General features: G+C 46.1%; 1 protein-coding gene across 1 annotated transcript; it reads left to right on the forward strand.

The window, feature by feature from the left end:
• Positions 1-6,931: 6,931 nt before the first annotated feature.
• Positions 6,932-58,674, forward strand: MLH1 (mutL homolog 1). The gene is made up of 19 exons (XM_027876139.1): positions 6,932-7,084; positions 8,855-8,945; positions 9,382-9,480; positions 12,478-12,551; positions 16,517-16,589; positions 19,526-19,617; positions 20,683-20,725; positions 29,587-29,675; positions 35,025-35,137; positions 44,586-44,679; positions 45,510-45,663; positions 46,330-46,673; positions 48,995-49,131; positions 51,794-51,902; positions 54,572-54,635; positions 55,618-55,782; positions 56,408-56,500; positions 56,976-57,089; positions 58,341-58,674. The coding sequence occupies exons 1-19, from the start codon at positions 6,969-6,971 to the stop codon at positions 58,506-58,508; spliced, it is 2,232 nt and encodes a 743-aa protein (XP_027731940.1). The 5' UTR covers positions 6,932-6,968; the 3' UTR covers positions 58,509-58,674.
• Positions 58,675-71,257: the final 12,583 nt, after the last annotated feature.

Consider the following 71,257-nt stretch of genomic DNA (forward strand, 5'->3'; position numbering starts at 1 on the left):
GAGATGAGGTGGCAGTGCCATCTGGTTGTCCTCAAAGATACAGGGGACCAAACAAGAGTTTAGATACTAGGTGGGCAATAATGGAAGTCATCCCCCTGTAAATCAAATAAAGACATGGATCTCCCTTGGGTGACCAGGTGGGCTTTTGGAGTCAAACCATAAGGTCCACAATGATGATGTGGATGCAGGGGTATACTGGAGACTTCAGATAGTTCCCATCAAATCACTCCTTGGAACAAACCCTTACTTCACTGTGGTCCTAAGCCTTGCTGATTCCTTTAGAAACACATCTTATCTTTCCCCAACAACAGAGATGAACTTACCTTTCAATCACTATATTAGTTGGTCTGCTGAAGAGGGGCCTATGACAGATGTGTGAGATGATGAAGGATAAAAAAATGTGCTTGACTTGCTCAGCCAGTGTCATGGGGTGGTCCCTGGGGCTCCCTTCCCCTTGCTGCCTGGCATTGGGGGGCAGCTCTGTTTCACCAAAAGGACAGTTGCCAGGGGCATATGGAGCCAAGCCTCCTTCTAGAAACTGTTCATCACTGAGCTGTCCCAGAGAAAGTCTGGAGCCATCTTCACAGGCACCACCAGGAAACAGCCTTTGCCCAGTGGCTGAAATGGCCAAACAGCCTGGTGATCTAGGCCTCCTTTTGTGAAGCTTTGATGAGAACCAAGACCCTCACCCAAAGGTGTGGCCATGTGGAGCCCTCTTCTTGAGCCTCTTTGGGATATCATCTGTGCCAAGAATCACAGCAGAGGAAGGTGGATTTTCAGTCACCCATAGCCCTCATATAAAAGTTGAAAACCATCCTGAAGGACTCAGGCTTCAAGGGGATAGCAAGTTCTGTGGGGGTTGGGGAGGCTGGAGGCCTACAACCCTGACTTCTCAGATTGTCTGTGTCCAGGACTAAGTCTAGCTTGGGCTGTAGCCTCCCTGGAGGTCTTCCTGAGGAATTGTGACCTGTGTGGCCCTACCTAACAATGGGCCTTACTCACTAAAATTCCATGACAGCATTGGCCCATGATGTCAGGTCCAAGGACAAGACTTTTAGAAAATATTCACCTTTGATTTCTTGTGGGATGAGAAAGTTGATTCTTTGTTTTTACAGTTATTTTTTTTAACCTCAAACAAGAAGTCTTAAAGACATTTTATTTGCTTATATTATATGCTATCATTCAAAAACACCAGCAGAAAGGAATTTTAGGCAAACAACTGAGGCAAAAAGGGAAAGAATTATAATTCATGTTTTCATAAACTTTACCAGACTTTGCTTCTAATAACCAAGATCTTGATATCTTTGTCATCTACAAGCACCTGAATTCCACTGCACCCTTTCAGGATTTCTGAAGTCCTTGTTGGGGTGGAGTGAGATTAACTTTCCCTTTTCACCCAAACCTGCCTTTCTTCTGCTCTTCAGAGAGTGCAATGTGTTCTGAGGTTTAAAGGGCAGAGTTGAGCTCAGCTAGGTCATGAGCCAGAATTTAGCCACCTCCAAACCCTACCCCCCAGCACTTCCCAGGGAGGGTGTCTATTTCTAGGCAGGCCCCCTGCTGCTCTGGAAGTTCCCTTCCTGCCCAGGCTGGTCCCAGTTTTGCTTTTGTTCTTGGGTTGGTTACAAGCAGGCCCAAGGAATCTGTAATTAATTAATTAATTAATTAATCAATTAATTTTATTTATAGCTTCTGGTAGTTGCTTATGTAGAAGGTCAGGTATTTGAGGATTTTCAAAGTCTTGAACTTCAATTTTCTGTGCCTAAGAAGGGGTGGGTGGGGAGACATCATTAGAGACACAACAGTGGCTAGGAGTGGGCAGGGACCTACGGTGGTGAGGGTGGAAGGTGAGACCTTGAGCTTCCATCTGGTATTTTCTGCTCTAACTTGATCTCTGTCCCAGGTCTACCTATCTTTTTATATCCACATCCCTAGGTTTAAAGAGGAGGGAAGTGGCAGGCAGGTGACCCTTGGGCATTGATGTGTTTCTGGATTTTTTATTCTCTTCTTTAATTCATTCTGTTAGGAATTTTGGGAAGGCTTTGTTGTCTTCTGGGTTGGGAAGATGTGGGGTTGGGCCCCTCATGGGCAGAGATCCCCAGCTCCCTGGCAAGAGTGTGAATGGATGCCATGACCAGCTGCACTGGTGCCTGGGGTAGGAGACCTGGGAGTGGAGAGCAGGAGTGAGATGGTGGTGAGAGTGCACTTAGCCTGAGGGCTCTGGAAGAAGCCCATGGAATTGGTGATTTAGAGTGCAGGTGCTCAGGGTAAGGAGGGCAGAAGAGGCGGTTTGGCATGGAGGCAGTGAGGAAGAGGAAAGACTAAAAGACACCTTGTTCACTTTTTCTGCCTCCGCATTCTGCCAGAAATCCTGGTGCAGCTTATCCATCACTTTGAGGTGCCATATCCTATAAGCATTTACTGCAGTACCACCGTATACCCATCCCTATGCTGGGCACTAGGCAGCCCAGTTATCCAGAAAGGTTTGTGCCCTGCCCTCAGGGAGCTCACTGTCTAAAAGAGGAGGAAAAGGCAACCTGTTAAAAAAAAAATTAAGTGCCTATGTGATCTATGAGAGAAATTATTATTTTCTCTTATATTAATAACCTATTATTGATTGGATCCCAGGCTTTTTCTATTTCCTCAGTTGGGGACCAGCCCTTGTAATTCAGTTATCCAGTCAGTCTCTGAAGGACATTGCTGATAGATGAGATTGTCTAAATCTTTAGGGAAAATCAGGGATGCTCCTCCATCTTGAGTGGGACTCCTTGCAAGTAGGAGACCTTACTTTGGTTTAGATGGTAAAGAGAATCTAATCCAGGTGAATTCCAGCCCTAAAGCATTAAGTCAATGCCCTTGCAACACCCCCACCTCCTCTGCATTGTGATTTAAGGTAACCTAACTCATGAAAGAAAAAACCAACCAGAGGCATCTGAGTAGAGATGGATTCCTGTGTCCAGATTTCTGGAGGTGGCTGAGTCTCATGAAAAACCTGAGTTCTCAGCAGGAGGAGCTGAAGGCTTTCAGCTCACCTCCTCATATGAAAGTCTACCCCCTCATTAATTGGTCACCAATCAAGGTTGATTTTCACCTTTCAGGGGCACCCATCCCTTTTTCAAAGGTATTTAAGCATTCAGTGACCTCCATGGTTTTGTCTTTGGTTACTAATTATCAATTCATTAATTATCAGCTAGCAGAATTAATAAGTTGATTATTAATTACCCTGAAACTTTTTCTTGGACTTTTCATTCATCTCACCTATGAAGGTGAGTATCTTAGGGAAGTATCTTAGAAGGGAAGAAGGCCCTAACTTCTAGGGGACACCTGGACAATCCTCCAGCTTCTAGAAGGTGGTACTGAAATGGAAACATGAAGGAAGGCAGACAATGACTCTAGTGCTTTTTCCATCATAACATCCTGTCGCCCATCTCCCACATTGTCACCCCTCCTCACACACCCCCAACCCTGCCAGGCCTGTACACTTGCCCTTTGGGGACTGGGGGGAGGGAACTGGAAACATTTTTTCCATCTGGAAAGGGAACGTGGTTGTCAAAGGAGTCAGAAGGGAAAGAGCCAAACTACACCCTGGACTCAGCATCCCTAGAGTGGGCTGGCTCTGGACTCCCAGGGTATGGGGGAGATGGGGATGGCTTTTGGTGTGGGAGAATTGGGAAGGTCAGGGGGAGAGAAGAAATGGGCCCCTGTAATGGCTGAGCTCAGCACATCCTTAGAGCATCCATTACATATGAACTCTGTGAAAAACCACAAGAAAGGCCTGGCAAGGAGAGCAGACCCTCCTGCACAGAGACCTTGCCCAGCAAATCCTCACCCCTAAAGGGGGAGGGTGAGAAATGGGGGTGGAAAGTGGGGATAACAGTGATCTCCATATCACATGCTAGCATCAGTCGACTATTTTGACATTTAAAACACATGCATTTTTCACTTTGTCAGTTTCCTAAAAATCCTCTTTGTACTGGCTAATATTTATTCATGGGGGGGTAAAAATATAAATATACATAAATCAAAAATTTTAAAGCCTCTCCTTCAGGCTGACATCAGTCTCCAGTGACATCATGGATTATTGGCAAGTCAGGCCTATTGTTGGGTAGGGGCAGGTCACAATTACTGAGGGAGGTCTAGAGAGGAGGCCTGAGGCCAGGCTTACATACAGCCAGGACACAGATATGACCAGAAGTCAAGGCTTCACCTGTTCACTGGCCCCAACTAATCTCAGCTGGACCTAATGTCCCTGGGAAGCCTGAGTTCCCATGGATAGCATACTCTCTTCAAGAGTGAGGTCTGCTGGTTGACCTACATTGGATACCTTGGATGGAAAGCCTTCTTCTTCTGCAATCCTTCTTAGTAGCTGAATTGGACCCAGGTTCCTGCTCCACCTGCTCCATCATGAAGGGTCCTTTTCGAAATCAGAGTAATTCAAGCCTATACTCCTATAGGCCACAGACCCAGAAAAAATATCCTAAAATCATTCTCCCAGGGATGTGTGCCCAGAGGACCCCACAAAAGGGGCCTTCAGTACCAAGATGCTGTGGGTGGTCCAACCAGCGGGCCAAGAGGATTTCCAGGAGGAGCCAGTAAAGAGGACTCCAGCAGCCACCCCTTTGGGGCGGCTCAGTGCTCACCACCCCTTCAGAAAACAGGCCGCCATCCACAGGCTGCTAGCAGCTATCGTTTTGATGAAAGAGAAGTGCCCCCAACTGCCAGTTTTCATAATTATTCTTGGGACACTTGCTGATACCAAGTCAAATACATTTCTGTATTACTCATCGTCCCACAGCTGGATCATAAGATCCTTTTTTATTCTAATGATCAAATAAAGTGATTGAAAGGGCTCTGACAGTTGGAGTGTCTTTATTGAATGAATGAATAAAACATATATTAATAACTCTGTGTGCAAAGCTAGGTTACAATCACTGGGGATACAGAGGGAAAAGTCAGTCTGCTTTGCTCTCAAAAATGTAATTCTCATTGGAGAGATGACACCAAGGGATGGTTTTAACTTCATTGCAGATGAAGAGGTCCAGTGGTCTTTAGGGCACAGCAGAAAAGAAGATGATGCTTCTTCTTTAAAGTCATTTCTACTGATTTCTTTTTTCTGAGTTGCTAACCATTTGATATTGACTAAGATTGTGGGAATCTGAACTTCCTTTACTAGGTCATCAGTGGCAGTGCCTGAACCCCCCTGCAGGAGCCGTGGCCAGGCTGCATTTTCACAGGGGTTGCTTGCCATGATGATGTCTAAGGACCCTGAGTTTCTCCTGGCCCCAGGTCCAGGTCATTCTCGATCTGGGTCTGAGGAAAGATGGTGTCAATGTGGTGGTTTTGGCCTGAACTGCTGGGCACATGCTGACTGCTCTGTCCCTCCAGGGGGGTCTCCCTGTTTCATCAGGACAGGCTTCTTCTCTGTACTGTGGGTGGCAGTTGGTGGGGATGGCAGGATTCCTCTCCATGGGAGTTGTTTCTCTAGAAGATGACTGTCATGTCTGGTCTGGAAGCTTGACAGGTGGTCTGGGGAACAGCTGCCATTCTACAGGACACTTCAGTTTATGTTTGTGTTGGTAGCGGCTTGTTAGGAGTTGTTACTGGTGATAGTTAGGAGGATCAGTTCTGCCTTTAATGTTGCCTGGTGGGAGAGGGAATGGTCTAGAATCAATCAAACGCTGTCTGTCTGACTCTGTCTGTCTGTCTCTGTCTGTCTCTCTTTCTCTCTCTGTCTCTCTCTTTGTCTCTCATCACTGAGATGGGGGGATTATCAGGGACACAAGGGTGGCTAGAAGCCAGACAGGGACAGGTGTGTTTCTGGATTTGGGTCTCCTCTTGAATTTATTCTGTTGGGAATTCTGGGAAGGCTTTGGAGGTTTTGGAAAGTGGCAGGAAGGGAGGGGGCTGGTACAGACTCTCCTGAGTGCTCATGAGCAGGTACAGAGCAGACCTGGTGCCTGACTCTAGTGTAAACAGCTTCTACTGGAGGTTGGGGAGTGCCCAAGAAGGAGACGTGGGGATGAGCGGGGGTAAAGTGTTGGAGGTGGTGGTCATTCTAAAGGTGTCCCACAAAGTGGGGGTAGGGAAAAGGTGACACACGGTGTAGGCAGGGCAGAATGGCCACCGCGAGGCGGGGGTGAATTCACTGAGGAGAAGCCTGAATACACCTTGTCTTTCATATACACTATGTAGCCCAACCTAACCATCCACCCAAACTTTGCCTGTAGTGTCTAGCCAGTGCTAGCGATCTGGGGGCTTGGGGAGTAGGAGTGGAAGTGGGGGGCTGTGATTGCTTTCTGAGGCTGAGAAATGAGCACTGAACATTCAGAAAGTGCTGGTTATGAGGGCTAATCCTCTCTCCCAATGGTTCCATTGACCATGGGGGTTCTTAAAGGGTGGGCTTGGAGGGGAGAGGAACGGGATAACCTTTGACATGTGTTTTCCAAGATTTTTTTCTGAAGAGAAGAATCCTCAATTCTCAGGCGTCTGAGAGGTCCAATCTTCCACCTGTTTCCACAGCAGAGGAGGAAAGTCCCTTCAGACCTAGAGCAGAGGATGAGGAAAATCCAGGAAGGTGGAACGTGACCAAAGCGGAGGAGGTGATTGGCTGTGAGAGCCGTTTGTTCTTACGGATCTGCCTGCCGCCCCAAACTAAGCAGAGGGGATTGGCTGAAAGGGGCAATCCTTTGAATGGGGGGCGCGGAAGAGCAGAGAAGCTGAAGTGATTGGCTGAGAGATATCCGCTTGCATAAAGCTGCCCTTTTTCTTGAAAGAGGCTTGAAGGATTGGTTACGAGGGGCCTTTTCTTCGCTTGGATGAGCCTAGCCCCCGACGCTGGAACGGCGGTGATTGGCTGAGAGGGGAGTTTATTTGCATGAGCCTGCCTAACTCCCAAACCCTGACTGCGGTGATTGGACGAGAGGGGCGTTGTTGAGCTGCTTGGTTTTACGTAAGTTTTGGCCGCTGTCGTCATGTCTCTGGTGGCGGGAGTGATTAGGCGTCTAGATGAGAAGGTGGTGAACCGCATAGCTGCGGGGGAGGTCATCCAGCGCCCTGCGAACGCCATTAAGGAGATGATTGAGAATTGGTAAATGAGGGATTGACCGGGTTCGAGCCTCGCCACAGGGGAGGGGGGGGGGGAGAAAAAATCTTGGCACTTTGCGACTCCAGTGCGCAGGCGCATTCGTGCTCCCGCGGAAACTTTGGCGCTCGGAGTTTACTTGTATGTGGTCCCTGCGGGCGCCGAGTGGTGACCTGGGCCGAGGCCTAGGGGAGGAGTAACCCCGCTCTCCATACGATCCATACACCCCACACACACCCCCTCCCCGAAAAAGCAGGGAATTTGCAAATCAGTGGATCTCTAAGCGTTTATAAAGTATTGGCCTTCCGTGTGCCGAGGAGACTTGCGCGGAAGCTGGGGGCAGTGCCTCGGTTTCCCCCTTAGAAGTTGGCTCCATCTGTGACCAGTAGAGAGGGGCAGCTGTCTGGCACCAACTGCCCATTACGTGGGGCCGCAGCGAGGCCTCGCCCAGGACTCCCCCCTGGAGTGCCCGGCAGGTGTCCGGAGCAGCTTTGGACACAACACCCCCCCCCCCGCCCCGCCTCGGTCCCCCAGCACCTGCCTGGGCTGCTGGCGAGAAGGGGTGTGTTAGAGCAAACTAGGCTTCAGCGCCCCCGTCCCCCGGCGGCGCTTCCAAAGGGGAAAGGGCACCGCAAATCCTGCCCCACTGTAGAAAGCCCAGGTGCCTCCCGCCAAGTAGCAGACTTCTGGGTCTCTTGGTGAGGGATTTCTTCAGGTTATCTTGCTTCTTTTTCATTTTAAGCTTTTATTTAGTATTTTATTTTTCCCCAGTTACATGTAGAAACCATTTATAACATTTGTTTTTTAAACAGAGTTCCAGATTCTCTCCCTTCCTACCTCCCCACTCCATCCCCCCATTCAGAAGGCAAACAGTTGGATATAGGTTATACATGTGTAGTTAGGCAAAACATATCCATAATAGTCATGTTGTGAAAGAAAACATAGACAAGGAAAAAAAACCCTCAAGAAATAGGTTATCTTTCTTTCCATTGTCTCTATCTGCCCCCTGCTCCCCTCTTACTATTGCCTGGCCAGATTTTTTTTTTTTTTCCAATTCAATAAACATTTTTTTTTTTTAGGCTTTTGAGTTTTAAATTTTTCTCCCTCTCCCTCCCCACCTCCCTCCCCAAGGTGGCTCGCAATCTGATATAGGCTATACATATACATTCCTATTGAACATATTTTCACATTAGTGATGTTGTAAGTAAGGATTAGAACCAGTAGGAGGCACCACCAGAAAGAGGAAACAACACAACAGAAGAAAAAAAATAGTGAATGGTATGCTTCAGTCTGCATTCAAACTCTGTAGTTCTTTCTGTGTATATGGATAGCATTTTCCATCATGACGGGCCAGATTTTTTAAGAAGAATGCTTATTGAAAAAATGTGTGCATGCACATATGTACATATAGATATCTTTATTAGAGCACTTTGGTTTCTGACAACATGGAGGTTGGGGAGTCAGTACAGTTTCTTATGAGGAATAGGCAAAAAACCATAAGAAAAGGAAAAAGGCTGTGAGGAGATGCCTAATAGCTAGTTTAGGACCTAATTTAGGCCTTTTCTTGAAGCGCGTGTATGTTGCTATTAGTTTCAGAAGAAAGTACTCATTTTTTTGTGACATGAAAGTCTGATTACTAAACTTGGAGAAAAATCTACTGTTCATGTTTTATGAACTATAACTGGATGTATCAGCATAGATAATGAACTTTGTTTTTTTTATTACCTGACTCAAATGTCTTTATACCAATTAGAGTTCACCTTCTCTCCTTGCCAGCTTGGATGCCAAAGCCACAAGTATCCAGGTGACCATTAAAGAGGGAGGCCTCAAACTGATTCAGATCCAAGACAATGGTACCGGAATTCGGGTAAGTAAAATTTCCCAAGATAACAATGTTTGACTTAGATCCAAAGCAAAGAGATTGAAGAAAAGATTCAGATCTTTTTGTTCTGGAAAGTGGGCTGCTGTCAGTGAAACACTTACACCAGAAAATGGGTCCATTTTAAAACTGTACAAACCAAGAATTTACTTTGGGATGAAGGCTTTTAAAAGTGTAACCCACCATCTTTAGAACTGATGATTAACAGGGCAGCTAGGTGGCGCAGTAGATAGAATACGGGCCCTGAAGTCAGGAGGACCTGAGTTCAAATGTGGCCTTGGACCAAACACTTGACACTTACTAGCTGTGTGACCCTGGGCAAGTCACTTAACCCCAATTGCCTTAAAAAAAAAGAAAAAGAAATGATGATTACCATGGTTTGTTCACCATCCTGTCCTCCCCTCCCTTTTTTTTAATCATTTAGAAAGAAGATCTGGACATTGTGTGTGAGCGATTCACTACAAGTAAGCTGCAGTCATTTGAAGATCTGGCTTGCATTTCTACCTATGGCTTTCGGGGGGAGGTAAGTTGGAAAGTAGGAGAACTTGGGGATTCTGTTGCTGCCATGATTATTCCATGTGGAGATCATTCTCTCTTTAATATTTTTCCAAAGACCCTTGAAAGAAAAAGAAAACTGTTCTGTATTATTAGGTGAATATATATAGAACACCTTTGAAATCTTGAGTCATTCAGGATGGAGGATTTGTGTAGATTCATGGAATTTCACCATGTTTGACTGTGTGCCCAAAGTACCCTGGACATCCAATTGAATGGGAGAGTAAATGGGTCTACTCCTGTTCTCTCTGTGCTGTGTTGGGGAGGAAGTTAAATTTTGATCTGAGCAGCTGCTCCCAGGTCCTTGGAGCTGGGACACAAAGGGAAGGAGAAGGGGGAGGACAAAGAGGACTCAAGGCCAGGAGTCTGAGGAGTCCTTTTGTTAAGCCTCATTTTCCTCCTCTTCAGGATGATGGGGTTGAATGAAATGTTCAGAGGCCCCTTCTCATTCTTGTGTTGGCTACTCAGCCATCTCTCTTTACAGCCATCACCTTGGCTTTAGACATGCTACTGGTCAGAATCTGTTTATGACTTTGAGCTTCATGGTAGCCCCCTCTGGAACAGGCCAAACACTTTTACTCCATTTGTGGGTTTAAAAACAAATTCTTTTTTATTATAAACTTAATAAGCATCAATATTTCCATCGAGAAAGAACACAAGTATGTATATGAAACCATGAGTCACCATTTTGTACAGCTTGTCCTTTTAAATATATATTTAATTGAACCTTACGGTACTAACCCTGCCCTGATAGGATGTGTCCCCTGCTAAATTTCCTTTGGTTGTCTTCTGTGCATTTTTGTGTTGCCTTCATGATCTTTTCTGTCACTCTTTCACTGTTCCTTCTAACAGCTTGGCCTCCCTCCTTTGCAGCATATAAATATAACCAAGCAAAATAAATTCACACAGTGTCTGTGTCTGCACCTGTACCTGCCATTCTGTAGCTGGAGTCCATCACCTGCTTGGCATGGGCAGGGATGCACCCATTGTCCTTCTGAAGTCCTGACTGGCCATTGCCTTGATCAGTGTGTTTCAGTCTTTCAGAGTTGTTCCCCATGATGTTGTTGTGGTCATTGTATACCTCATTTTCTTGGTTTTGCCCTTTTCAGTCTACGTCACTTTATACGAGCCTTCCCAGATGTCTCTGAAACTGTCCTTTTTGTCATTTCTAAGTGTGTGATAATGTTCCTTAATTTTTGTTGTTTGTTCAGCCATTCCCTGATAGATGGGCACCCCATTTGTTTTCAGTTGTTTGCTGTAACAGAGAGTAGCTCCAGTATTTTTGTACCTGTTGCTTCATTCCCTTTTGTTATTTTAAAAAAATCTCTTTGGGATATAGGCTGTGGAGTAATATTAGTGAGTCAAGAGGTCTTCATATGTGAGGGACTTTGATTCCAACCATTTCTGCCAGTGTGAACATGGAGTACTGTAAATGGGGGGAGTCACAGCAATTATGCCTCGCCTTTTAAAATCTCAGCTCCCGAAATGTGATGTGGACAGACACATCTGGAAAGGCATGTTTTATGATAAAAGCAGAACCAGAAGACTGGAGAATGGGCTGATTGCACACATAGATGAGGAAAAGTGAATGAGGATGAATGGGCAGAAATGTCAAGATTTGCTAAACAGGTTTCACTGGCTTCATTGACGTTTGGGGTAAAGCTTTTGTTAAAGTATTTTTTAAACCTCGGAATATGTTAAAAGACATAATCTGATAAAAATTAGCCTAATTATATGACATGATCATGGGAATCTATCAAAGACCCCTTTACCTCTGGAGCCTCTGTACTGTCCCATCTGAATTACATGGGTCAGAGCCACAGAATCGTGGGGTTGGGTGGAGTCCCTGGGCTTCCTTAGCCCCAGAGTCTCTGAAAATGAATCCTTCTGCAGGATACCAAACAGCACATAGGGCCCCCTTAGCTTGAAGGCCTTGGGCACACTTACCACGCTGGGTGGAGCCTCAGATTGCATCTCTGTGTGTTAGGAGGTCCTCTCTCCTTGGTGAAAAGTTAACCCCGAAGGACCTGGGTGCTAGTCCTGGCCTGGGAGCCAGACAGGCCTTCTTGGTTGGTAGTTTTTAGGCGGGGCCTCATTGGGCAATTCTGCACTCAGATGAACAGGGTCTGTTTAAAATGGAAGGTTTATTTTGAATTTTAATATTTCTGAGTGTAGGTTCTCCTCTTTAAAACTCGTCCCCGGGGCAGCTAGGTGGCACAGTGGATAGAGCACTGGCCCTGAAGTCAGAAGGACCTGAGTTCAAATCCAGCCTCAGACATATAACACTTACTAGCTGTGTGACCCTGGGCAAGTCACTTAACCCCAATTGCCTAAAAATAAAAAAAAAAATAAAAATAAAAAATAAAACTTGTCCTCCTTTGTTACAGGTAAGGGGAGGGGAGGCAGACCCATTTCTCATATAGGGGGCTCAAACACCTAGGTGCAACTTCCTCACCCTGGGTAATCGCCTAGGAACCCAGGCCGTCCTCCTGTTCTGCCCTTAGGCCTTGGCACATGAAGATGTTCAGTGTGGCTGGCCTAGCACAGCCTAAAGGGCCCTTGTGGTCCTTTGGTCACCAGAAAATCTTGGTGAAGTGCTTTGCAACCTTTCAGAATACAGAGGTGCTGACGCTGAGCATTTTGTTGTGATTGTGGAGCAGGGACGGTCCTGACTGCAGACACCAGCGTCTTTGGCTTTCTCATGTTAGAGACACTTCACAGAAATGATCTCAGCACCACCCTGATTTAAGTGACCCTTGCCAGGCCCTCGATTAGTGAAGGGCAAAGCCTGGACCCCCATGCAGGCTGGAGGAGGAGTGGGCAGAGAGAGAGCAGAGAAGGGAGTAGTGCAGAGCTGCTGAGCCCCCAGCCAAGAGGAGGCCCAGAGGGTGCAGCGGTGTGCCCGAGGTGGTCAGTGGCAGGGCAGTGGAGCTTGCTGTCAGACATTTTTCTTTTTCTCCTGCAGGCCTTGGCTAGCATAAGCCACGTGGCTCACGTGACTGTGACGACAAAGACAGCGGATGCCAAGTGTGCGTACAGGTACGTATTCCCAGGCAGGGGCTGGAGTTCGTACCTCTTTCTTACCATATCTGCTCTCCGGGCTGTTTAGAAGCCCTTATAAGGTGTATCAAGAGCCCTGTGTCTCTTTGCCTGGACCCGCTGGGGATGGCCACATCTGATTGGGTGTGTCCTTTCTTGGGATTACCCTCACTGCCCTGTCCATCCCAAGGCCATGGCCTCCACACTGTTTTCAGGCATCGGTGAGGATTTTCACTGACTCGTTGGCCTTCTCTTGCCCAACTCCTTGGGTCCTGCTCACAGGTGCTTGGAAGCCAGCTGGCATGTAGCAGGTGCTGCCTAAGTGCTCGTTAACTGACCTTACCCTTATTGGCTTTGGCTCTGACTGCCTGAGCTAACTGAGCACCAACCCTGTGATGTGGGATTTGAGCAGGAATACCTCCATTTGGGAATCCAAACAGTAGATTGTGTTCATATCATATCTGTGCATTATCTTTATGTCTTGGAGTGGCTCAACAAAGCCAATTCTATCCTGCCTTGTTGTTTTTCACTTGTTTTGTATTCCGTAATACTTGAGAGTCTAAGTCTCCTGAGGGCAGGGACAGTTGTCATTTGTCTCTGTATCCTTAGCATCTAGCACAGCTGCTTGTGGGGGGAGAACCCAGTATTAATGGAGCACTTACCACATGCCAGACATTCTGCTAAGCACTGTACAGATAAGCTCTCATTTGCACGTATTAGGTACTTAAGAAATGTTTGTTGAATTGACTTACACTTTGGGTTGTAATTATTTTCCAGCAGGCAGGTATCTGAAGTCTTTTTTTTTTCTTTTTTATTACTAAAACTTAAATATACAAGAAGAAAAGAAGAAAATATTATTAACTTAAACATTGAAACAAATACAAAATAAGAAAAGAAAAAAGCATGTCATGTGCGCAGCAGAACGTAAGAGAGGATTCAAAATGTATAGCAATAAATTTGTGTTCTGAGAAAGCCTATATAATAAATACTGCGAGTTGTGTTGAGAGCTGTCCATCTTATTTTTGCTTCCTTGTAAGTTTTCTTTTGTTCTCTGCTGCATGCTTTATACTTTGTTCTTTTTTCCCTCCTTCCTCTCTCCCTGAACGCTCCAATTAAGCACAGATATATTTATACGTAGATATATACATATAAAATACATATATACGTACATATGTAGATATATCCTTTACCTAACAAATTCTATTTCTGATCTTTGTTTTTATATTTCTGCATAGCTCTTATTTCCTGTCCCTCCTAACTCCTCTACTTCTACCCACTCCCTTGCCCTACCCACTCCCTTGTCCTCCTATCACTTAATCTCCCCTCCCTCCCTTATCCTCCCACTCCCATGAATCTAAATGCCCTTCTATACCCGCCTTTGACCTATTCCCTCACTCTCCCCTCTGGAGATTCCTCCCTTATCCCCTTCCCTCTCCCTACCCCCTTGGCATTTTATTTCTTTCTGGATTTGGAAGACTTTTATACTCTTCTAGATGTGTATGAATTATTCCCTCTAGAACTCATTCACAATGAAAGTAGGTTCCCAGAACTAACAGCCCTCCTCCTCCATCTAATTCCTCTGCCTCAGTTCTTCTCTCGCACCGCTTTTGTATAAGATAATTACTCTTTTTAACTGCTCCTAGATGGTTTTACTTTTTAAAGTCATATCATACTCAAGTCTATCCCAGTCTTTACGAAATACCTGATTACTAATAACATAATCTTAGATATATGTTTTACATTTTACATACATAAATGGTAAAAAGTCTGTCTCTTTTGTAATTAGTCTTTGGTATGTACCGTATATTTTTCTTGGCTCTTATATGTCAAATCTTCTAGTAAGTTCAGGTTTTTTTTTTGTTTTCTTTTTTTAACAAAGTCCTAAAAGTCTGACAATTCATTAAATGTTTATTTTTTTTTTCCATTCAGGATTATGCTTAGCTTTGCTGGGTTTGATATTTTTGGCCAGAAGCCCAGTTTTTTGTTTTTTGGTTTTTTTTTTTGGCTAGGCAGTGGGTTAAGTGACTTGCCCAGGGTCACACAGCTAGTGAGTGTCAAGTGTCTGAGGTCAGATTTGAACTCAGGTCATCCTGACTCCAGGGCCAGTGCTCTATCTACTGCGCTACCCAGCTGCCCCTAGAAGCCCAGTTCTTGTGCTCTTCAATTATATAGTGTTCTAAGACTGCAGACTTTTAATGTCACCACTGCTAGGTTTTGTGTGATTCTGATTGTGCCATATTTAAATTGTTTTTTTCTTGTTGCTTGTAATACTTTATTCTTGAGTTAGGGTTTTAGAATTTAACTGTAATATTCCTGTGGGTTTTCCTTGTAGGATCTCTTTCAAGTGGTGGTGATTTTTTCTATTTCTACCTTTCCCTCTTGTTCTAATGCTTCAGTACAATTTTCTTTAATTATTTCTTGTATTATTGTATCAAGATTCTTTTTTGATCATAGCGTTCACGTAGTCCGATTATTCTTAGATTTTCTCTTCTTGATCTGTTCTCCAGATCAGTTGTTTTTCTTATGAGATGTTTCAATTCTCTTCAATTGTTTCATTCTTTATATTTTGTTTTATTATTTCTTGGTCTCTTTTAACTTCTCTGGCCCTTCCCCAATTCTGATTTTTATTTTCTTCCTTAAGATTCTGGATCTCCTTTTCTAATTGCTTGGCTATCTTTTCATAGTCTTGTTTTTCTTGGATTGGTCTTTTTTTTTTCCTTAGTTTTTCCTCAGTCTCTCTCATTTGATTTTAAAAGTCTTTTTTAAGTTGTTCTATGAATTCTTTTTGGGCAGGTGACCATTTGATGTCACTCTTTGGGGTAGAAGAGGGTTTCTTTGCTTCAATATCCTCCCCTGAAGATGAGCGTTGGTCTTCTCTATTGCCATAGTAAATTCTGTGGTTGGATTCTTCTTTGCCTCTGCATTTTTTTTTTTTTGTTTATTTGTAGTAGCGTGGTTTTTGTAATCACCTCTAGTCCCGGGGTATGAGCCTCAGATCCTCCTTCAGTTTTCCTCTCTGGCCTAGAACCTAGACCAAGACCTCCAGCCCCCGGTAAGTGCCCGCAGCCAGCGGTGTCCCGCCCCGCAGCCAGCGGTGTCCCGCCCCACAGCCTCTGCCCTCACTAGGCGTGTGTTAGTTTCTCCTCGCTCCTGGCTGTGCCTCTGCAGCCCAGCTGGGCCTGGCATTCCTTGTCAGCAGAAGTTCCCTGGATATCCCTTCCCAGATGCCCAACACCCCTCATTGTCCCGGGGGAAAAAGTTCCTGTGGCTGGGTCGGAGGCAGCCTTCCAACCCAGCGCACCCCAGGGCTGGCCGCTTGTCGTTTAAGGGGACCCTCGCCTGGAGGTGTTTGCTGTTCACACGGACCTGTCCTGGGATTTTTCTTCATGTCTTCTCTGGTTGTCCCAGGAAGACCCCTGTTCTGCCCCTGTTCTTATTTATTTTTACTGCTCAGTATTCACCCTGAGGCGCTACTTCATCTCTTTTGTGGGGGAAAATCTTGAGAGCTTGGAATTTCCTGAGCTACTCCACCATCTTCCTAGAATCCTCTGTATCTGAAGTCTTTAAGATGAAGTTTTAGTTGTTTGGGTTTGGTTTTGTTGAGGATGGAACATCTTAAAAATGTAGAGGCTGGAGGAGTTGCTTGGATATAAATGAGACATCCCTGGCACGAAGTCTCTGTTCAGTCAGCATTTGGTATTTGCCATGTGCTCAGTGCTGGGGGGACGAAGGGGATGTTCCTTCATCCAGTCAGACTTGGGACAGATTTCCATGGCTGCACCTCAGTCCTTGGCCCTTGGGCACAAGGAACCCTGGGGGGATGTGATGGCAGAGAGATGCTGGTGTAGGTCAGAATGGGGAATAGAAAGCACTTTTTCTGGGGGAGGGAAGGACACTGAGTGACATCCTGTGGGCAGCACGATGCCCATCCTGCCAGGCGCTCAGGAAGATTGTTCTCTTTTCAGAACGAGCTACTCAGACGGAAAACTCAAAGCGCCTCCTAAGCCGTGTGCAGGAAACCAGGGGACGCAGATCACGGTAAGGCCGGAGCTTGGGAGTGGGTGGTGGCTGTGTCCTAGGCAGGGTGCCGGGTGGTCTAGAGGCTGCTGTCGCCCTGAACTCACCTACCAAGGTGTGGCAGGCCCAAGGTTCAAGGAGCGACCACTTGGGGGAATGGGGGTTGGGCGGTTCCTGGGATGTCTGAAGTTGGAGTGGGGAGGGGGAGGGGCGTCTAGGAGTGCTTCATTGTGCCCTTATTTCTGTGGTGCCCCGGCTAGTAGAGACCCAATTCTAGAAGCTATATCCCTGGCCTCTGTCGCGGACAGAGCAGTAGGTTTGAGGACAGAGATCCAGCCCTGCCACTTGTGTGACTTTGAGATAGTTGCTTGACCTCTCTGGGCTTCAGTGTCCTCCTCCATACTATTTACGTTTGGACTAGGTGATCTCCCTTTGGTCTGTAAGAGCAGTAGAACTAAGTCAGATTTATGAGAATACAAGTCATTCCCCAATTGATAAGTGGTCAGGATATGAACAGACAGTTCTCAGATGAAGAAATTAAAGTCATCTATAGCCATATGAAAAAATGCTCTAAATTACTATTGATTAGAGACATGCAAATCAAAACAACTCTGAGGTACCTCATCACACCTATCAAGTTGGCCAACATGACAAAACAGGAAAATGATAAATGTTGGAGAAGATGTGGGAAAATGGAACACTAATGCATTGTTGGTGGAGTTGTGAACTGATCCACCCATTGTGGAGAGCAATTTGGAACTATGCCCAAAGGGCTGTAAAACTGCATACCCTTTGACCCAGCAATAGCACTTCTAGGTCTGTATCCCAAAGAGATCATAAAAATTGGAAAAGGACCCACATGTACAAAAATATTTATAGCAGCTCTTTCTGTATTGGCCAAGAATTGGTGCCCATTAATTGGGGAATGGCCGGACAAGTCGTGGTATATGGTAATGGAATATCACTGTGCTGTAAGAAATGATGAGCAGGATGCTCTCAGAAAATCCTGGACTTAGCCTAGCTGATGCTGAGTGAAGTGAGCAGAACCTGGAGAACACTACACAGGTAACAGCATTGTTGTAGCGGTGATAGTCTCGGCAACACAGTGATCCAAGAGAGGTCCAAAGGACTTAGGATGAAGAGTTCTGTCTGCCTGCAAAGAAAGAACTAACATGTCTGAGTGCAGAGCGAAGCAGACTTGATTTTTACTTTATTTTTCTTGGTCTTCTCAAGGAGGGGAGGGAGAGAATTTGGAACTCATAATTTTAAAAATTTTTAAAAAGAATGTTAAAAATGACCAAGACAGTGTGGTGCAAGAGGAAGCACATGGGGATCAGAATCAGAGGACATGACTTCCAGTCTCAGCCCGACACTTATTCCATGTGTGACCTTGGGCACCGTCCTCCCTCTCTGTGCCTTCCTTAGCCACAAAAGGGGGAGGGGACTAGGTGTCCCCTAACAAAGGTGCCTACTGGCTCAATCCCAGTGCTTCTTACCTGAGGTCCATGAACTTAGTTTTTAAAAATATTTTGATACCTGTATTTCAGTGTAATTGATTTCTTTTGTAATCTTATGTGTTTTACTTAAGCATTTAAAAGCATGATTCGGAGAAGGGGTCCTTAGGCTCACTGGACTGCCAAGGGGTCCCTCACACACAATGTTTAGGAACCTGGTCTGCACCAGAGCTAAGTAAACAGGTCCTTCTGGTTTTTCCTCCAGAGTCTCCCAACCTTTCTCAAGTAGGTTTGGGATGAGAGGACATCTTTTCCACTGGAGAGAACTTGGCAGCTTTTTGTGAGGTTGGCTTTGGGGTTAGCCCTGCAGCCTACTGCTTCCCCTATTGTCATCAGCTGTGTTTGTTAAACTGGGATCAAAACAAGTTTGAGCCTTGGAACTGCCCCTTTTAGTGTGGCATGTTTAACGATTCATTTATGATCATAGAAACAAGACAAACACTTCTGATTGTATAAAATTAGAAAGGTTTTGCACAAACAAATCTGATGCAGTTAGGAGGGAAACAGGTAACTGGAGGAAAAATTCTTTGGTAGTAAGTTTCTCAGATGAAGGTCTTGCATGCAGACATACTTAGATCTTCTATCTCAACACGCTAAATGTGGACTTTAGGGGTGGTAGTATTGGATGTATGAAAGGGGACAAAGGAATGCAAGGAGGCTGCCCTCCTTGAGGGTTTGATGAGTCAAGGTATTGCTGAAATAAGGGGAATTGGAAGACATTCAAGGCCAGAGTGGACTTGAGGGCAAATGTAAGAACTGGCTCAAATTTATAAGACTTTAAGAGCTGTTGCCCAGTTGATAAGTGGTCAAAGGATGTGAACAGGCAGTTCACAAAGGAAGACTGTTCAAGCTTAACTTTCTAGAGAAAAACAACTTTGATAGACTTTAGAACTCTGATGAATGTAATCAAACCAAAAGTCCCAAGGGCTGACAATGAATCATGTTACCCACCTCCTGCCAGCAAGGTGATGGACTTAAAATCCAAACTGAGGCGTGCATCTTTGATGTGGCCAGTGCGGGCATTTTTTTTGCTGGGTTTCGTGTGTTTCTTAGGAGAGTTTATGGGGTGTTTTTTTTTTTTTCATTCTTTTGGTGTGGTTAGGGGGGATGATTGGAGGGAGAGATAAATACTTGTAAAATTAAACCAAAAAAGTACAATTCCTATGTTTACTTTTCAGTTTGGGGGGCTAGCTCCTATGGCCAAGGCAGATTTACTGGTCTCCGACATATAAGAGGATGGTGAGAATGTGTTGGAGTGAGAGTAGTTTAATGATGAGGAACAGATTTGCCTTCCCATCCTCTTTCATCCACCCAGTGCTCCTACCCCTAAAATCCACATGTAGCGTGTTTGGCTCCAGATGGGAAGAATCAGTCTGCAGTCCTGTCATCTTTGATTGCTTTTGATTGTTTGATTGATAACCCGTTGATCTCTCTCTGTTTCAGGTTGAAGACCTTTTTTACAACATAGCCACAAGGAGGAAAGCTTTAAAAAATCCCAGTGAAGAGTATGGGAAAATCTTAGAAGTTGTTGGCAGGTAAGGCCCCACCCCATCTGGGCGATGGCAGCCAAAGGCAACAGGGCGCTCTGAATTGTCCTGGGGGGTAATTAGCCTTCGTTCCTGCCCCGAGCTTTCCCTAGGTTAGAACAGAGCCAGTGAGTGTATGGGCTCCTCCTGAGCACACGGATCATGGGGTCATGTGGGCAAGGTCTTGGATGTCATTTTTCACAGACAGGGAAACTGAGGCACACAGGATCATATGGGAAGTAAAAGACAGGGCCAGGCTTACGTCTGGGCTTGATCTGCCACCCCCTCAGCTGTGTCCCCCATGACTAATTTGGGGCAGTGGGTGGGTGAGGAATATAAAAAAAGCACCTCACACACCAGGCTGCATTTATGAGCATCTGCTGCGGGCAGTGTGCTTGGCCCATCTGAGGGGGCGCCTCAGTATTTAGGCTGCTCATTTCCATGCCTTTGTTCAATTAAAATGAGCTTTCTTTAGAACTGATTCTAAGGACATGGTTAGGTGCTCTTGGTCATGTTAGAAAAATCTGAAACAAAAATCTACTACAGTGAGCGAGTGAAGGAAAGCCTTTATTACACTTCTCACAAGAGAAGTGGGCACAATGCACTTTAGTAGCACGTGGGCACTGCTTCAGTGGTAGAATCAACTTTTAAACCATTAATAAGGTCCAAACGCCACCCCTCAGGGCTACTATTGGTGTGGTTTATCTGAGTTATACCCTTCTTGGATAGCCCATTGCATGTTTGTCCATGTTCTTCCTTGTCATGTTAGGTCGTGCGTCCCATGATCAAAAATGGCAGCTATCTCTGCCCTTGGGGTGTGTCAGTTAATATTCAATAAGCTTTTCAAGCAAGCTCAGTGGAGAAAAGCTTTTGCTCTGTCCAGGTCTCGTCCTTGACCCCAACAAGTTGCAACCGCTTTGGCCTCCAGGGCTCGCTCTTAAGGAACTAGTTGTTTGCTATACTTTGTGATTGGTTGAGGGACTATCCACAAGATCTTGGAATTTCTTATCCTGCTGTGGAAGTCCAACCCTCTAAAATCTTTCTTACAGTCACGACTGTTGTTTCTCTCTCCAGGTATTCAATACACAATTCTGGCATCAGTTTCTCAGTTAAAAAGGTGCGTAGCCAATTTGGGGGGAGGTGATAGCTTATGAAAATAAAGGTTTTAAGTGGTTCGATAAAGATGAGAATGTTCTGGTTGTGTTTCTACTTCTTGAGATTTAAATTTAACTCCCAGGGAGAAGAATTCCTTTTCTCTCCTGAACTAGAAATTGCAAATCAAATGATGCAGAGGGTCCCCCAGCAAGGCAAGGCACCAGGAGAGCTTGGCCCTTTCTCAGTTCGACTTTCCGTTTGAATTTGAACTTTCCAAAAGGGTAAGGGTTAACAATGGCAGTCTTTTCTGTTTTCTTCTCCTTAAACTGCTGGCTTCTTGTTCCCTGGCCTCCATGTCCTGAGATCTGGTTCTCAGCCTCTGCTGAGGCCTCAGTGAAGGAGGCCCAGCTGGCACCACGGGGCCCTGAAGCCTTCCCTTACTGGAGCTTATTCGTGGCTGTCTGCAGCTTCCCCTTGTCGACCTTATTCTGGTCTTCTAGAGCCAAAGTCTCGGCCTTCTTCCACAATGGAGACCAGCTCTCCTGCCTCCGCTAGGCTGTGTCTCCCCCAGTCCCTGCCAGGCATTATTCCAAGCTTAACCCACATCAAAGAAAACCAGCGTTTCCATTTTTTTTTTAAAGAGTTTAATCACTTAATGAGGATAGAAGAGAAAAGATTGACTGATATTCATTTCCAGTCAACCACATAGTTACCCCCTGGGACTGAGGATTCTTGACCCTGGGGTGTGCAGGAATCTTGTTCAAGTAGGAAATCCAACTCCTTCCTGGTCAAAGTTCACTGTTGAGAAAGCCTGTGAACCTTTTGTCCTCCATGTACGTTATAGTCTCCCTAGAGAAAGAAGTGACCATGAGTACAATTGCTAGTTTGATATTACTGGTTGCAATGGTGATTGACTGGTCTCCATGGGGCTTGCAGTCTTGAGTTATACACCCTTATTCTAACTCAGTAGTAGGCATGTGCATGTTGCATAGAACAATCTCTCACAGGAGTTCTTAATCTGAACTTAGTCTTTTAATATTTTGAAAACTACTTGAATGTAATTGGTTTATGTTATAATCCTATGTATTTCATTTTATGCACTTAAAAACGTTATTTGGAGGAGTCTATAGGCTTAGTCATACTGCTAAAAGTGTTAAGGCTTAGGGGTGCTGGGACCCCGAAATAACGATATACAGGTCATGCCCGAATGAATTCAACCCAAGTCTTCTTTCCCCCAAAGACAGGGTTTATTAGAACACTAATTGGGCTGAGCAAGATTCCTAGTGAGTCTGCACTACTGGCCATATTTTAAGAATCTGAGCCCCTTAATGGAGGGGAGATGGATGTTATATACAGAAAGACTATGGGAGGGATCTAGGAGTGGCCAAGTAGTCTCAGGTGACTCTCTGGTAACAGAGGAGGACCAGGTACCATGTGGCCTAGGGAGACTGGGATCTAGATAGGATCTGGGAGGGTTGGTCTAGGGTGGGGCCAGGTGCAGACTAGGAAAGGGCAGTTAAGTAGCCGGGAAGGGTGATGCTAGGCCAGTTAAGAGGATTACTGGGATGGTGCCTCAGGTGAAGGCCAGAGACTTGACCACTTGGGAAAAGGAGAAAACTCAAGGAAAGCTCAGGATGGGGTTTCCAGGGCCTATACCCCATCATTCCCCCCTCAAGTAAATGGGACCTAGGTTCTTTTGGGGTAAGAGGCGAAGGTCTCAGCTTCTGAAACTGCTTCCTGCTGGCTAGGGCGTAGAGCTGTCCCTGCCTTGAGGGGGTCCCAAAGAGGAGGTTGACTGGAACCAAGCACAGGCTGCATCCAGGGAACAATGTGGGGGGGGACATTGGCTGGTACCCACTGTTTGCTACCAACTGTAGGTGAGTGGCCTGTAGTCTGGAAGACACAAATCTGACAAGCAAAATTGCAGGGTCCAAATATGGGAGAAGTAAGAGTGCAAGAGCCCCATTAAAATCATTTACATTTGACCTGCAGGATTATTGAGATCTTGTTACTTTCTCTAAAGTTTAAGTAACACTTTTGCAGGTAGAAGTTTTCCACCCCTGGGTTCAGTAGTTACACAAATGAATTTGCCAGAAACTGAATTTTATTTCAAGTATAACAAAAGACTTGAGAGGATACTTAAGTAATGATTAGGCCAAATAGGTTACCTCCCTCTGAGAATTGACTGCACTGAAATTCTCCTCCCCAAACCAAACTGAAGATGTTTCTGATTTAATTTCAGTTGTTTGGGATATGGAATGCCTACACATTCAGGTTAAAACAGCAAGATCTTACACACTTGCATTGTGCTTACATCTTTTACTGGCCACTTGCTCTGATTTTAGAAATTGCTACAGCAGGGACAAGTTTTAGGGCCCAAATATAACAGGATAAAACATCCTTAGCTCTGTTTGAATTCAGTAATTCACAGTTTCCAACCATGCAGTATCAAACCCACTTCATAGCCAGACTCAGGAATAGCCAGGTGGGTAATATTCCTTTTCAAAGGAACATAATGGGGTAACTGAGCCAGAAGGATCCCATCTTAGACTCAGGTTAAAATTGTCCTCTCAGCTTTTCCCAGAGGCAGACCTCCCACCTGTATAACATTCTCTCTGAGTAGCTTGTGGCATTTCTCTCAGATGGTGGATTATTGATTATCGACAGATTATTATGATCCATCAGACAACTCAAAATCAGTTATAATCCCAAGGGTTTTTACCTCAAACAACAAGTTTCACTGATCACAGTTTAGAGAAAAATCTTTCCAGGATTTATATTTCAAATTTAAATTTGTCCTGATGTAAAAACCAATCGTTAGAGATTTTTTCTATATACTTGCTAGTTCTCAGCAAGCCAAGTTCATTGTTTCGGAACTCCATAACCCAAACAAGCTTTTTGGCAAGTTTACACATTAAAAAAATAGCAATCTTACAATTTTCCTAAATGATAGCCAAATTGTTTTAGCTGTAACCAAATTATGAAAAGTCATTTGACATAACTGATAGAAAAGTTTACCAATTTGAAACTTGAAACAAACCCATTACCAATCAGATGACTTCATTTTTGTTGAACACATTTCCAAATTACTTTACACAGAGAATCGGCATCTCATCATTAACGTGTTAAAACTACAATTTTAAAAGAGTGGGCTTACCCAAGTTCTGAGGCTGGCTGGCTTCTTTACCTTGATCCATCTCCCTCCCCTCTCTCGCAGGGCTGCTGGGGGTTGAGGTGGGGGGAGGGGATGAGAAGGATGTGCTGAACCTGGGCGATGCTTCCAGGCAAAGGTTGCCCCAGGGCCCAAGGCCATTGCCAGGGGGGCCCATGCTGTAGCTGCTGCCTCTCCCCACTTCCTTTCACCAGGTGGGGGAGGGGTGAAACTCTCTTCTCCTAGTCAGATCTGGGGTGAGAGGAGTTAACAGAAAAAACCTGGGGCTGTTTGCAGACAGCACTGAGATACCCTCTTGACTCAAGGGAAGGAAGTTGGGGAAGGGAATGACCAGGGTTTTAAAGAGGTATTTCAAAACTCCTTAATGATCAATCACAAAACCTCCACAATCTGCTAGGATGTTTTTAGCTATTCTAACTTTTCCTTGTAGTGTCCATGAAGGAGGATCCAGGGGTGTAGAGGGAAGGGAGTAAGTAAGCCTCAGGGAAGCAAAAAGCACCTGCGGTTTTCCCAATTCCCTAGCACTGAGAGAATTGACAGAATTGGGTATATACTTCTGGATAGGGAGTCTGTCGATGGCCTCACAACTGAACCGGGAGCCTGAGAGGGTCAGGCCTGAGTATGAGACAGCCTCTGTCTGCCTGAAAAACATGTCCAAGCCTTCCTAGGTGCTTGGAGAGCGACCCCAACTGCGGGGAGAGAGGGGAGGCTTACATATCTCCCAGTTGTGGCTGGAGAAGAGCTTGGGGTTAGGCAGTTTCCCTGTATGGACCACCAAAATGTTGAGGTTAAGGGGTGCTGGGACCCTGAAATAGTGGTACACGGGTCCTGCCCAAATGAATTTGACACGAGCCCTCTTTCACTCAAAGACAAGGTGTATTAGAACACCAATTAGGATGAGTGAGATTCCTAGCAAGTCTGCACTATTGGCCAGATTTAAGAATCTGGAGCGTTTCCATTTCTAAAGTAAAATGGAAAAAAGATTGAATGTGGAACTGCAAGTCTCGGTTAGAAACAGCTTTCTTTTCCTTTTATGGTAAATCAGTTAAGTTTCTTTTTTCTTACCTTGCTTTCTTCTTGTTAAGCCTGTTACTTTCTCCCAGCTCCTCCAACCCTCCATTAGTTGAAAGAAAGCAGAAGTCTTGTAGCAGACGTGCGTGGTCAGCCAAAAAAACGCAGCTGTGTGGGCCAAGCTATGGCCCTTTGGTCTCCTGCTGCACCTTGAGATCGTCACCGCTCTGCCCGAGCTGGGGAGGGGTGTTTGTCACCACCTCCGGTCTTCTGCTCTTGGGCTTGGCCGTGGCGGGAGACGATGTCCTGACCCTCTCAGAGTTGTTGGTCTTTTCTGTGTGGTTGTCTCTGTTCTCTGGCCCAGCTCAGTTCCCTCTGTATCACGTCACCTGCATCTCCCCGCATCTCCCCGTTTGTCTGAAACCATCCCCGATCACTTCCTGCAGCGCAGTAGTGCTCATTGTACTAATACGCCTGCCTCCCCCTTAGTTTCCAGTTTCTTCTCACCACAAACCAAGCTGGACACTGGGGTCCTTCCTTTGTTCTCTCTGAGATGGGAGCCCGCCAGTGCCAGTGCCGGCTCAGAGGGTCAAGGCCAGGCCTAGGGATGTTCCAGATGGGCTGGACAACAATTTTTCTCGTTTCTCACTTTGGTCAGTCTCTGATGGAGATGAGGTGAAACTTCTGTGGTTTTTATTTACGTTTCTCTAATTATTAGTGATTTGGGGCATTTTCACATATCTGTGGATAGCTTGGATTTTTCCTTTGATAACTGCCTGTTCACCCCCTTTGGCCTTTTGTCCATTGGGGAATCCTTGGGTGGCTTCATCCCGGCTGCCCTCCTGTGGACCTGTTCTAGCTTGTTATCCTTCCTAAGAGGCGAAAGACAGAATGGAGTATTGATAATAGTCACAATGACTGATTCTCTCAAAGTTGTCCTTAAAACAGCGTTGCTGTAACTGTATCCAGTGGTCTCTTGGTTCTGCTCATTTCACTCTTCATTATTTCGGGCAAGTCTTTCCATGCTTTTCTAAGGTCATTATTAATTGAAATTGAACTTGCTATGGTTTGATCAGAATGCAGTATGGTGGGGGCTTCACCTACCTTGTTCTGGACACTGTGTCCTTCTTTGTGCAGAATTATAAAGAAGTATTTTGCCAAATCTGAATATATTACATATGTAGCAATTCCTTGGTCTGCCAGCCTAGTAACCCTGTCTGAAAGGATATGGATGTAGTCTGGCATGACCTGTTTTTGAAGAAATCATGCTGCTTTTAGTGATGAATGTTCTTTCTCTAAATGCTTATGAACCATTCTTTAAACTGTGGCCTCAAATTCAAATAGAATTGGATCCCTACTGGCCGCACACTGACTTAGTGACCACAAATTAATATTGTTTATGTGTTACTATATTTTTGTTTATTGAACATTCCCCAATGACATTTTCATCTGGTTCCCTGGGATTTTTGGAGGCAGCAAGTTTGACACCTGCCTTTAAAAAATATGTTCTAGAGCTTCAAAATGAGCCATATTCTTTACTCATTACACTAATTCATAAACAAATACAAGGGATAGAAAATGTACGAGTATATTGTGGTAGGCTGGGGAAAGGGGGTAGCATCATCTTTTAAAATCAAAACCTCTTGTTATTGTCCCTTTCAGACAAGAAGCTAAAAGAAACAAATAACTTGTATTTAACATTAAGAGAAAAGCTGTGTTGTAGAATTTTCCCAGGCAAGCTCACCAGCCTGTGTAGCTTGGAAGCTTTCTGCTTCCCTTTTTAGAAGATAGAAACAATATTTACCTGTTTCCCATCTCCTGTTTTGTAAGATTTTTCACAGGGACTTAGCAACGATATCTCTCAGTTCTTTTAGCACCTGGGATAGGGGTCACCTGGGCCAGATGACTTTGTAAGTAGGATTTCTCTTACCATCTCTCTCATCTTAGATTTCAACATGCTGTTAATTTCTATTATATTCTTCCCAGTGTAAAGATCATTGGCATTTCCTTGGTACAAGAAATAATCAAAATCTCTCCATCAGCTGTGATCACTGCCCTGTAACAAGCCACAACCAACAGTACTATTCCTTCTTTAAATTACCTCTTATTCCAACAGAACTAGAAATCCTTTGTATATAAAGACCAGAAAGCCCTTAAAAGATTATGCCAGGGGTAGCTAGGCGGCACAGTGGATAGAGCACCAGCCCTGGAGTCAGGAGAACCCAAGTTCAAATCTGGCCTCAGACACATAACACTTACTATCTGTGTGACCCTGGGCAAGTCACTTAACCCCAACTGCCTCGCCAAAAAAGAAAAAAAAAAAAGATTATGCCATTTTTTTGGTAAACCATCTTCAGCTCTTATTTCCAGGTTATATAGATATTGCTTTTTTTAAAAAAAATCTGTCTCTTGAGACAGCTCACGTTGTATTCTATATCGGTATTATTTACATCATCAGGATGTCATCTCAAGACCTTGCATCCCTTTTTGTCCAACTTCTTCTGTAGAAATCTAGAACATGGATATTTTTGTTCCTTTTTCTGCCCTTTGAAACACAGTCCCCAAAGGGTAAGAAGTGCCTACTGTCCGCTTGTGCTTAGTTTTCCTCTCTTTCTACAGTCCAGTAATTTCTGCTTGAGTGGCCATTTGCTTCTTATTGATTGGAATCAGGGCCAGTTATCACTTCTCTGATTCCCTTGCTTCACCTACCTTTTGGAAAAGGAAATCATCTTTATGGCAAGTCAGTAATCTGCCCACTCTGCAGAGGGGCAGTGACAGCAAATGTCTGAACAGTCAGAGCCCCCCATCACTGCTCTTTCCTGCCCTGTGCTAAGTTGGTGATCTGTTTTTAATTCTTCATCTGTTTTTTCTTTTTTGTCCAAGTGTGCTGTGGCATAGTCCACCAACAACATGTCTTCTTTTTCCCCTGTAATTCCTCATCCTAGTTATTGAATTTTATCATATGGGTGTGTCTTTACATCCCATGGTTCTCCACTGTCCCTTTTATATATTCTGGCTTTTTTGGAATAAGATATGCCTTCCACTTGTGTGTTTGATGCCACCAGATCTGTCCTACCTGTGGTCACAATGCTTCCTTCTGTTAGGATCTCTTGTTCACTTTGTTTACTCCCCTCTTCTTGGATGTGTTCTCCTGTGAATCCTGTTTTCTCTCCTGCTTTTCTTCTTCCTCTCCTGTCTATTCTATTCTGTGATATCTGGCTTGGCAGATACTGTAGAGTTTTCTTTCTTCTTCTCTGCTCTTTTCAATGTAAAACTTTCTTTCGTTCAGTTTGCATACCAAGCATCTATAAGCATCTGAAATTTATAACACTCAAAACAAATAAATCTTTTATCAGTTCTTGTTGATTGCACCTTATCTCTAGCCTGGAAGACCCCATCATTCCTGTGGCCTCACTCATGCTCCTATTTTCAAATGGTGTTCTCAGACCCCATCTTCTTAACCAGCTATTCACTTCCTAAATTAGCCTTTAACCTTCAATTGGTAGTGGTCATATAAACACCACCTTGGCTCTTAGGAGGTCTTTAGTGTCTTAGCCGTGACTTGATAGTGCTTTCTAGATTCTTTCTGATGATAGCATTTGTCCTCATGAATCTCCAGGAGTGTGTAATAAGAGTTGTTAGATATGGCCAGCATCAGGAGGCACTCCGTCACACCTGTGTTGTATGCCTTGCAAAGACATCAGCTTCCCTCAGCCAGGAGTCACCAATCACAACCCCTCCTCTCAGCCTGGACGGCCTCTGACCCCGATCGCGCCTGAGGGACCTGCCTTGTCATTTGTTGGAGCACAAGAGTTGTTTGTCCTTGAGACCACATGTCTCCCTCTCGGCCAGGAAGAGCCTCCCTCCCTTCCTTCTTGGCATCCCCCCCTATCCCTTAACCTCCTGATGTAGCTTAATGTTTCCCCTGAGATCTCTTGAGATCTTCTCCTTCTTTGCTTTCTCTTAGAACTTTCACTCTTTCTTCCTATGAAAAAAAGTGAGTTGTTGTAGGCTTTGGGAAAACATTTCCTCCAGCCCTTTCTCCTACTTTGTGCCTAGGGAGTGGTTCTTTGTCACTGCAAGAAACACAGATACGGCTGCTTCTTGGCAGGTTCCTACAAAATTTCCCTTGCTGTTCGCACTTGCTGAGAACGATCTCATCGTGCCCGTGGCATCCCTGGTATTGGTGTCCTCCTGAGCATCTCCTGTTGGACGGCCTCCTTTTCTCTTAAAGATTTCTGCCAGGTCCGGATGTCAACGGAGCTCCTCCCTGCTGTCATTTCCAGCAGAAATCCAGTCACCTGCAAGATTTTAGTGAATTAAATCTAACTGCCCACCTCTTCTCCCCTCCCCCGCATCTGTCTTGTGCTTTTCTTGGCCTTGGTGCCATGCTCCCTGCTTCTGCCCCTCACCAGCATAGGAACGTTCTTGATCTCCTCCCTGCTTCTGCCCCCTCACCAGCGTAAGAAAGAACATCTAAATCTCCCTACTTCTGCCCCCCACCCCCCAGCATAAGAAGGAACATTCTTGACTTTTCTCTTTCTAAAATGACTGCAGAACCAAGATGATGAGAGGCTCCTGTTTCCTGAGGTTAGTTATTGACCACATTTAGCTTGAATCTGAAAATGGCGTGGTCCTTGTTGAATAGGGCTTCCCCGTCATTAGCTCACGTCTCACGCTCATCTTCTTTTTGTTAACAGCAAGGTGAGACGTCGCCTGACGTGCGAACCCTGCCAAATGCAACCGTGGTGGACAACATTCGGTCCATCTTTGGACATGCTGTCAGCAGGTAGGCTGGGGTCCTCTCCCCGGGGGCTCCTTGCAGTCAGGAAGCGCTTACGCTTCAAGCCCCATGATTGGGTGGTGTGGCTTTTCACTGATCGCTGGGGGCCTTTCTCATGCAGTGTAGCGGTATGAGTGTTTGCAGAGTTTAGTTGGGTGGAGCAGTTTCAGAGTTTAAATAGGTGGATGAAGCATTTGTTAAGTGCTCTCTATGTTCTGGCGATGCAAGTATGAGCAAGCCTGATAGTTTGGGGAAGGCAGCCCATAAAGGGGTCCTGGGAAGCAGGGGGAGGAAGGGGCTGAACACAGGGCTGCGGGGTGGAGAGGAGGAGGAAGAAGTCTGGAGAGTGACTTGGTGCTGGCACACCCCCTGCCCCCCAGATCGTGGTTGCCTCAGGTGGGTACCAGGAGGCAGGAGTGTTGAGGGTGGGAGGAGAGCCGAGGAAGACCCACTCCCTTGAGTGCCCTTCTGCCTGTCTCTGACTGAATTGGTTCTAGGTCCACCCACCGGCAGCTTCCTCATCTGTAAAATGAAGAGGTTAAACTATTTGATCTTTGCAGGCCCTTCCTGCCTAGAGTCTGTTCCCTTCCCCTCAGCCCCAGCCCATTCATATGGGAGGACCTCCATCATCCTCCAGCTCCTCTGGCTTGTCCCCAGTCCTTCCACCCAGCTCCTTCCTCCGGTGCTGTGGCGTCCTAAGGCCACTTCCCCCAAATGGCCTCTTAGACTGGGCCGCAGGCTCCGGGGTGCTGAGCCTGGGCCTAGATGGCCTATCCCAGCGACTTCCTCTCTCGGCTAAAGCCGAGCACTTCCTCGAGGCCCGTGGGGAAGGTTGGTGGAGAACCCCAAGTCCGAGAGTCAGAACATGTTGACTTCCTTTGAAAGCCTGGGGATGCAGGGGAAACTGGCTAGAACCATATGGAGAACCCTGTCCGGAACCATGGTTCAGACTGCTTGAAATCCTCACCCTTGTCAAGCTCACACATGAGTCAGACGCAGCCATTAGGTGGATGCTAGCGGACACAACAAAGAAGATGGAGTGGCCCCTGCAGGGCATCTCAGAGCCAGGGGTGGATGAGAGGGGGCAAGGAAGGCAGTGATGAAAAGAGGACCATGATGGCTTCTCCTGATCCTTGCTTCTGGCCCTGCATGAGCTTTGGACCCCAAAAGTGAATCATGAGTAAAAGGAAGGATGACGTTGGCTCTGTCCCCATTTCTTAGAAAACAGTAAACCAGTGCCAGACTACAGCCACCGAGGGCAGGTGGACAGAGGCCAGAGATGGTCGTGTGCCCAGTGAGGAGCCGCCTCCCCAGACCCCCGTGGGCCAGAGTGCGCCAGATTGGGAAGGAGGACAGAGCTCACTGGATCTGGCTGGGAAATCGTTTGTCTTCAATTACGGTTCTTTTCTTACAAGAGAATCCTGGATTTATGAGACTTAGCCCTGATGGGAACAGGACCAAGCTAGAGCATGACTGATTTCAGTTAGAAAGGCGGGACTTTCTCACTGACAATATGGCGGTGTGAGAACAGGGTGTGGGGCGTCTTGGAATGGTGATGCTGGACCCTCACTACTCTTTTTTATCTTTGTAATTTTAAAAAAGTTTTAAACTTAAATACAAAATGAGAGAAGAAAAATCATTGCCATGTACACGGCAGACCATAAGAGAGGATTCAGTGTAAAACAATACATTTCCATTTCAAGAAAACCTATATAATAAAGGCTACATGTCGTTTTCAAGGCTGCCAGCTTTTCTCTGCTTCCTTGTAGGTTTTCTTTCTTCTCTGCTGTGCACTTTTTACTTTTTTTCCCCCCCACCCCCCAAAGAAGGTTACAATTAAGTGTGAACATACATACATGTATGTACATAGATATCTATAAACATACATGTATATACATCTATATACTCATACACATATATGTAAGACCATACTATGTTTATTTCCACATGTCATCTGTGTCTCTAAAGGTGGATAGCATCTTCCTTCATAAGTCCAGATCTTTCCATGGTTTTCTAAATCAGTCAGCTTATCATTTCCTACACCATAGCTGTATTCCAATCCAGTCACATCCCATCTGAGAGACTGTCTTAGAGTTTTTCCCCAATTTTTTGCATTCCCTCCGCTCTTGGCTACATAGGTTTCATTTGTACAAGGAAATTTTAATTTAAAATAATCAAAATTATCCTTTTTACACTTCAGCAATGCTCTCACCCTTCAATGTAGTTTAAGGTCTGACACCACTGACTCTGCTTCTTTTATGTCTTTTTTTTCTCTTGTTTCTTTGAGGTTTCTCACCTTTTGTTCTTCTAAATCAACTTTGTTATTATTTTTTTCTAACTCAGTAAAATAATTTTTTAGTAATTTAATTGGGATGACATTGAATAAATAGATTAGTTAGGTAAAATTGTAATTTTAAAAATTATATTAGCTTTACCTACCCATGTACTGTAAATATTCGGTTTTTTAGATCTGAGTTTATTTGCATAAGAAGTATTTTATGTTTATGTTCATGTGTAGTTCTTGTGTCTGTTTTGGCAGGTATACTCTCAGGTATTTTATACTGTCTAGGTATTTTAAATGGTCTAAAACAGTATTAAATAATATTGTTGACACATAGTGTAGTTTCTCTGTTTTTCACTTTTGATTAAATCTATTTTAACTTTAACTTTGTCTGAGATCATGATTACCGCCCCAGCTTTTTTTTACATACTAAATTCTACTCTTGCCCTTTATTTTATCTTTGTGTATATCTCTCATTTTTATGATGTTTCCTGAAAGCAACATATTGTTGAATTCAAAATTTTAATCTGCTATCCGTTTGCATTTTATGGGTAAATTTGTCCCTTTCACATTCTAAGCTACAATTACTTGCGTATTTTCCTCCTTCTGATTTTTCCTTACTATCCTTCTCTTTCTATTTATCCTATCCTTCTTTACTCCTCTGCTGTACTTCTGCCTCCTATTCCTTAATCTACCCAACCCCCACAAGTGCCTCCCTTATCTTCTCCCTCCATTCCTCTCCTAAATCTTAATCTACACACCCTTCTCTACCCCCCCATCCCGTTCTCTCACTCTCTTATTTCTTTATAAATTTAGAAGACTTTTACATTTTTATAAATGTGTGTGTTGTTCTCTCTTTAACCCATTCCCAGCGAGAGAGGGTTCCAGCACTGTCAGCCTCCTGCCCCGTCTGAGTCCTCTGTATCAGTTCTTCATCTCATGCCTCCTTTGTATGAGATAATTACTCTTTTTACCTTTTTTTACACCATTTTGCCTTTTAGGATCACATCATTCTCAGCTGTACCCCAGTCTTTCTTTGGAACTGCCCAATTACTAATGTCAGTCTTAGACATGTGGTTTGCATTTCCATGTATAAAAGGTAAACAATCTGTCTTTATTGAGTTCTTTGTAATTGGTCTGTGATATTTATCTTATATTTCTCTTGGATCTTGTATGTCAAATTTTCTATTAAGTTCTGGTCTTTTTGCAACAAAATCCTGAAAGTCTGTCAGCTCATTGAATGTCTAGTTTTTTTTTTTTGGTTCAGAATTATACTTAACTTTGCTGGGTGTGATATTTTCGGCCGGAACTCCAGTTCTTTTGCTCTTCAATATATCGTGTTCCAAGACTGTGATCTTTTAGTGTTGCCATTGCTAGGTCTTGTGTAAATTCTAATTGCGGCTCTGCCATATTTAAATTGTTTTTTTCTTGTTGTTTGTAATATTTTCTCCTTAACCTGGGGGTTTTGGAATTTGGCTATGATATTCCTGTGGGTTTTCCTCTGAGGATCTCTTTCAGGGGGAGATCGGTGGAATTTTTTTCTATTTCTACCTTTCCCTCTTGTTCTAATACTTCAGGACAATTTTCTTTGATTATTTCTTGTATTATTGTATCAAGATTCTTTTTACGGTCATAGCTTTCAGGTAGTCTAATTATTCTTGTGTTTTCTCTTGATCTGTTCTGCAGATCAGTTGTTTTTCTTATGAGATGTTTCACATTCTCTTCTATTTTTTCATTCTTTATATTTTGTTTTATTATTTCTTGGTCTGTTAGAACTTTGCTGGCTTTCCTTTAACCAATTCTGATTTTCAAGGAATCATTTTCATCCTTAAGATTCTGGATCTCTTTTTCTAATTGCTTGACTATCTTTTCATAATTTTGTTTTTCTTGGATTGTTTTTGCTTTTTGAAAAAATTTCCCTCAATCTCACTTATTTGATTTTTGAAGTCTTTTTTGAGTTTTTCCTGTAAATTCTTTTTGGGCAGGTGACCATTTGACTTTACTCTTTGGAATAGGAGAGACTTTTTTAGTTTGGTATCCGCTGAAGATGACCCCTGATCTCCTCTATTCCCTTAGTAACGTTCTGTGTTTGGATTCTTTCTCCTTCGTGTGCTCATTTTTGTTTTGTTTTGTTTTATTTTTAGCAGCTTGTTCTTATAATCACCTCTGATCCTGGGGTGTAGGGGTGGGGCCTTCTGGCCTCAGGTCCTTCTTACTGTTATTTTTTTGAGCTTTGTCCTGGGCCCAGCCTCTGCACTCCTTTCCCCTCCAAGCCACAGCTAGGGCCCCTGGCCTCATTGTGCTGGCAGTGCTCTTGCTCCCCGAGACCCCTCCAGTGGCTATGACCTTCAGTTTGCCCTGCTGGCCTGGAACTGAGACCAAGAACTCAGCTTTCCTGTAGTGCCCACAGCCAGTGGCATCCCCACCCCGCTGCTTCTGCACTTACCGGCATGTGCTGGTTCCTTCTTTCCCAGGACCCCATATCTGGCAGCCCTTGTCAGCAGAGGTTCCCTCAATCTTCCCCGGCTCAGACACCCAAATCCCCACACTATCCGGAAGATAAAAACCCTGTGGCTGTGGTTACCTCCCAATCCAGCTGCCCAAGGGCTCACTGCTTGCTGTTTTAGCAGAGCTGGCCTGGAGGTGTTTGCACTTCACAGGGACCAAATCTCGGATAATCTCCAGTTGTCCCAGGAGGACCACTGCTCTGCCACAATTCTTGTTTATTTTTGCCCTTCTGTTCACCCTGAGGTGCTATTTTGTCTTGTTTGTGGGGGAAATCTGGAGAGCTTGGAATTTTCTGACCTATTCCACCATCTTCCTAGAATCCTGAGGTCCTTTAGGGAGTGGGTCCCTCCAAGGCCTCCAGATGAGAAAAGGAGTGAGCCATAAGGCCTGGGCCTCATGTCCACATCTGCAGGCAGCATTGTATTGAGATGAGAACCGTGGCCTGGTGTCAGGACAGGCATGTACTGACTGACCTGCCAGGTTCTTTCAGCCCTTGGACCCTCCTGTGGTGGTGGGAGTTCTCCAGGGTTCTCTCCTGTCCTGAAGAGTTCTTCTCATTCAAACAGAGAGCTGATCGAGGTGGGCTGTGACGACCCAGTGCTTGCCTTCAAAATGAAGGGCTACATCTCCAATGCCAACTACTCTGTGAAGAAGTGCATCTTACTACTCTTCATCAACCGTAAGTCAGTGCAGACAGACCAGCTTTGGCCTCATCTTGTGGGTTTGGTGATCAGCAGTGATTGACTGACTACACATGTGGGAATGGGGGTCCCTGCCCAAGTTAGGGGATAGACATGAGGCCTCTGTTCCCTTACCCAAAGAAACACGACATACTTCATTCTGTTTCCTCACTTTTCCTAGTGCCTGCATGCTGAGATATCAGCCCCATTTTGGGAAGGGCATCAATTATCTGGAGTGGGTCTCAGAAGAGGGGCCTGAGGGTCATGCCATAAGAGGATTGGTGGAAGGAATTATGGGTTGTTAGGAGAGGAGAGGACATGGGAAACAAGAACGCTGTCTTCCCATGGTTGAAAATTGTGGTGTGAAAGAGGGGCTGATCTTGTTCTGTTTGGCCCTAGGAGTAATGAGCAGAGAGGCAGCCAGCATTAGATCTGAGATGAGGGAACCCTTCCTAATTAGGACTACCCTAAAGTAGATTGGGCTGCCCCAGGAGGTAGTGGTTTTCTCCTCTCTGGTCTTCTTCAGAGCGTGGATGGCCACTTGTCTAGGTTGTTGTAGGGGGAATTCTTCAGGTACAGGGTGGCCTTGGTGGTGTGGTGATTAAAAAGGTTCAAGGGACATAGTTTCTGGGTAATTTAATCATTTTATTAATAAGACTAGCATGTTACTATTAAAAGAATGGTCATTTGGCTGTCTCTCTTAGACCAAAGTCTATCATGGCCCCCCCCAGCTCAGGGCTTATGTATTCTTTTGAAAGAGGAGTGGTAATCAACTCTGATTGGTTAACACAATGGGAGGCGGGCTATATTAAAATGAGGGGCTGAGAGTGTCTTATCTCTATCCCCAGACCACACCTAGTTTTGGGTTCTGTTCAAAGAACCTATGCCCCACCCAAACCTGAGCAGGAGACAGTGGCAGCACAGGGTTGGTCTAATCTCATCAGCAATGTCTTTCAAGGGGCTGAACTTTTAAAATCCGGACTTTAGAAAAGGAGAGAACTCTGGATCTCCTCAAATCATTGGTTATTCGTAATCATTTCTGATTCCCCCACTTGATTCTATTGAGAGGCGTGGCCTCCTCAACACATCATTAACTGATATCACAAATACCTCGTCCAGGGTTTCTAACTATGGGGCTTAGGAGGGGAGGCAGAGTGAGGGGGGAAAGGCAAGATGGACAGCTGGTGCTTTGGCAAAATCAAAGGGGGCAATCCCCTTTGATAAATCGACCTTACAGAGAAAAGGCACAAAGGGAGAAAGTAAATAGCAAAACAAAGTGGTCCATTTAAGGCTTGGAAGTCTCATTTCTTATGGCCTTCTGGTTCTTGGGGCACCATGGGATGTAGTCCTGTGGTTCAGGTGTGGTCTCAGAGCAATTCTTCTCTGGCTCAGGTCATTTGTAGAAATTCTCTTGTCTGCTGAAAATGTCTTACAAAATTGGTCTTAACACAAATTTAAATGTACTTTGCCAATCAGGTCAGATAATGAAAAGTTAGTTCAAACCTTATGTCTCTTACTAGAAAATCAAATTTGGAACCTTTTATGCCAGGGAATTTACATTTTTAGGCCAATTACATTTACATGTTTGGCCAATTGTCATGTTGATATATGTATATATAGGAAACTCAGATACAAACAGAAAATTAGAACCCTATTTCTATAGTTGACATTATTCATTCCTCCATTAGGTGGATGAAAATCCACAGAACATTTTTAAGAAGATGGACTCTAATACAAAAATGAATTCACTTAAAAGTTGACATATTAAATTCAGTTGTAACAAAAGGTTCTGGGATGGGATGTATAAATACATTGAGTAATCAATTTTATAATAAAATATTTTCAGCTTCTAGCCATGGTGAAATGAATTACCCTTAATAAAAGTGGATGTCTCTTTAAGGTTTACAAGACAGACAAAAAGCCATTCTTCTTCCAAGATAACTAATTGTACTGATTCCTTTCCTTAACACAGAGCTGAGACAGTTATATTTACTAAGTAACAGAATCATATCCTGATCTCACAAATTTTTGCATCATTTTCATACCATTGTGAGAAATTAAAGGACCTTAACTTACAGAGGAATATGTAACTAGTAACAAATATCAAGGTTAGATAGTTAGTTGTTTGGAATGTAGAAAGGACTAAAATTCTAGGCCAGGTAGCTCACATCTTATCACCTGCATCTTATTGTAGTAACTCAGATGTACTCCAGTAGTAGCCTGTAAGATAAAGGTTTAATATTGTGTTCATATTGATTGTCTGTTTTCTGACATGATTATAGAAATTTGCCATAAAAGAAGAATAGAAGTATAAGGGAAAATCCTCATATCTTGATGTCAATTCCAAGCAAGAATTATATAGATGGCCAATTTGCATTGAGCCAGGCTCTGAGTCAGCCAGGTGGGATATTTTCCATTCGAGCGAAAAGGTCACACTGGAGAAATAGAAGAATCCTACCTCAGTCCATGCTAAAAATCATTCTCCCAACCTTTCCCATGAGAACTCCACCTGCAGTTCATGCATGTAAACCCATAGGGTTGCTGGCATCCTCCATGCATTGGCTCAGTAGCCCTCCTTGATGCTCATACCTGGAATCAGACTCAGATTAATATCAGTTAACAGTCCCATAATCATCAGAACTTTGGGTAGCTTCATCTCTCAAGGATCACATATCCTAGATAACCAGTATTGATTCTACTCTCATACTGGTAACAATAAGAGATTCATCACAGAAAATCACAACTTACCTTGGTATAACTAGTACTCAGGCTAAGGAGATGTTTTTTCATTCCTAAATTCAACACTGCACAAATAATTTTGCTTTAAGATGCTTAATAACAAACAACAAAAGATGGGATGCATAAATATAATAATTCCACATTGTATACAGAAAACAGATCATATGAAGCATTGTCTATAGTGAAACAGGTTCAGTTATTAGCTATGTTCAAATGGACATAAACATAGACTACTGTTCTCAGAATTCCTTTAAACAATGAGGACATCTTTTAAGGGTGACTTCTAAGTACTTTACATGCATTTCTACACATCTAATCTCAGATTAAATAACAGATGTAAGTAAAATCAGATTTCCTATTAAAGTGACACGAGATAGCTCATAAGTTACTACTGTTCACTAACATAACTGTTTATACTAAAATCCTATTCCTTAAAACAAAAATAAAAGAGGTTCCTGACTTTAGCTTCACAAGCTTCTTCACCTTTGTCTAGTTATACTCATATCATTCTGAAAGAATGAGATACTCCACAAGTTGAATCTTAGACACAGGACACGTTCAAGCACTCATTTAACTCTTGCCATAGGATGGCCACAGGATAACAACAAATTTAGATCACGATAGCAAGATCTTTCCCATGTGCAGTTTATAACAGTAATTGCCTTAGTATTAATCTAATAACTAACAGATTCAGTGTCGCAATGGCAGACTTCTACTGTTTGTTTGCCCTATGAGAGTTATAAGCAGGGACGTGGCTATAACAGCATCAAAGCTGCCTCCTGGCCTACACCACCATAAGTAGCCTAGCGTATGGAACCAGGCAGACAGAGTTCTTGTATTGGAAAATTAATGAAGAGGAATACAGCTCAGCTTTCCCAAGGTAACCACCCTACCTTATTCCCAGGCACAGCTATTCACTTGTCTTAGCTCTCAGATGTTGCTTCCATCCAGCTACTGATGGACATGTTTCTGAAAGCACCCATTTGTGGACGGTCTAAGGACACAACAAACCTGAGGATGAAACTCATAAAGAATATTTAGGGTCCCACAAAAGCTTTCTCCTCTCATAGTCTCAGTATCATTAATCGCAGTAGGTCTGGACACAGTTGTTTATCAATATCATCGAATTATTGCAATAAATTACCTTACAAATAAAATTTATCAGTCCTAAAATTCACACAAAAGTCTTTTACAAAAGATTTTCTTTCTTAAATATTCCTTCCTAAAATTATTTCCCTTTCTTAAAAACAGCTTAAAATTTATCCTGATGTTAAAAGTATAATCACTAAACTTGCATGAAGTAAATTAGTTAGAAACCTCTAAAATGACAGATATCTCTCTCTATTCAACCTTAAAGCAAAAATGAATCTTTAGAACTGGAATTTATCAAGACTGAATTAGTGTAAAATGTCTTTGAGTAACGTAAATAAATCCCAAAAGTACTATTACCACTGATTATACCATCTTCCTCTAGTCAAAAGCTGTTTAAAATGGGGATGAGATTCAGTTTTTCTGAGCTCAAAAAATTACCCAATTAAACTAGCTTTATCACAATAACAAAGTTTACTGTGCCTTTAAAATTTTATTCAATATCTTTTTCTTTCCTTTGTCTTTAACCCTATCATTAAAAATCAAGAAAAATAATTACATTCTGAAATAGTACATAGATAGTGAATATGTGATAGTTCACTTAAATGCCTAGAAAAACAACACAGGGCAATTGCTGTAAACTTCCAAATAAATGTGTGTGTGTTTGTGTATGTGTGCGTGTGCGTGTGCGTGTGTGTGCATATAATATATATATCCTTAGATGAAGCAGGCTTGAAAATTGCACCCCCACTTTGTGCATGGATTCCCATTTACTCAGTAGGAATTCCATAGCACAGAAAACTCGTGCACAGAGTTGATAAGAATTTATGATTATATGGTTCTGAGAATCCTTCTAGGTTTACAAAGGAGATTTTACAAGGTCTTTTCTTTGTACAATTACCAATTTTCCTTTTCAAATACCTATGTAAATACTTGGTAGGTTTTAACATTATAACAGTAACTCTAAATAACCCAATTAACAATCTCATAATTTTCATAAGTGATACCAAATCATTTTAGGTGAAGCTTCCTCTTAATGTAGGCAGCAATGGAAGTTCGTAACTTATCGTCCTTCAGAATATTGCAGCCCATGGACAGCAGGGCTGATAGAATGGCCTTACAGCTTCCTGGCCTAGTCATTCTTTTTTTTAAAACAGTACATTTCTAAATCTAGCAGCATCTAGATCATAAGAGAAGTTACTGATAGTTCACAAATTATACAATATAAGAAAATTTAGAAACATAACAATGCCCTGAACAGTATCATACATTTGGAACTTTGGAAAAAAACCCATTACCAGTCAGGTGGCTTCAATTCAGGTAAATGCCCAGAGATTCATCCATCTCATCAACATTGGCATTATATACTGATCACATCTAAAAACCCATATCACGTATGAAGCAATCACATCTAATTAAAGAGAAAATAAAAACAGTTCACATTCATATAGTGTTTGCCTTATGTTAAGCGCTATTAAGCACTTTATAATTATGTGGTCTGCACAACCACCCTGGGGGTGGGTGCTGTTATTATCCCTTACAGAATGGTAAACTGAGGGAACAGGACTTTCTTGGGGCAGCTAATAAATTCCTTAATGCCAAATAACAAATACCTTTTTATGTTAGGCTGTAATTTACCGTAATAATCCTGATAGGAGAGCACACTCAGACCCCATTCTTACTTCGTTCAGGACAGATTTTAGCGTAAATCAGATCAAATCCATATTTATAATCACAAATGGTAACATTTTAATTTCTAAGGCCCAATACTCTTAGCACTTTAAAAGAAAAAAGATTATTATCCATACGCTCATATATTTCCTTTTTTTTTTTAAAGGATACATGGTAACAATTCCCAACTCCCTATAACCTTTTCCTCTTTTCCTCTACTTCCTTAAAGCCTTCAAGAGCTAGAATCCTCTGCTTCCTTTACTTTTGAGACTTATCAAATAAAGAGCTGCCCTAAGCATCCCAGCTCCCCATCCCCATCATCCTGGGAATTTCAAGCTGTATATACTAGGAAATACATGTAAAATTTTACAAACAGTTTGGAATCACCTGTTACCATCAGGTCAGCTCAAAATGTGCTAGGCTAAAACATAACTGCTGCTTTTGGCCCAGGCAAAGAGACCCATGGAATTTGATTTAATGCTGGCATGGTGGCCATTTTCTCCAGTCAGAAACCTTCAAGAGTTTTCAGAGAAGTTAAATAGTTGGATTAAGTACTAATTAAATAATTGAACGATACAAGGAAACATTGAAGTTTTTATATGATAATCACAAATCACAATAACCAATATCTTTACCAGTATTTATGTAGTGTTAGATTCCTGAAAGGTGGGTGGACATGATTAACTAGATGATTACCTAACCTTATTCTTAGACTATTGCTGGCTAAAGACAGGCTTCTATCTCTGGTTAAAGACTGACTTCTAAAAATCTTTTCTTTTGCAATTTTTAGTTTGTAATTGAAGTCAAATCACTGCACTAAGCATGGGGCTAGATGTTGAAATCTTAAAGTACTGACACTCTAACTCAGTTACTAATCTGCTACTGATTTTTTTTTTTGCAATCAGTCTTTTAACAAATCTTTTAACCCAAAAGAATTAAAGAAGAATTCACATTTCTAACAATATTTTAATACAATAAATTATCAGATTAATGTTACGTATTATCTTTGTTCACATCACAAATCACATAACTGGGGTAACTTGGCTTAAAACCACTCAGCTAACAGGTTTCCTGATATAGTATAATAGTAATAATAATAACAATGCATATCTGGATCTGTTTTCCAAACAGTATCATAAAGAACCTTAGTTTATAATTTCAATGGTTTAGTATTATATTTTACATGAGGGCTATTTATTCCAATCATTTCATATTATGGGATTCACTATTTCCAGCTAATCCACTGCAAAAGATTTAAAAAGTGGTAGTATAGAACAGATTTTAATTATAATAATTCAATCACACTGAGGAACAAATTCTTATCATATTCCTCCTTCCCCTTCCACTCTCTCGTAACAGAAACTGCCTAGTGGAACAAAAGGGAATTAGGCCATGCGGTGACTCCTAAAATATCGCTTGCAGAAAGCTTGCCTGCCTGCCAGAAGCGCTTCTCTAAATTCCAAACCCAAAGTCACCCTCACACTCCTTTTTTTTGTCCTTCTGCTCTTCACCTTCTAGAATCTGGGGAGAGTTAACACTGAATAATTTACAGATCCAGAGAGCTGTATTTCTCTCACGATTGTCACCAGCATTACTTATAAAAACAGCTTTTGCCATGTAATTTTAAACAAATTACTGAAATCCTAAAGTGATTGCATTTAAGGCCATGATATAAAAGGCTTGATCAAAGTGTCCTAAAAGACAAAAAACTTACTTTTGCATTTTTAAACACATTTTAAACACATAAGCCTTGATGTCAGATATATTTGGGGGGGGGGGAGACAGTTCTCTAGAGTTAATTTAAACATAATCCAGGTGGCTTTAAGTGGCCCGTTAGTTAGCCTCACTTGAGATGCTGGTCTTGCCCCTAAGAATCAGCCCCGGTGGCTACAGCCAAGCTGCTTGGTCCCAGATACTGTCAGCCTGAAGCTGCAGTTAAAGTCCCACCAAAGGAAAAAAAAACTTGGCATTTTTAGTTGGGGAGAACCCTGCTCTGATTCCACCCGCCAAACTGTAAACTCATACAGACAGAACATACAGAAATCAGAGTTGAGATGAAAATCTCTTAGCTTGGGAGAACTTCCTGCCCTGCATTTGTGCCTCCTGCTTCTGCCCCCCCCCCCACCCAGGGACACACCCACTCGGACACAGCCTAGTTCCTTGGCTGCCCCTCTGCCTGAACACCCCAAGAGGGTTCCTCCCTCTGGGGCAGAATTTTAACCTAATTTGCTCCCCAAGATAGCATAGTTTTTTTTTTAAGAGTTGGTAGGTACTCTCGTATCTTGCCTGTTTCATCTTAATGAAATCTCAGGCCATGCCTACTTACTGACTCTTTAAAATTAATAAGAGGACTAGAATGACCAGGCTTCCAATCCCAAAGTGGATCTCCAAATTCCTCAGGTGGCTCCCCACATCTCTGCTCAAACCTCAAAACTCAGTTAAAAAATAGGACTTCTTTTCAAAGCTGTCTTTGGCAGAAGCTTTCGTTTTCGGGCACTCTATCCCAGTAAGCCTGTTCAAGAGGACCCTAAGCGAGTGAGAATGAAAATTAGAGACTGAAAGATTAAAAACATCTAGATAGACACAAAATGCATGAAGTTACCCAGATAAAATTTATTTATTGGTAAAAGGGAGAGTTAGATCGTAGCCAGAGTCCTAACAGAGATCTTTGTGGAGAACTCTCCACATGGACCCAGTAGAGGGGAGTTTTTTGTTAAGAATCTGGAGTGCAAGGCTCTGATCCCTTCATGGTAAGCCATAACTGATGATTAAAAAGGTTTGAGAGACATAGTTTCTAGGTAATTTAATCATTTTATTAATAAGGCCAGCACCTTATTAATAAGGGGTGGTCATTTGGCCGTCTTTGGTCATAGACAGAAGACAATCATGGCAGCAGGCTCAGGGCTTACATGTTATTTTGGAAGAGACTCGAGTAACAGTCAACTGTGATTGGTTAACACAATGGGAAGTGAGGGCCTGAGAGGGACATCACGGTGTCACTCGGAGGAGTCTTTTCTCTATCCCCAGACCACCCCCAGCCTTGGGCTGTCTAGACAAAAGGATCTGTCTCCACCCAAGCTTGATTGAATGAAATTCACCTGAGACTAGGGAGTCTTTGTAAGGTTGGGTTGGGTTGGTTGGGAAGTTTAGCTCCACCTTCAAAGACTGAGGTCCTGAAAATAGAAAAGAAAGGGGGAACTCTGAGTCTCCCCAAATCCTTAGTTATTAATAAGCCCTTCTCTCACCTCCCTTGGCAGAGATGGTCACGGGCAGAAAGCTGGGAACGCTGCCTGTGCTGTCAGATTGGCCTGTGTGTGGCTGAGCTGCTTTCAAGAAAACATTGTATTTTACTCTTTGCTACAAACACTGGCTTTTGGGGGGTGGTGAGGAATGTATTCAGATAAAAGTAAATTATTATTATTATTGTTATTTTTAAAAGAAGAGGCCACGGTTAACCCTTTAGAATCGTGGGTTCTCAGTGTGTGGAGCTGGATGGGACCTTAGAAGTCATTGTGTCCAGGCTGAGAGGGCCCGGGTGATTTGCTCCACATGCTTCAGGTGTGAAGGCAGAGAGCCAAGATTGGAACTCAAATCTTCTGCCTTGGGGAAGGCTAGGAGAAGGACCCAGTGTGGAAAAGGAGGGGAGGTTGTGGTAGAGCGGTGGCCAAGAGCAGGCCTGGCACAAGGCCATGGCAGATGGTCACTGGCAGCATTTGGATGGGAAGTAGAGCGTTCTTTGGGGGTGGTCTGTGGGCCAGAGGTAGCCTGTTGGGCCCAGCTGACCGTTCTGGGAGGCTGAAGCTGCACCAGAAAGGGGCAGTGTTAATGGAGCAAGGCCTCCAGGGCCATGGGCCTAAGCAGAGGGGGCTAGCTGGCTGGTTTGACCAGCAGTGTCAGACTCTGTGGTCCAGCACAAGGCAGAAAGGCCCACATGTCCTTTTTTTCCAGACCGACTAGTTGAATCTACAGCCTTAAAGAAGGCCGTGGAGAGCGTGTACGCGGCCTACCTGCCCAAGAACACACACCCATTTCTTTACTTGAGGTAAGCAGAGCCTCGCCCATGTCCGTCTGTCCATTCCCATCAGCTCACAGAGGGGAGAGGAGGCTCAGGCCAGCCTGACTGGGAAACCCCCCTCCCTGGTCCAGTCTCTCGGGGCAGCCACCCGTAAACCCGCCAGATGGGGCAGTCGAGGTCCTCGTGGAGGCTGGTGGCCACCCTATGCTTGTGACTTTCGACTGACTTCCTCAAGGGGGATGGCGTCCTTAGTGCGCTCCACATCAGCCTCTGTCCTATGGCGGGGGGTTCTTAAAATGAAGTCTTGCCTTTGTTTCTGGCTCTGGGGAGCAACGGGTGAGCCCCAGATGGGCAGATGTTCCCACTTGTCACTGACGAACGAGATCTGGTCCCTTCCTCCTTGGTCTGAGACAGAAAGCAGCTAGACATGGAGTCTGAGGAGCCAGGCTTGAACCCTGGTCTATCCCTGGTACCTGTAGGGCCTTGGACAAGACACTGCTGCTTGTTGACTGACTGACTGACCTCCTCCCATCACTGAACCCTATGAGCCAGGCATAGCATGCAGCCCTAGACTCAGGAGCCTCAGAGCCTTCCTAGCTGTGTGGCCATAGACAAGTCCCTTCACCTCTGCCTGCCTCAGTTTCTTCTTCTAAAAACGGGGACAATAGTAGCGCCGCCCTCCAGGGTGGCTGCGAGGCTCAGACAGTCCTGCATCCCAGGGCTTTGCAAACCTTCCCTCACGAGGTGAATCCAGGCTCTTACTTGGGTCGCTGGAGGCTTGGCATGGTTGGAGCTGACTCCAGACCCCTTATTGGGGGGTTGCTCTTCCTCTCTGCCCCGTCCACTTCCTTCCTCAGCCTGGAAATCGCCCCCCAGAATGTGGACGTCAACGTGCACCCCACCAAGCACGAGGTGCACTTCCTCCACGAGGACAGCATCCTGGAGCGCGTGCAGCAGCACATCGAGAGCCAGCTCCTGGGCGCCAACTCCTCACGCACCTATTTCACACAGGTGGGGGAGCTGAAACCCCTGCTGATGGGACCCTGACCCACCAGACTGCACTGGGCTTGTGCCAAGAACTCAGGGTTCCTTCCTGTCATGCGGTGTGATCAACCTCAGAACTCCTCAACCCTTTTCTGTTCCTCAGTATCCCTAGGAACTGGGTATGGGAAGCAGAGACCCCGCACTTCCCCCAGTGCTTATTGGGGACCCTACCCAAGGAGGGCACCCTCGGGCCAAGCCCATTGAGTGCCCCTGGGAGAGCCCTGCCCCATCCTGGAGGATCCTGCTGGCTGGGGCACCAGCAGGCTTGGCCACCTCTGGCCAGGGACTTCACCTTCCTCAATTGCAAAAGGGTCATTGGGAGCAGCTGTCACACCCCTGCTGCAGAAACAAAACCTAGTGTTGTTATCAAAAGTGTGGGAAATACTCTGGAATAAAACCTCCTGGAGCAGAAAAGCTCAGTTTTCTGGCTGGGCTCTTTGTTGCTGCCCTGATATACTCTCACTTGGAAGAATCTAGCCTGAGCTCTGTCCAGCTCCCCCCAGCTCCATCCCGTCCCCCCAGATTCATCCAGTAGCCCCTAGCTCCATCCCACCCCCTTAGCTCCATCCCACTCCCCCAGCTCCATCTTGCACCCCCTAATTCTGTGCTTTCCTCCTCCTCTTCCCGATTCAGACCCTGCTGCCAGGCGTTGCTGGCCCCATGACTAAGGGGCTGAAATCTGCCACTGGGTCCTCAGCACTGACCCAGGGAGGGGGCGACAAGGTCTATGCCCATCAGATGGTTCGTACAGATTCCCGCGAGCAGAAGCTTGATGCTTTTCTGCGGCCCGTGAGCAGACCCTCAGCCGGGCACCCCCCGGCCCCGAGCGCCGAGTGCCAGCCAGCAGCCACAGTCAGCTGGCCTGATGAGGAGATGGAGGAGCTTCCAGAGAGCCCCAAACTAGCTGCAGAAGTGCCGGGGCCACCAGAAGGTCCCAAGAAAGCGGACAGGCTGCCCCCTGAAACAGACGGTTCCAGGTGAGGGCCCTGAAGGGAGATGGTCCCTCGTTAGCAGTGTTAGGTCTAAGGGTCAATATGTCGCAGGTTTGGAGCCTGAACCCCTTGTTTACAGATGAGGAAACCGAGGTCACTTCCTCTGTCCAAAGTTATTCAGGTGGTCAGTTAGTGATTGATGATTGTGTACTTAATTTTTTATTTTTATAAACATATTCAGTAACAGTCAAGGGGGAGGAAGGTGTGAGAAGACTGGAAAGGGAGGAGGGGGCTGGGTTGTGAAGGACTTTGAATGCCAACCAGAGCATTTTGTCTTTGGTCCTGAAGGAGATAGGAAGCCAATGGAGTTTGAGGGTGTGTGTGGTCAGGTGACGTGATCACACCTGGGCTTTAGGAAAATCACCTTGGTGGCTGAATGGAGGATGGACTGGAGTGGGGAGATAGTGGGCAGACCCGTCCCCTATGGCAGTAATGCAGGCATAAGGGGGTGGGGGCAGTGTCCAGGACAGAAGGGATGCTGCTGAGGTGCAGTGGACAGGCCTGGCACCATGTTGGATCAAGGGGTGAGAGGGAAGGAGGGGGACAGGGAGGAGGGCGTTGTCCTCCATTGTTAGCAAGACAATGGGAGTAAATCTCTGGGAGTAAATCTCTGAACAAACCCAGAACATTTAGACTACTGGCGGTTGGTTTTAAGAAAGGTCCTGCATGTGGTGTGCACACCAGCCCTCACCACTGTGCCAACCTCAATCTTCATCACTTTGCTTAGGGGCTTCCCATAGGCCTCAGAATTATGCCTATTTCTCGATTCGCTTGTTTCAGGGCCCTCGCAGTCCTCTGAGAGCCTCACTTGGGCTCCCTGGTCCCCATTTGGGGCACTTAGGGGGCGTTCTCTGGGGGGGGCTATTTTTGCCGATTTTCTATTTACAAGGTAGAACCTTATGAGTTTTTTTATTTAACTTGAGCATGTTTTCTTGTGATTGTTAACAATTTTTATTCCTTCCTTCAAAAATGTTTCTCCTGTTTTGTATTTTTATAAATGTTCATCCTTTTCTTTTACATTTTCAAATGTATTTGCCAGATGTGTTCATCTCTGGTGATTTTCTGGATTTCTTTTGCTCTCCTTGTGACCTATCTGCCCTTTCATATTTTCCAGCTTGCTAATTTGGTGTTTTTCATCTGTTATTTGATTAGCAAATTTTGTTCTTATTTTTCTTGGCCATTCATTCAAAAAACTCTTAACTTCTATTTATCACGTTTATATGGTCTCAGTTTTGTTAACATTGGCATTCGGTGCCATAAGATGCCTCGGAGGGCAGCTTTGTGCCCTACTGTCTTGTTGTTACCTAGGATGTGATGTTGCCATGGTTTCTCTTCGGTTTACCTCAGTGACTCTCGTTACTGTCTCTGTGCACCAACATCTTTGACTCAGTGGGTCACAACTTACTCAAACATTGTGGTTTGCAGGGAAAAAGAACCTGTTTGTTTGTTTAGACCAGTGATTTCATTGTGGTAGTGAGCTCCTTGTAAGGAGCTCTGTCTCCCAGGGCAGCTGGTCCCCTGGCCCGCATTGTCTGCTTCCGGAGCGTTCGGTCATTCTAAGTCATTCGTGCAGGCCTGCAGGCCTTCCTGGTTCTGAGACTCGCGCTCTGGCTTCCGTTCCATGGCATCTCTGATATGATCTGTAAATGAAGAGTCTCTGCTTTTTAATTCTTTGTGTATGTTACCTGTATGCTTGAAAAAATAATTTTTTTTTTTGCTTCTCTCATTAGTGTTATATATCAGATCCGATATTTAAAAAGTATTCTGTGTACCTCTAATTTTTAATATTTATCTTTTGGTTGGACTTACCATATTCTTAATGGTGGGACATTAAAGTCTTTGACTATTATTAGATTTTTGTTTACTTCAAGTCTACAAGGTTTTCTTTTTTAAATTACATTACAAAATTATTAATTATATATATTTAAACTTAATAAGTTTTCATTTTGAATATTACTTTTAGGCATTGTATTTCTTTTTCTCTTAATTCTTTCTGGTTTAAATCATCAGTGTTGTTCTGACTTTTCATGAGTTAGCATGGGGGTATGGGGGAGTGTCCAAATGTATGTGGTCAGGGTTTGGGGAATGGTGGGGCTGAGTGGCCTGACATAGTAGAGAGGCAGCTAGATGGCTGCGTCCTCAGGTTCTAATCTTGGCGCTAGAAGTCACCTGTGAACTGAGGGGGCTGCTGGGGGCAGGCAGGGAGGCTCCTTTTTTCTTGGTGACCAATGAAAACGTTTGCTTTGCAGCGAACTTGGCACATCCGTAAAAGTAGGCCAGTGACCCGCTCGTTTGTTTTCCCTCAGAAAGAGGCCGAGGGAAGATTCTGATGTTGAAATGTTGCAGGAGGAAATGACGGCAGCCTGCTGCCCGAGGAGGCGGATGGTCAAACTCACCAGCGTCTTGACTCTGCAAGAAGAGATCAGTGAGAGAGGCCATGAAGGTACGTACACTCACCTGGGCTGGGGCCTAAGAGGGCGAACATGCCCAAGATTGTTAAAGTCAAGTGACCGGCTTACAGACTGCTGTGGGCACCTACTGTGTGCCTGGCACTGTGCTCAGCACTTGATAAGTATCTCATTTCACCCTCACAACTCTGCCAGGTAAAAGCTGTTATGATCCCCATTTTACATTTGAGGAAACTGAGGCAACAGGAGAAGCGACTTCAGCCAGGGTCAGGCAGCTAGTAAGTGTCTGAGGCTGGATTTGAACGGAGGTTCTTCCTGACTCCAGGAATAGGAACAGGGACAGGACCCATGGATTCCTAGGAGAGGAAACCCCCTTCACTGGTACAGGTCAGCACCTCCCCTGCCCTGTAGAGCCACAAGGCAGCTTCTTGGCATGCTTAGGGAACCTGGCTAAGGTCCCACAGCCAGGGGGTGTCCATGTCTGCCTGGCTCTGAGGCCATGCCACCTCACCCCTTGGAACATCTGTTTCCCATGTGGTTCCATATCAGTAGCTCAGGTGCGGGTCTTTTACGTCTGCAGAGCCCAGGGAGTAGCGTGTCGGGCCGAGAGCTGGGAAGAGAGGCCAGATCTGGCTCGACCTGGGTTAGGCTCTGTGCTTGTCTAGGCCTTGGCTGGCCCGTCATGGGGGGCGAGGTATCTTAACCGGCTTGTGGGCAGTCTTAGCCCATCAGCGCCTGCCTCTTCCTGGGCTCGGCCCTCATGGCCAGCGTGTTCCATCCTTCCCAGTCTCAAGGTCATTCTTGTTGGGAAAGGAAAGCCGGCCCTCCTGCTGTCCCTCATCTCTGCCCCCCTTTTCTTCTGAAAATACCGTTGGTGTTAGTCCATTTGTGGGGCCAGTCAAGGGACACTTTGGGTTCAGACGTTGACCCCAGTACTTGCCAGGGATCCCTTCCTTCTCTTCCTTCTCTCTTGATTGACTCTCCCTCAATGATCTGTTGGCTGCTCTCTGCCTGGAGCTCTGTTGTTCTCTCACGGGCAGTCCTGGAGACTTAGAACCGGACCTTCCTCACATTGGCCAGAGCTGTGTCCCCAAGGGTGGAGGCACTCAGTGAGGACAGCAGCTGGGGCCCCAAGTGTCCTCAGCCCCATTGGGCCAGAGGGGCCGTGCTCCTCAACTCCGTCTCCTCTGCTCCCAGGCCCCCTTCCCAGACCAGTAGCCTTCCTGCCCCAGAGGGATCGATCAGGCGGCCAAAGCAGCCAGCCCTCAAGGTTGTGCCTCCTCCAGAGGCTGAGGGCGTAAGTGCCGGGTTTCCCTGGTGAGTCTGCTGGGCAGGACATCCAGTGGCTGCCGTGGAGGGGCAGAGAGTCTTCCAGTGCTCCCACATTTGATCACCAGGCCGCCATGAGCGCATCCCTTTTGCTCCTTTGGCTGCTGTTGGCTCGCTGGTGCCGAGTGCCTCCCTCCTGGTGCTTGGACGGGCAGAGTCTGGGAGGGAGGTTGGCATCCACACCCGGGAGCCCGCGGTCACTCAGAAGCCTTCTCTGACTCCACCCTGGGGTCCTCGGGCTTCTGGGCATGGCCCTCTCCTAGGGGAGTTTTAGTGTGGGGAAAAGGAAGAAAGGATGGCAATAGGTGGAAGGCTCCTTCCCCACAAGGAGATTCCTCCAGAATTCAGGTCAGAGGCCCGTCCCAGGCTGTGCTGGCTGCTCTCTAGGAGGCACTGTCAACCTTCGCCGGAGACACGGCACTCCCTGGAGCTTGGCTGCTGAGCTGCGCCATCTGACTCTGGAGCGCAGCAGCTTGGTTTTATCTGGTCATTTGTGAAAGAAAAAGCAGCAGCCGCTGACTCACAGACATGGGGGTTCAAGTAGGAAAAAAATGGAGGTTCTTAGGAGCCCTCGGGGTGGAGGCAGTTTTTGTTGTTCAGTCCCTTGTTTGTGTCCAGCTCTCTATGATCCTGTTTGGAGTTTGGTTTGCCATTTCCTTCTCCATGGGTCATTTGTCAGGCAATCAGAGGTTAAGTGACTTGTCCAGGGTCACAGAGACAGGACGTGTCTGAGGCTGGATTTGAACTTGGGTCTTCCTGTCTGCAGGCCCAGCACACTCTCCACTGAACCGCCAAAGTCAGGGGACCCTCTGAGTCACTTGAGTGTTCATATAATTGCATCATCTCAATTTGGAGGGACCCAAAGGTCATGCAGAGGAGATCTGCCTGGCGTAGGCCCTCCTTTTGCATCCTCCAGCACAAGGGCCTGCAGCCTCCTAGATCCCAAGGGATGGGAACCTTGCCAGAGTCGTCCTCTTTCCCTTTCACCCCTCTGGTCCTTGTAGTTTCTGGGTAAAATAGATTTTGGACCCTTGCTTTTGTGCAGGAATGAGCCAAGCAGAAAAATAACTGATGTGTGCACACATCCCCAGCCCTGCCTCTTCTTCCTCCGCCCCAGGGCCCTTCTCGTGGGTGCGTGGGCGTGCGGGCACGGGCAAGCGGGGCCTTGACGCAGCCATGGCAGGCTCCCTCCTGCGTCATCACCGGGGCCCCTGGCTTGGACAGCGGTATTCAGCCTGTGTCCTCTGGGGAGGGGTCCATCCAGTCCGTGGCTCTGAACAGCCTGACAGCCTGAGGGGATCCTCGGGAGAGGAGGCAGGCCCCGAGGGGGCCGGGCTGGCTCCGGGCCTGATAGCATCCTCTTTTCAGCTCTGCAGGAGATGCTGCACAACCACTCCTTTGTTGGCTGTGTGACCCCACAGTGGGCCTTGGCCCAGCACCAGACCAAGCTGTACCTTCTGAACACCACAAAACTCAGGTAATCCCGTGGGTAAACTAAAAACCACGGGGCATCGGGGTGTGGGTGGTGAGCACAAGGAAGAGCCAAGGTGTGGTGGGAAAAGAAGGCTGCCCAGACTGCGGAGCTCGTGGTGGGGAAGCTATGCCCGTTGATCATTGAAGTGGCTCGGAAGGAGGCCCTTCAGGGAACCCAGAAACTCTCCGTTTTAAAAAATGAGCCTGACGTTTGTCAGTAGGCATTTAAAACAATGATTTTAGAGGATTTTACTACGAGAATTCTGTTGATTTTGTTTGAACTGTTTGACCAGAAATCAGCTGTGCAGTGCCTTGCCCAGGGTCACACAGAGCACCACCGAGCTGACTTCTTGTCACAAAGACCCAGGCTTGGGGATGGCCTGCTTTGAAAGGCTTTGGTCAGCAGCGTCCACTAAACTGGAAAGACACAAGAAATGGTCTTCTGCCTGTGGACCAGCCTGGCTCCACCCAGAGAGGGCCATTTCTGCTGCAGGGCAGCAGAGGGGAGCCAGGGGCCTCACCCGACCTAGGATAGACGTGCCCTTTGGCAACATCAGCCACTCTACCCACCACGACTCCTCTCCAAATTCAGTGTGTGGGGGAAGGTGATGGCGCAGGGCTGCCAGAGGCCTGACCTATCAGTCCTGCAGGGGGCATGGTGCCTGTGCACTTGGGCATCACCTCCAGAGGAGTGGCAGGGGCTGTGGACCCACTGCGTGTGGTTTCTGCCTTAGCTTGAGGACTGAGGCACGGTCCAGCTGCCTTTTACAGGCTGCGGGAGTCCACGCTGAGGCGTGGTAGAACTGGGGCCCAGCCCCGTGCCACGCTTGACACCTGACTGAGGCCCCACCGAACCCAGCGCAGACCCTAGGAGGCGGATAAAAGTCTGCTCAGTGACCTGTGGAGCGTTTACAGAGTGCCTGCCATGCACCGGGCACTGTGCTAAGTGCTTTGTACAAAGACAATGGATCCTCACAACAGCTCTGGGAAGTAGATGCTGCATCATCCCCATCTTACAGTCGAGGAAAACTGAGGTGAAGTGACTTGCCCAAGGTCATGTAGCTAGTGTGTGTCTGAAGCTAGATTTGAACTCAGGTCTTCCTGACTCCAGGCCCAGTGCTCTATCTACTACACCACATCATGGAACGAATCCTACAGAGTCCAGACAAAAGAAGGATCTCTATTGATGATGAGAAATTATTTAAAATGCTCCACAGGCATTCCGGACATCTCTGAGTATTAGGGCTGCTAACTAGAGCTAGGAAAAACTTGGACTCAAATCCCAGCTCCAACATTTACTAACTGTTCCTTGAGCAGGCCTCTCTTTGCCTCAGTTTACTTATCTATAAAATGGATACACTGATACTAGAGTGCCTACTTCACCAGTGTTCTTGTGAGGAAGGTACTATATGAACCTTACAGTACAAATTCTGGTGCTCTGTGAGTGAGCAGTATTGTTCTGTTCTCTAGACATTCTTGACTCCCAAAGGACATCATCCTCACTTAAATCCACGGCAGTTTGAAAGAGACTGGTTTAGACATCCAGGCCAGAACAGCCAAGTGCTTGATAGGAAGTGCCGGAGCTGAGTCAGCACTGCCCAGGACACGTCCACGCTGAGTGGGCTGGGCGGCAGGCTCTGGAAGGCCTCTCTTCTGCTGCTGTTTGGCAGCTAGGACTCCCTGACGCAGGTGACAAGAGCAGAAGGATCTGCGTAGGAGGCAGTACAAGATCCCCTGGTGCCTTAGGTTGGCCAGGGTCCCAAGTGACACACAAGTCAGTGGCCCAAGAAGGGATTCCGTGAGGCCATGGGAAGAAAGGGACCAGGAGGAAAGACATGGACAAGTCAGAGGAAGAAGGCAGGAAGGGTTGCCGCCTCTGTCGTGTTCCAGGAGGGGGCCTTCATCTTCACCTGGGGCCTGATTCGTGGATAGATTCAGGAGGTCCGTGAACTTGGGGGTGAGGTAGGGGTGGAGAATAAACATTTATAGAGCACCTACTGCATGCCAGGCACTGTGCGAAGCACGTTACAAATATGATCTCGTGAGATCCTCATAACGGCCTTGCGAGGTTGAGGCTGGTATTGTCCCCATTTGGTAGGAGAGGAAATTTGAGGCAGATAGGGATTAAGTGACTTGCCCACAGTAACACAGCTATTAGGGTTCTGAGGCAAGATTTGAACTCAGGTTTTCCTAGCTCCAGGCCTTGCACTCTGTGCACTGTGTCACCGGCTGCCTTGATGGGAGAAAATGAAATCTTTATTTTCGCTAAACTTTAGTATTTCCTTCAATTAGTTAAAGGCATAATTTTGAGAAGGGGTCCATGGGCTTTACAAGATTGTCAAAGGGATCCATCCATATCAAGGAAAAGGGTAAGACCCCCGCCCCCGCCTTCGAGAAGCTGAGTGTTTGGCTTTCTCCTGTAGGGCAGCAAAGAGACAACCAGATGTTTTTGGTGATGGGAACTCCCAGGTGAGCACACTCCCTTCACCAATCCCAGGCAGCATCTTAGTGAGCTGTCCATAGCCCTGAGAGGCAAAAGTGACTGTCTGGGTTCACGTGGCCGGTGTGTGCCTGAGGAAAGGCTGGGGGCCGGCTGCCACCCACCACAGCACAGGAGTCATTGTCACACTCAGCTCCACTTTCCCTTAATACGCTTTTTTTCTCTCATTTCAGTGAAGAACTCTTCTACCAGATACTCATCTATGACTTTGCCAACTTTGGGGTGCTGAGATTATCGGTAAGGCGCTTCCCTGTTGGGACTTTCTCTTTTAACTCAATTCAGTTCAACAAATATCCTTTTGATTTTGGGAGCAAACTGCTCTGCATGTATTTTATCTGTTTTGTTGAGCATTCCCCAGTATGCACCAAGGCTAGTTACTTTTCCATTATGTGACTTCCAAGGATCATGGCGGCGGTTTAAACATGACAATATGGAAACCCTAGGAACTCCATGGAGTCCTTAAGACCAAAAAGAGAGAGAGAGAGAACAGTGGATTCCATCCCCCTTGTGAAAACTGTGCAGTTTTGCATTGACTCTGCCAGACACTCACAGAGTGAGCAGGCAGATTGAAGGAGGAACCCTGCAGCCAGCACTCTGTCCCTGGGGCAGGCGGCAGGAGGGACAGCACATGTGAGCGCTCTCGCACACGTCCTCCACCAGCCCCTTCACCAGAACAGCTGACTGGTGATTAATCAGCTTAAATCTTAGCCCGACTTCCTGTGACCAAACAAGACAGAGAAGATCACAAAGGATAGAATGATGCACAACTGAAAAGGTTTTGCACAGACAAAACCAGTGCAGCTAAAATTAGAAGAGAAACCTTTTAACTGGGAGGAATAAAGTGTTTTCTCATAAGACTAAGGTCTGTAAGGTAGACATTGAAAGTCATCAGAATAAGAGTTATTCCCTCACTGATAAATAGTCAAAGGATAGGAACAGCTAGTTCTCAGGAGGGCGGCCGAGCTCTCAACAGCTGTATCTAAGAGTGCTCCAAACCCCTGATGGAGGAGGTTCCCCCTTGCGTGCACCTGATTGGCAGAGGTGGCTGGTGGGCAGGTGGACCTGACATGTTGCTGTTGTGGGAGCTTGCCTCTGCTACCTCAGATGGGGGCCCCTCCTCCCCCTAAGGGCCAGGGCAGCAGGCATTGCTGCTGACCACACGTGGTAGGTCCAGTGCACTCCACCTGGTGATGATGCCGCCATGTTTTTGCCTTGCCAGGAGCCGGCGCCCCTGTACGACCTGGCCATGCTTGCCTTAGACCATCCAGAGAGCAGCTGGATGGAGGAAGATGGCCCCAAAGAAGGACTCGCAGACTACATCGTTGAGTTCCTGAAGAAAAAGGCCAAGATGCTGGCAGACTATTTCTCCCTGGAAATCGATGAGGTGCTGCCTTTGCTTGCTTCCCATGTTCTTGGATATGAGGGCATGTTTTTGCACAAAGGACTGAAGATATCAGGACTTAAACAGAACCAGAAATGAGAATCTTCCTCATTTGCTTTTCCAAATGACCTAGCCAGCAGGTTCCTTTAATTATGGCCAGACTCTATCAGGGCGGGAGGAGGCCCCAGAGGGAGCTAACATGGCGCCCACACCCAGCTTCCCTGAAGCAAACTACTAGGTCAAAGGAAGGGCCCCTGAAGCCCACTGAGGAAGGAGGCTCACCGGTGTCCTGCAGGCCTCAGCACCTCTTCCATCTGGCCTCTGTGACTCATCTGGAGGAGTGATTTGTGTGTTTTAGTTGGGAATGGATAAAGAGGGTGGACATCGTCAAGGCAGCCCTCCTCCGTGCCTGAAATAGGCCTGTTAGAGAAGCGCATCCTCCCTTACAAAGTGTGGCCACTGCCTAGGCAGGGACTAGAGAAAACTGCTGAGATACGGGAGTCTTGGCACCATGTCCGGCCAAGCCCCAGAGGGTTATGTTCAACCCTGTCTGAGGGTGCCCTTGCAGGGGCGTGGCAATAGGGTGGTTTTGGTGGGATTTTCTTATACCTCTGTGTCTCCCTGACAGGACGGAAACCTGATCGGATTGCCTCTTCTGATCGACAACTACGTCCCCCGACTAGAGGGGCTTCCCATGTTCATTCTTCGACTGGCTACTGAGGTATGCTTCTGTTGTTGGGCCAAATCCAGGCAGGAGCAAGAGGGGAGAAGAAAGCCTTTGAGTTGGCCGTGGGAGGAATCCGGCCTGCCCCGGGGAAATGGGGCTGGGAGGGAAGAGGAGCAGGACCCCCAGAGCCCTGACCTGGAAGAGTAAAAGCCAAGTGCAGAAGGCTCCTCCAGGAAGGTCTCTGAGAGGCGGCCCCAGGGCGTGGTTAGACATGGTCTGAGAAGTGTGGCCAGAGCCAGGGAGGCTGGGAAGGGCCCGGGCTGGGCCGGCATGGATCTGAGTCCTGGAGGAAAGCCCAGATCAGAGGGAGGGTCAGGGCAGAAGTGCTGGTTGGGGCTGCAGCTCCCAGCTGCCCGACAGCAACTTTCCCTGTTCTGCATTTGTTTGGAGTCTCTTTAAACTCACACGGCCATGTTTTGATCAGTCCCCAGTTGCTCCCAATTAGCTTCTCTCTGTCTCTCTCTGACAGGTAAACTGGGATGAAGAAAAGGAATGTTTTCAAAGCCTCAGTAAAGAGTGTGCCATGTTTTACTCCCTCAGGAAGCAGTACGTAGTGGAGGAGTCCACTCTCTCTGGCCAAGAGGTCAGTGATCCCTCCCTTGACTCCAGAGTGACCAGGTGCCCCTGCTCTGGTACCAAGGGGCAGTGTGTAATGCACAGGAATCTGGGGCTTCTTCCTTAACTTGAGCTCTTCTCGTGATTCTAAGTGCAGCTTCCGAGAGCGTTAGCCACAGTGAACCTGACCTTTTAGCATGAGGAATGGGGGTGCGTTTATGGGGTTCAGATGGAAGCAGGCTTCTTAGAGGCTTTCTCCATTCATGAAGCTGCTCCGTGTACATCCAGAACCCACGGGCCCAGGGTCATTCTGGGAATTTGTCCAGTCCTCTGAAAAGCAGCAGTAACCAGCCACCGAAGGCCAGGCAGCCAAGACAAGCCTGTGGCTCTGGTCAGAAGGTTGACCAAATTTGGGGATAAAGAAAAGCCAGGCTCTTTGAGGATGATGGGTTGGAAGAAGCCAAAGTAGATTTTGCTGTTTCTTCTTCAATCTTATCAGTGTGCTTTATTGCAATCCAGAGAAGGTAAAGCCCATATAGCTGGTGATTCCCCAGGGAAGAGGAGGCAATGCAGATGTTGCCCATAGCGATGTCGGAGCTTCTTGGTTTTCTCGCAGACACAGGCAGGTTGCCACATTCTCCTTGGCTCACAGTTTTTCTAGGGAAAAAGTAATTTTTGTTTCTCTGATCCTGAAAAGTGCTTTTACTCTGTCTGTGTTGAAGTAGTCAGAGATAATTGAGGATAAGTACTAGTCATTCAGAAGGAGCTTCAGTTCTAAGGCAGTGGGGCAGGACACAGGAATGTGAGGATCTCAGTGCAACAGAACATGGGCTGCGGTGGGTCACGGGCAGGAGCTTCTACAGGGAGAAAGGAGGCCCACCCAGAGCTCTCGTGACCCAGTGGGATCCTCTTCTCGAAGCTAGCTTCAGTGTTGGGTCACTTCAGGGCCCCTCAGGACTCACCAGCTTGTGTCCAAGTGCTTGCTTCATTCCCCAGCATAGTCATTGCCAGACATGGTCGCCCCCATCAGCTGCAGAAGGGCTTGGGAGCTGGGGAGAGGGCGCCTGTCAGTCTTGCAAGGTTAAGACAGGGCGATTTATTTTTTAGAAACCTTCCCGTCCCTGCAGGCTGTGGGTGTTGCTGGTGACTGGGTGGGTGGTATACATGCCCATGGGGACGCTGGGCTGGAAAAGCGTCAGGGCATCCAGCCTGCCCGTCTTTGGTGTGTGCCAGGCCAGGGGTGGGAGCCCACTCAGTCACATACAATCTCTTTTTTCAGAGTGAAGAGTGTGAATCCGCTTCAGTCTCCTGGAAGTGGATAGTGGAGCACGTGCTCTACAAAGCCTTCCGTTCACACCTCTTACCTCCTCAACGTTTCTCCGAGGATGGGAGCATCCTGCAGCTCGCCAATCTGCCAGATCTCTATAAAGTGTTTGAGAGGTGCTGAAGAGTGTCACTTGGAAATAGCTTAGGAGCACCCACCCAGCCCCTGCGGTAACTGGGCAGCAACCTCAGAATCGAGGCGCAGTTAAATGCTGGTTACTTCAACAGGTTACCCTTTCCTGTCCCCCCACAGAGCAGCCCAAATGCCAGAAATAAATTGTTGTTCAGTATCTGTGGTTCAGCTCAATCCAGGAGACGCTCCGCCGGCCCTGCACTGCGCCGGCGGATACTGAGGATGTGGTGTACACCCAGACGAGCCGTGCCATGGGAAGCCCCTTCGCCAGAGAGGGCAGGAAAGCCAGACCTCTGGCGGGGTGGGTTGGGGATGAGAAGGGGAGTATATTGTGACACCGTGGTCCTCCCCACTTGGCAGAGTCAGCCTCATCCACTGTCAAGTGCTGGCCAGGGCGGGGGAAGGTGGTGAGGAGGGCCTCTGGTCTCAGCTCGACCGTTACGCTTTTCTCTAAAGATGATGAGAACATCACTAAAGGTGGCTCCTGTAGAAGAGAACAATGAGGGATTCCTGGCTGGAATCCTAGAAAATATGGGGGATTTTTACGTCTGGGGCGCAGAGCTGATGAAGCTCTCTCTCTCCGCCTCCAGTTGGTTCAGCTGCTTTTCAAAAGCATTCAGTTGGATAAGCATTTATTAAGCCCCTGTTTGGGGTCAGGCCCTGCAGTTAAATGCTGTGGCCCCCCAGAAGCTTGGAGTCTGATGGGGAGTAGAGCATGTGTGTGATAAGTATGATACAAGTGATGCCCAGAGGAAAGAGCCCTCCATGGCTTTGGGTTCCTAAGTTCGTGGCTTAGTGCCACAGGCAGACCACGAAGGATGTTTTCCACTGGCTCATACCTCCACTTTGGAATTTTATTTTGGAGAAATCTCCAAATTTTGTACCTTGTGTCATCATTTCCCCAGATGTGGATAATATTAACCCAAGGTGGGGTAAAGATGGGTGGAGGAAGGAACAAGCTATTTGTTATCAGAGTAGACTGTGGACCACCTGGACAGAAGGAAGAAATAGATAAGATGTTCAGAAAACACTGTAAGCCTACTACAAATGATACAGAAGTGATGGGGGACTTCAGTCATCCAGAAGTGACAAAAGTGGAGTAAAGAAACTTCTGCACTAGACTTAGTGACGACTTTAATTCTTAAAAAGGCAGAGGAACCAACAAGGGTAAATTCTGTTCTGTATCTGATTTTCACTAGTAGAACTGGTTTCCAGGGTGGAAATGACAGAACTCTGGCTTCCTAGAGTTAGGAGGAGAGGAGAGAAAAAGCAGGATGTAGGTGTGCACCCTGACATTGGGGACGTAGCATCTCATGAGCCAGAATCCCCCAGGGGCCACTGTCTGAGGAGGAAGAGGGGGCTCAAGAATGAGGGACCAGAGGGGAAACAGGAAAAAGCTGCACAGAAATTCAGACGACCAGTGCAGCTCTTAAAAAGGTGCAGAAGCCTTTTCATAGCTGCGAAGACCTGCCAGCTAAGGGGTGCCCATCAGTTGGGGAGAGCTCAGTTCATGGCAGTCTGAGTGTGATGGGATCTCATTGGGACCTGGGAATGCCTGTATTGTCTGAAGCAGAGCGAAGCCCCAGACCAGGAGCCCTTCCCAACTTGGCAGGCTCACGTACCCAGGACCTAGCTCCCTCAGCCTGTTGGTAGCTTCCTCCCACCTGACTGCAACGTAGTGCCGCGTCCTCTGAGATCCATCCATCTGCTGTTTCCTTGCACAGAGCTGGTGATTGACAGGCCTTCTCCATTCCTGTGAGGTCCTGGAGGACAGGGATTGTTTCTGTCCTTCTTTGCATCCTCAGTGCTTGCCTGGCACATAGTAGGGCTTCAGTGAATGATTATTGACTGCCTGGAGCAGGATTCCCCCCCTCTCGAAGCTCCACCTTTGAAGTGAATCTTCCCACGTTAAATCTCAGCTACTCTCTGATCTCGGTACCCTCATGCCAACAATTGCTGTGGTACAGTCTCCCCAACTTGAGTCTCTCCCTCTGGTCAGTGCTGCCTCCGCTGCCCAAGTAGGGCCTCGTGACTCCCTCTTGGACCTAGGCTAAAATGCCAGCTCACTTAGAGTCTTTTTGAAAGCCCTTCTTGATGTGGCCCCAATCTGTCTCCCCAGCCACACTGATTGGCCTTGTCTCCCTCTGCTCCATTTCCCATAGTGCCCCAAGGGCTGTCCCTCCTATGGCCCTTCTTTAAGATGCAGCTCAGGCACCGTCTTTTGCATGAAATCTCCCCTGATCCCCCCCAATGCTGGCAGTCTCCCCAAACTGCTTCCATATCACTACTCGCCATTCACTGTTTCCTCTTTGTCCATGTGCTTGTCTCCCTGCCCCCGCTCCTGCTAAGCTCCTCCTGCCCAGGGATTGATTCCTTCTTGGTCCTGCATCCCCAGCACCTGGACCAGAACAGGGGTGTAATAAGCAGCTGATTGATCTTTTGTCCCTGCTTTTGTGATCTCAGCATTATGCCACATGGCTCCCTCTTGGTCTAGGACCAAATGCAAGTGCTGAGGCCCTTCCCAGCATGGCTCCAGCCAACCTCTCCAGTCCACTGGACAGAATTCCCCTTTACTCACTTTATACTCCGGCCTTTCCTCACATTCAATACTCCCTCCCAAAGGCATTTCCCTGCCCTGTCCCCTCCTGAAATTCGCCTCCTCCTTTTCACCTTTTAGAATTCTTTATTGCCTTCAAAGCTCAGCTTATGCCCCACTTCCATGAAGACTTTCCTGAATGCCCCCTCACCCTAACAACCGATACCTCTCCCCCAAAATTACCTTGTATACGCTTATATCCTTGCACGTTGACTGACTTCGCCAGCAAAGTCCATAATTCAGCTCGAACATCCATGTCTGGAAGCCATGTCTGTTCTCCCCAGCTGCAGGACCCTTTCCTCTAGTTACCTTGGACCATGCACAGTGAGTTGCATGTACCTGTTTGTGTCAAGGCCATGTCCACCGATGATAGAGTGTAAACTGAGGGGAGGGGCTACTTGTATCCCTAGTATGCCCTTAACAAATGGTGGTTGTCAGATGCATTCATTGAAGTTACAAAGAGGCACATCTGGGCTTCACGACATAAGTAGAAAGAGTCCCTGCCCTCATTGCCTATCTTCAAAGAGGGGCTGGATGACCTTGGATGTTGGCTTTGTTGGAATGGGGACCCTTTGGGAGGAGACAAAGGTGCCTTCATCTACTTCACAGATGGAGTGCATCTCATTCTCCATTCTCACCGGGGAAGGCAGTCCTCCCTTCTCTTTGCAAATCTAACCTCTTCTTAGGGGTCCACTTACATCACCAATATCTGCTAGCTTTCATATTTGAAAACCCCTCCTAAAGCCTTACTGAATGCTTTTCTCACACTGTTGCTAGCAGAAAGATAGTGCGAGATTGTGTGTTGGGTTTGTTGAGGGATGGGGACATGGGGAAGGACAAGTTCTGGACCTGTGATTTCATTGTAGAGTTCTCAGTGAGGGAGTCAATGGAAATGCCAATGGAGACAGGCATCTATTCAGCAAATGCTTTGTGGGCCAAGTATGGGCCTCCTATTAGATGGAGTAACTGAGGCTTGGAAATCATCCACTTTGCACATTAGCTCTCTCCAAGGTTCCCAAAGATCTCAACTGCTAAGTACTGTATGGCCTTTTCAGTCTATCCTTTTTGGCCTCTCTCCAGCCTTTAGCATTGTTGACCATCCCATCCTTTGGGCTTTCCTCCTGCCTGAGGTCTCCTTGGTCTACTCTGCTGGTTTCTCTTCCCACCTGCTAACCACGGATTCTCCTCTCTATAGGCTTTCTCTTCTTGATCTCATCAGCTCCTTTGTCTCTGAAGGTGACTAACTGGCTTTATCTCCCTTCTGGCACATTGCAAACTGCCCGCCCACCATCTTTTCCTGGTTGTCCCAAAGACTCCTGAAACTCAACATTTTCTAAACAGATTCCCTTCTTTCCCCACAAAAGCATCCCTCCACCAGACTTACCAGTTCCCATAGATGGTATCACCACCTTTCTAGCTTCCCAGGTTGACAACTTTGGCCTCTTCTCTTTCCCTCAACCCCATAAATCTGGTTACTTCTGCCTCCACAGCTCCTCCTTACCTCCACTCACACAGCCCTCTCCCTAACGTATCATCACCTGGGTATCTGTAATAGCATCCAAGTTGATCTCCCTGCCTCCAGCCTCATCCCTCTTCAATCTGTCCTCCACACAGCAGCCAAACTGCCCTTAAAACTCAAACTTGACCATATTTCTTATGTAAATGTCTTCAGTGACTCCTCTCTAAGCATATTAAAAGCTCAGTGGCCAACTGGCTCACACTCGATTTCTAGCTAGAAGAGCCTGCTAGCTCTTCCCCATACACATCCTGGAAATTACATTGTATTTCCTAACTTGTATACATGTTCAGTCAGCCCATTAGATTGTAAGTTCCTTGAGGGAAGGGATAATTTTTGTCATTTTTCCCCATGTCTATCACACAGTAGATGATTTGGAGAAAAAGGATTTCCTGAATTGTAGGTCTTAAGTGACTTCAGCCGGCTGGTGTATCTCACAAGGGAGAGGCTCACTATCTCCCAGGGCTATGGACTGGGGTTACAGAGGAAAGCAGTACTGATGAAGCATCTACTGTGTGCCAGGCACTGTGCTAAGGCCTTCTCATGTACTAGCTCAGTCGGTCTTCACAAGAACCCCGAGAGGAAAAGGGCTGTAATTATTCCCATTTTACAGATGAGGCAGACAGAGGCAAAGTGACTTGCCCTAGGTTCTATAGCTAGAAAGTGCCTGAGGCTGAATTTGAACTCAGGCCCAGCCCTCTGTGCATGCTTTCTGTTGGCACACAACAGAAAACCAGGGCATCCCCACCTTCTTCTTTGATTCACATACTCACAAAGAAAAATCCCAACCCCACATGCTAAAAATGGCCAATTCCACAGGTGGTTTTTGCCTCCCTGGTCTCTCCACGGCAAGGTGCAGAGGAATAAAGCAGAGGATGGTGTGCATGTGCATGTGCTTGTGTGGGAGTGTGGGGAGGGAGATTTCTGGGGAGAAATGATACAGGAGGCGGAGCTCCAGGCAAGCACAGTAGACCCGATGTCACCTGAGCACAGACCACAAGCCTGGGGCCATGCCTCTGGACAGCCGACTGAGAGAGTTCTCTCTCCCAAAAGCAAAAGAGATGATTATTTTTGACTCATCTTAAGGATCATTTCATTCTTTAAAGAAATCCTATTCTGGATTTGATTCTCACTACTGAAAAGGAAAGCAGTGGGTGGTGGGCTGATTTCCAAAGGTTCAGACAAAGGAGAGCTAGCAACCCAAGGCCTGAGGGGTCACTACAGGTCAATCCAGCCCAGGGACACCCTCAAAAATACAGTTCTTAAGACACAAGTGAAACAAGTTTTGATGAGCCCAAAGGGGGGAGGGGTCCAAGGAGGCTTACCTGGATGCCAAGGGAACCCCACAACCGGCTTCAATTTTTAGACCTTTGTCACAACTTGGACAATGGCACAGATGCGCTCATCCACTCTGAAGAGAACACAAAGCTGGGAGCGAGGGTCAGCATCTGAATGAGAGAGGACCTCTGCAGGCTGAGTCACCAGCGTAAATCCAATGAAATGAAGTTTAAAGGCCATAAATTAGGTTAAAAAGATGGGCCTCCTAAGTATGAGATGGGAGGGGGGAGGTGTTGTGTTGGTGAAGCCTGGTGACCAAAGAGCTGAATGAGGCTGATTAAAAGACTTCTCTGGCCAGGTCCTGCCTCAGAGTTTGAGCCTGTGGCCTAGCCCCCAGAGATGATGTCAGGTTGCTCTGAAAGCCTTAATTAAAGGGAGAGGAAGATACACAAACTTAACTTTTGTGGTTGTAGTGTCTGTGGGATCAGGAAGGACTATCTGCTACTAGTCCCGAGATCCCTCTGAGGACAAAGGACTGCTCTGCTCTGGGGTTGGTTATTCCTTTTTTGAATTTTATGGTTTTCTCCAAGTTAAATGAATTTCAAGTGTGTCTGAATGTTCAGATAAAATAATTTTACTGACATCAGCAAATATCTGGCAGTTAAAAATATAACTTTATGCAAAATGGATAATTTTAATTATATTAAATTGAAAAGTTTTTGCACAAACAAAGCCAATGAATCCAAGATTAGGAGGGAAGCAGAAAACTGGGAAAGAATTTTTATAACCAGTGTCTCTGATAAAGGCCTCATTTCTAAAATATATAGAGAACTAAGTCAAATTTATGAGAATACAAGTCATTCCCCAATTGATAAATGGTCAAAAAATATGATCAGGCAGTTTTCATAGGAAAAAACTAAAGCTATCTATAGTTACATGAAAAAATGCTCTAAATCACTATTGATCAGAGAAATGCAAATCAAAACAACTCTGAGGTACCACATCATACCTATCAGAATGGCCAACATGACAAAACAGAAAAATGATCAATGTTGGAGAAGATGTGGGAAAATTGGAACACTAATGCATTGCTGGTGGAATTGTGAAATGATCCAACCATTTTGGAGAGCAATTTGGAACTATGCCCAAAGGGCCATAAAAATGTGCATACCCTTTGACCCAGGCAAAACGGGCGGAAGTCCCTCATCAGAAGGTGCGTCTGGCAGCAGGTGCTCAGAGTGGTCCCAGGCTGGCTCTGTGACTGGCTTCCTCACTCACCATAAATTTAACAGTGGTGGACCCAGCTCATGGACCCACGACTCGAGGACTTTTTAAGTGCCTAAAGCCCAGACTCCGAGATGAATGAAGGCCTATGCAGCCTTTCTCAATGCAAGCCGCCTTTCTGAGCATCTTGGTGAGTGTGTGTAAGCCCAAGAGCCCAATCCAGGGAGGGCTGCCCCCACCACCCTATCTGGGAGAGGGAGCTCCTGAAGAGACCCAAGGCACACTGCTCACTGCCAATGAGTTTGCAGCGGGGATGGCTAAGCCTGTCCAACAAAGTACAGACAGGAAAAAAGATGCCCATTTCTGATTAGTCTTGGAAAGGAAATCAAAGAGGAAAGCCATTACCCTCCAAAGAAAATACCGCCTTGCTTTATTTTCCCGACTTTATAATCCAGGAATAGTAGAGATGTTCTGTAGTACAAGCCCTTGGGGGATCTGGCCCAACCCCCACCTTAGACAATGGGGAGATAAAGGCCTCGGGGTTCTAAGGACTTGTGACCTTGGGTCACACAAGTCCAAGTTTGGTAGAGCTGAACTCTGAACCTGGGCCCTAGGACACTTTCCTCTCCTTATCATACACCTGCGCCATTTATACAACAGAAAGGACTTGGTCTTTACCTGGGACAGCAGCTCTTCTTTTTCTCCAGCAAGTTTTCATAGCCTTACATCTAAGACAAACCAAAAAAACAAGAAAGAAAGAAGGTGGAATTTTAATTATTTGAATTATTTTTTAGTAAATGATAATGCTTAGAATTCATGGCTAATTACAACACACCCTCTTGAGCACATTTAAAGAAACAGTGGGAATACAAAAAGAAATAAAAGTCTGTTTATGAAAGACGCCAAGCACTTACCAAATCTTTGCTCCTATTTCCATACCACAGACAGAACTTCCCTAAGACCCAGCATGATCCTAAGGTCAGGGATTTTTCATTTTAAAGCCAACAGGAAATATAAAGATGCCCATTTAAAACTGGTATCACCCCATCAGGAGGAAGAAGGTTAACCCAATAACCCCAGTGCTGCCAATTTCCAAAGGAAACAGGCTCTAAAATCTCAGTTAGAATCAGACACACGAGAGCCCGGGGCCTCTCACTGGGGGTGAGCTACAGTGCCACCGGCAGCAGGAAATAGGAGCAGTGTGAGGGGGCCTTCAGAGGTCGGGTTCAGCCCCCCTCATCTGACCAGCGTGGAAGTCGCAGGGCATCCCGCCCCCCAACCAGATGCTCACTTGTGCCCCAGAATACTGGGAAGAACAAGACAGGAGGCAGAGGGCTAGCAAGAACTGTCCCCCGGCCCCTGCCATGGGCTGTCCACGCCAGCCGCAGGCCTTTGGTAGCCAGAACTGCCAAAATCCAAACTCCTCTTTGGTGGCAGCAGCCTGGTGACTCCTGGCCAGCGGGCATCGTGCCCAGGGCATCTTTCCTACAAAGTATCAGACCTGCACAGCTGCCTCTTTTCCCTCCTCACCTACCCCTACATGGTTCTAATTTATGGCTAATCACTACTCTTCTGTCTAATCATGCGACTATGGTCAAAGGCTCCCTTTAATTAATTTTACCTGGTTGCCCCTCCCACCTCCCACAGTCCCTGCCAAGTATCTCTTGTTCCCCTATGAAGACTCCTAAAAGAAACCCAGAACTTCTTTGAAAAAAATGAATGAGGGAATCTCTTTGCGTTCTGTGTTAGTCTGTGTCGATATTCCCTTTTAGATATCCTACTCTGGGCAGACGGGCCTCAGTCCTATCAATTACGATTGCTTCATACTTAGAAGAGCTTATCTGGGATCAAGAGATTAATAAAAAATTAAAATATCTGCAACAGGCGCAGAGAAGTGAAATACTCTGTCGAGGAGGAAGTCTCAAACGCACGGGGCAAGGCTCCTGCTGCTCCTGCAAACAGCACGCCCTTTGCTCACTCTTTTCCAAAAATTGTGTGGACATATAACCCACTTGTGTTCAGCTTCCCACTTGTGTATCATTCAGATACAGGCCCTTGACCATCTGCTCTGAGAAACGGTCAAGCACCTTTCTGATTCCATTCCGGGCCATGGTCCGGAAGAGCCACAGACCCCACACACCCATGAGCAGGCAACAGAGACCCGACTCCCAGTGGCACTTGGGCTCACTCTTACCTAGGGGCCCTTCCCCTGGGTATTCTAAGACCTGAGATGCTTCCTAAGACACCACAGTGATGGCGCCCACCACAGGCTCGTGACTGACATCCCCATTTGGAGTGCCATCGGGGATTATAACTAAACCATGCTTCTGAAAGACAAAAAAACCATCACAAATGAGAACACACAAGGAAATCCAATGTTTGGTGACGCAGCCGCCCAGTGGAGGCCCCAGCCTGGACACATGCGAGGGCCAGTCAGGCATGGAGGTGGCTCGTGAGCACCCAGCCTCCATCAGGGAGTGCTGGGGGGATGACTGCTCACCTACCTCTCCTGTCTCCAGGGTTTCCTTCAGCTCGGTCAACTGCTCTCTGAGCGCATCTCGCTCATTCCTAATGCAGTCAAAGGACTCTTTCTGCCTCTCTAGGGCCTAGGGTGGGGCAGAGCCGCAGGGAAAGAAAAGTGTGACAGACAGCAGAGGAGCAGACCTCCCAAAGCCCAGTGGGGAGGGACACAGAAACCCAGAGGGATCACCACTCTTAGAAGGACAGGTGCTCATGCACGAGCTCGCTGCTGAGAACATGCTCATACACCCGTAAGCACCGAGCATGGACACTCACCTCCCTCTTCTAGACTATGCATAAACAGGAAGAGGAAGGGGAAAACGGAATTAGATACATAACCCATTAAGTTTTTCTGGTTGACTTAATTAAAAGTCTCAAATTTTTTTGGGGGGGGCGAGGTGGGGTGTTGCAAGTCAGATTAAATTGAGGCAGCTAAGTGGTAAAACAGAGAGCGCAGGCTTGGAGTCAGGAAGACGTGAGTTCAAATCCAGCCTCAGACACTTTCTAGCTGTGTGGGCTATCTGTCTCAGCATCCTCATCTATAACATGGGGATAATAACAGCACCTACCTCCCAGGGTTGTTGGGAGAAAGTGCTTAGCACAGGGCCTGGTGCATAGCAGGTCCTATATGTTACCTACTGTCATCATTATTTAAAAAATCAAATACACATTTGCTTGATTTAATCAAAAAAGATCACCAAACATCAGTTCGATTAAAGCAACCTAAAAGTCTGTTGTTTCTGATGATGGCTGTTATCCTCCTATGACAGGAGATCAAAAATTTCACCCAGCGACACACGAAACTGGTAGAACTGGAAATGCTCCCACAAGTGACCCCTCCTCCAGCAGGGCCTCTCATTAGTGGCTTAACTATTTTAACTCGTATTATAGTGACCTGGGCACATGCTCTCCTCCCCTACTAGACTTCAGTTCCTCAAGGGTGGGGCTCTTTTGTTTCTCAGTTGGTCTCCAGTGTTGAGGACATGGCAGCCACGTAGAGGTGTTTGTGGAATTTAATTAACTTTGTCCAATAAAATAAGCAAATCAGTATTGATTTTTTTAATATAACTACAAAATTCATATGAAAAAAATTACAAGACCACTGCTTCCCACCAGTTTATGGTGCCTCCCTCGGCAACACCAAGCTGAGAACAGGCCCCACAGCACAACTAAGCTACTGCAGAACCGTGGCCGTCCCGGCTGCCCTTTTCTGTGATGCCCGAGAGGGGGTGCCCTGGTGGGGTCCTCATCAGAGCCTCCTGAGGAAGGCAGGTCAGACCCAAGGAGCCTGGCATCACAGATAAGAGACAGGCCCAGAGAAGTACCTAGGGCCCACCTTCTGACCCCAAGTCCTGTGTTCTTATCATCACCCACCAAGAAGTTGCCACCCTTGACCTCCCAGCTTTCCTTAAGGCTGATGTAAATCTTAAATCTTAAAATTCATCCCCTGTGTATAATCAAAACAACCTGAACTCTTTCAAATGCATCTGAGTCCAGTATCCTGGCAGGGACTCACTCTTACCAAGGAAATTTCTGGCTAAGGCTATCAGCACCAAAAAAGCCACTTGGGTTGAACCTCTCACCTATGTGAAGTCTCCTGCATCTTTCTCATTAAGGAAGGTTGGATGGCCAAGAGCGAGGCTACCAGACGAGACTTCTTCACGGCCAGCACAATGATAGAAGAAATGGGCCAGTTCCTCAGCTAACAGCTCCATGGCCATTTAGCATCAGCAGAGCACTGGGAGAGATGATGGATGAGGACACATTCCCGGGCAGTTCCTGTCCTCAGGGAAACCTTCCTTCTGGCTTTCTCACATATCCAAGCGTTCACCAAAGTAGTCATTAGTGTTCAGAATTACACATACACTGACACTCTTAAACATCAATAGCCTCCAAATGTGAGCCTGGTGAATTTTGGAATGAGGAGAAAGCAAGGTCCCTGAGGGCAAGGCCCACACTCTCCCACTCAAGTCTTCCCAGCACCTTGCGTACAACAGGCACTAAGCAAACTTTTGTTAGTTGGTGACTTGAAGAGGGCACCATCTCAACAGATTTCACAATGAAATGCACAAGTAGGCTTCCATATCTACCGAAAGTCACCCATAATCCTGGCCTCAGTTGATAATATCTCTGTGCTCAGCATCATGCAGAACATGCGATTCTGTAAACAGGACAAAGGTGGCTAAGCCAATAACATGCTTTACTGAAACAACTCCTAAACAAAGGCTGTCTTCATGCAGGATTATTTAGGACCAGACCGATATGGAACCAGAAATGGTAGGAAAGCTTTGTCCCATTGGGGTGGTGGGTGTTTGCTTTGTTTTTTTTTTTAATGGACTTTCACTTTCCTCTTCCTATAATTGTAGATGGGAGTATAAAAAGATATCTATGATATACAAGTATTTCACCAGGAAGTCTGAAATCTCTTAAAATACTTCATGATGGAATCAAGTGAATTGAAACTGCCCTGACACACATATTACACTGACCATCACCATCACTGACCTTGTATTTGCAAGAAAACAATTGTTTTTTAAATCTGATTATTTTTAAAATACAATCACATACTTCTTGAGGTCTAATCCCCTTTCCCCAACATCAAACTATTATTATAAAGCTGGCAGAAGTCAGCCTGCACACGGTTTTCTAAAAGGACAGTCAAGCCCTGGAGAAGCCTTCCCACATGGAGGCAAAAACTTTTTCTCAAAGAGCATGACCAAAGCTCTCATTGGGCAGGTAGAGTGGGCGGCCTTCACATGGTTTCTGCAGCACAGAGCCAGCTGAAGGAGGCGGAGGGGAAATCCGAAGGGAGAGCAAGACTGACACTGAGGTTTGGCCCATGGACAGAAAATGGGCATATTATACTCACTAAGCAACTAAATTCAAAGACTGAAACTGTGTCTTGTAAAGGGGATTTATTGCTTCTTTCATGTAAGCAGGACCACCCCCACGCCCCTCAGCATAAAAATTCCCCTTGGGTTAAGAAAATCCATTAGTTAATCTTGATTGTTAGAGAGGACAGCAGCTTGCCCAGACCATTCTAGAGCTTAGGAATGCAGGGGCCATGGGTCCTGATACTACCGTCACAGTAAAGCTCTCTAACAAAGGGGTCTCTTCTGGACAGGTGCCACATTAAGACACCAGCAGCTGCAGCCCACGGAAGCACCAAAACCTGCCTGAGAAAGTTTTCATTTTCCACTGACTGAATGGTTTGGGCGCCAAGATCCTTTCAGTTCTGACATGGCCCCTGATAAAACTGGGCTGGAAAAAACCTACCTAAATGCTAATAAGTGTCAAAGGTAAAAATCAAACCTTTCAGTTCCTCTTACAGTAAAACTGAGGCTTCAGATCTGCCTTCAGTTGTGAGAAGCCAAAGGATTTATGGAATGTTAAATGCTCCCCATTCTTCTGCCTCGTTTCTTTGTGAATCCTTTGGCCACAAGAGCGCCAGACTCCCCTCTGGGTCTGTATTTAAATGGACAGAGCCACAGCAGAACCCTGTGACCAGCCACAGCTTGCTTCCCAAGGCCAGGGCCGGCTGGGCCTCCTGCCCTGCCACTCAGGTGGATTATCAAGGGGCTCTGAGCCTGCCTGAAGTGCTATCTG

This window comes from Vombatus ursinus, unplaced genomic scaffold, assembly GCF_900497805.2.
Source record: "Vombatus ursinus unplaced genomic scaffold, bare-nosed wombat genome assembly UNPS02004051.1, whole genome shotgun sequence".
Lineage (NCBI taxonomy): Eukaryota > Metazoa > Chordata > Mammalia > Diprotodontia > Vombatidae > Vombatus > Vombatus ursinus.

Coding starts and splice junctions, on each gene's coding strand:
- MLH1 (XM_027876139.1), top strand. CDS start 6,969: ATGTCTCTGGTGGCGGGAGTGATTAGGCGTCTAGATGAGAAGGTGGTG. Junction 12,552..16,516: donor GATGCCAAGTGTGCGTACAG/GTACGTATTCCC, acceptor TTCTCTTTTCAG/AACGAGCTACTCAGACGGAA. Junction 46,674..48,994: donor CCTGAAACAGACGGTTCCAG/GTGAGGGCCCTG, acceptor GTTTTCCCTCAG/AAAGAGGCCGAGGGAAGATT.